The following is a 72,089-nucleotide window of genomic DNA, read 5'->3' as shown; positions in this document are numbered from 1 at the left end:
CTACAAGACTTGGCACTGTGGAATCGACCCGAAGACGCAAAATAGACCTAGTTTTGTTTATAGTAATATGCATTTTACTCTGTATACCCGCTCATGTAGAAAAGTGTCTAATGATGAGAAAATACATGTATGGATGAAAGGGCTTGGTTTACTTGCTGAGAATGTAACTGTAACTGGTGATATTACTTTGTATTATTATTATTAATAAAGTGTTTTCCTTGACTCCTATAACCGGGGGCGTCAGCCGAAAACCGCTAGATGTACATCTGGTAATCGGGGGCTCAAGGATACAAGAATTTGAAAAAAATTAACAAAGCATATGGATGAAGGGCGACAGGCAGATTATATATTTCTAGATTTCCAGAAAGCATTTGACACGATGCCCCATTGCAAGCTGTTAACGAAGGTACGAGCTATGGAATATGTTCACAGATATGTGAGTGCCTCGAAGACTTCTTAAATAATAGAACCCAGTATGATTGTTCTTGAAGGTGATTGTTCTTCAGAGACAAGGATAACGTCAAGAGCGGCCCAGGGAGGTGTGATAGGACCGCTCTTGTTCTCTATATACTTAAATGATTTGGTGGATGAGCTGGGCAGCAATCTGCAGTTGTTTGCTGATGATGCGGTGGTGTACAGTAAGGTGTCGAAGTTGAGTGACTGTAAGAAGATACAAGATGACGCAGACAGTTTTTCTAATTGGTATGATAAATGGCAGCTAGCTCTAGTTATGAGAAAATGTAAGTTAATGCGGATGAGTAGGAAAACAAATCTGTAATTTTAGGATGCAGCATTAGTAGTGTACTGCTTGAGACAGTCAGGTTGTTTATATCTGGGTGTAACGTCGCAAAGCGATACTGAATGGAAAGAGCATGTGAAGACTATGGTAGGGAAGGTGAGTGGTCGACTTCGGTTTATTGGGAGAATTTTGGGAAAATGTTGTTCATCTGTAAAGCAGACCGCATATAGGATGCTGGTACGACCTATTCTTGAATACTGCTCGAGTGTTTCGAATCCACGCCCTTGTGACGTCGTGAGTTAATGCGCGATAACAATTATTGCAGTAAGCTACATTTCAGTACAACCCGCAGTATTGGAGCCGGAGGCTGTGAAGGAGACAGCAATTTGTGTCCTAGCATGAGTCATGCGCACCTGTTGCTATTGCAGCGTGTGAACGTGCCAGGATGTCGCTTAACAGGAGCTTATATCATGCCACCTATGAATCTAAATAAACTATATTAAATATTATTCAATCATTTTCAAAATCGGTACACTAGTTTTTGTTATTCAGGAGAAGATTGTATAAAAATTTCAACGTCGAAACTATATAGTTTCGGAGACAGAGAAAATTACTTAAAAAGTCAAAAACCGACACTTAGAGAATTAAATTCAGTTAGGAACTATAACAGTTTACCTTTTGTTATCATTTGAAAACATAACCAGAACTTTCAATGAGCAGAATTATTTAATTAAGATTTAAAAAAACTTAAATTACTTTACATTTTCGTAATATAAAAATCAGACAAAATTATTATTTGTGTCTAATGTTGTTGTGGGAGTAAATGAGAGTGACTGAGAGTGTGTATGTGGGACATACGTTAAATTTCAATATTAAATTAATGTAATACATTACGTAATCATAGTGTGGGAAAGATGTTTGAGCCCACTTTGCTGATGCCGTATGTCTAAGTGTACTTGCTTTTGTAAGGAGGCAGCCAGAATAACAGTTGAAAGTAAAATCATATTCTAAATTTATTCCAAGATTAATTTTCTTTTCGTTTGGTTTTATTAAATCTTATATTATTATTATTTGCATGTTGGAATGACGTAAATGCGTCTGTGAATAACGATTGGCGCAGGCCGGTTTTGGGGCGAGAATGATGTCGAACAATTCTTCTGATTGGCCAGCCAAAATGATTGGCCAATTAGAGTTAAGGAGTTCCCGCACACTGCTAGATAGATATGCTGTGGTAAAAGTAGCATCCAAGGCAGTCGCTAGTCAGCTATTGTACGTGCAGGTCATGTTGAACGTATCAGTCTTCATTATGTGTAAAATGAAGAAATAATTGGTTTCTCGAGTCCAGATTGTGCTGCTGTGAAAGCAGTTCCATTCACGGACAGTTTTGTGAAAGTTGGAAGATTTGCAATTGTTTTGTTGGAAAGATAACCGCGTGTGAACTTTCGGTCTGTGTGTAAATTCCGCGTGGCATGTTTTGTTTTCGTATGTGGAATAATTGGCGAGCAGTTTCTTTTAAAGAAATCCACTGACAAGGACTGAATGTGAAACTCACTATTAGTAGCGGAACTTTGACTGTAAGATCGTGTAATCATTCTGGGACGGACTTAGGTAAAATTTTGGCTGCTTTGCGTGTGATCTGGATTGCATGAACTGTGAACTGAGAAAAGTAGTTTTGTTAGTTAAGCACGTGCGGGCTTGATGACAAGTTTTTTATTCATTTGAGCTAGAGGAAATAAAAAGACTTGTATTAGAGTTTCGACATTTTACTGAAGGAATGAAGCAACCATCTTCCACCCGAAGATTATTATAACATATTTACAGGATAGCTGGTTACTAGAGTTACGCGGACTTGGCGTCGTTTTATTAACGCTGCTTTTTCGACGTACTAATAGTAACTACACTTGCAGAGAAACTGCTTGGTGAACTGACGCCGTACTGAGGTAGGTGGAACTTTTGCACTGAACCGTACGACGAACGAATAAAACTTTTTAATAACCCCGCCCCGGCGCATCGTGTCGGAGTGAAGGAGGACATCGAAGGAATTCAGAGGCGGTCTGCTAGATTTGTTACCGGTAGGTACGAACAACTAGTACGTGTTACGTAGGTGCGAGGTATCGATGTAGATGTAGATGCAGATGCAGAATATACACTACTGGCCATTAAAATTGCTACACCAAGAAGAAATGCGGATGATAAACGGATATTAATTGGACAAATATATTATACTAGAACTGACATGTGAGTACATTTTCACGCAATTTGGGTGCATAGATCCTGAGAATTCAGTACCCAGAACAACCATCTCTGGCCGTAATAACGGCCTTGATACGCCTGGGCATTGAGTCAAACAGAGCTTGGATGGCGTGTACAGGTACAGATTCCCATGCAGCTTCAACACGATACCACAGTTCATCAAGAGTAGTGACTGGCGTATTGTAACAAGCCAGTTGCTCGGCCACCATGACCAGACGTTTTCAGTTGGTGAGAGATCTGGAGAATGTGCTGGCCAGGGCAGCAGTCGAACATTTTCTGTATTCAGAAAGGCCCGTACAGTACCTGCAACATGCGGTCGTGCATTATCCTGCTGAAATGTAGGGTTTCGCAGGGATCGAATGAAGGGTAGAGCCACGGGTCGTAACACATCTGGTATGTAACGTCCACTGTTCAAAGTACCGTCAATGCGAACAAGAGGTGACCGAGACGTGTAACCAATGGCACCCCATACCATCACGCTGGGCGATACGCCAGTATGGCGATGACGAATACACGCTTCCAATGTGCGATCACCGTGATGTCGCCAAACACGGATGCGACCATCATGATGCTGTAAACAGAACCAGGGTTCATCCGAAAAACGTCTTGCAAACGTCCCCATCTGTTGACTCAGGGATCGAGACGTGGCTGCACGATCCGTTACAGCCATGCAGAATATATGCCCTTCATCGTAGGCGCTCCTGTCTGTGATGCAGCGTCAAGTGTAACCGCAGCCACGGTCTCCGAGCTGATAGTCCATGCTGCTGCAAACGTCGTCGAACTGTTTGTACGCATGGTTGTTGTCTTGCAAACGTCCCCATGTGTTGACTCAGGGATCGAGACGTGCTGCACGATCCGTTACAGCCATGCGCAAAAGATGACTTTCATTTCGACTGCTAGTGATACGAGGCCGTTAGGATACAGCACGGCGTTCCGTATTACCCTTCTGAAACCACCGATTCCATATTCTGCTAACAGTCATTGGATCTCGACCAACGCGAGCAGCAATGTCGCGATACGATAAACCGCAATCGCAGTAGGCTACAATCCGAACTTTATCATAGTCAGAAACGTGATGGAACGCATTTCTGCTCCTTACACGAGGCATCACAACAACGTTTCACCAGGCAACGCCGGTCAACTGCTGTTTGTGTATGAGAAATCGGTTGGAAACTTTCCTCATGTCAGCACGTTGTAGGTGTCGCCACCGGCGCCAACGTTGTGTGAATGGCACCCCATACCATCACGCCGGGTGATACACCAGTATGGCGATGACGAATACACGCTTCCAATGGGCGTTCACCGCGATGTCGCCAAACACGGATGCCACCATCATGATGGTGTAAACAGAACCTGGATTCATCCGAAAAAATGACGTTTTGCCATTGGTGCACCCAGGTTCGTCGTTGAGTACACCACCGCAGGCGCTCCTGTCTGTGATGCAGCGTCAAGGGTAACCGCAGCCACGGTCTCCGAGCTGATAGTCCATGCTGCTGCAAACGTCGTCGAACTCTTCGTACACATGGTTGTTGTCTTGCAAACGTCCCCATGTGTTGACTCAGGGATCGAGACGGGCTGCACGATCCGTTACAGCCATACGGATAAGATGTCTGTCATCTCGACTGCTAGTGATACGAGGCCGTTGGGATGCAGCACGGCGTTCCGTATTACCCTCCTGAACCAACCGATTCCATGTTCTGCTAACAAATGGTTCAAATGGCTCTGAGCACTGTGCGACTTAACTTCTGAGGTCATCAGTCGCCTAGAACTTAGAACTAATTAAACCTAACTAACCTAAGGGCATCACACACATCCATGCCCGAGGCAGGATTCGAACCTGCGACCGTAGCGGTCGCTCGGCTCCAGACTGTAGCGCCCAGAACCGCACGGCCACTCCGGCCGGCTTTCTGCTAACAGTCATTGGATCTCGACCAACGCGAGCAGCAATGTTGCGATACGATAAACCGCAATCGCGATAGGCTACAATCCGACCTTTATCAAAGTCGGAAACGTGATGGTACGCATTTCTCCTCCTTACACGAGGCATCATAACAACGTTTCATCAGGCAACGCCGGTCAACTGCTGTTTGTGTATGAGAAATCGGTTGGAAACTTTCCTCATGTCAGCACGTTGTAGGTGTCGCCACCGGTGCCAACCTTGTGTGAATGCTCTGAAAAGCTAATCATTTGCACATCGCATCTTCTTCCTGTTGGTTAAATTTCGCGTCTGTAGCACGTCATCTTCGTGGTGTAGCGATTTTAATGGCCAGTACTGTAGTTCTGTGCGTCTGTTCGACGAACCCTCCTTGACAAGAATGTCCTGTGCTTTTGTGAAATTCTTTGAACACTGGGGACCTACGGTATACTGATGTTAGAAGAGGGGCTTCATTTTTCGCATCCTCTTTGTAGAATCGAACTGGTATACCGTCAAGTCCCGTGGCTTTCCTCTGTTAAGCGATCAGTTGCATTTCTATTCCTTGCTCACTTATTTCGATGTCTGCCGTTTGTCTTTCTTGCGACTATTTGAAGTAGAAACTACGATCCGATCTTCTTCTGTGAAACAGTTTTGGAAAAAGACGTTTTGTATCTCGGCGTTTTCTGTATCATCCTCTGTTTCAGTGCCATTATGATCACAGAGTGTCTGGACAGGTGGCTTCGATCTGGTATAAGGTAAGACCAAGAATTTTTAGTGACAAAAAATAAAAACACCAAGAGCCATCCTTATGATTTTATTTTATTTTCCCGCTTCCAAGTTTCTACGCTTCATTGCGTCACCTTCAGGCTGTTTTGATGCGGTACAGGTTGATACGATCCCCATTCATAACCAATCAGTTGCCACCATTACTGGATTCTCAGATATTCTCAAACTTACATGTCAGCCCTCCAACCATCAACTGTCAACTGTCAAATAAAAGGACGGCTTTAGGTGTTTTTATTTTTTGTCACGATAGTAAACGGCCGTCGTCCCAGAGACGTCCTGCTAAAAGGATGGACATAAAAAGAATTTTTAGGGTTATCTGTCAAGCCGATGGAGAGATTAGGCTTTCGAATCCGTTGAACGTTTCATGCGCTCCTTGCGCTAATTTTGGCTTCGTTGTAACCTGCCCTTTTTCTTTTCTATTTTTACTCATCACTATCAGTGCTGGAGACTACATGTTCGTGCTGACTTGTCAGGTGATCTAAATTTTGTCACTTGTCGCTCACCCTAAACAGAAAGATCTTTCTGTCTTTCTTTACATCCATATTTACAGCCGTATTCCCAATGGTGAAGTATCGACATTATGATCAGGGATTCCCTGTTCTACGCTGTGTCGAAAATTTCGGGTCTATTAGTGACCAGCAGGTCTTTACGAGTCGGTTCTCTGGTTAACTGCTCAAGGTTATTTTCAGATAAGGCACTTAGAACAATTTCGCACGATTCCATGTCCCTACTGCCTGTTCAAATCATTTGAGTCTCCCAGTCTATAACTGGTAAGTTACAGTCTGCACCTAAAACTATAACATGATAAGGAAATTTACACGAATTACTCTTCAAGTTTCCCCTGAAATATTCCGATACTACTGCTGCCGAGGCGTGGTGTATAAAAGCATCTTATAACCAAAATACACGTCTCGGGTCTGCAGTCGGATCAAGTAAGCGTACATCTGTGTCCATATCAAGACTTCCACATTTCCCCAAATTAGAGATGTTGATCTCCCGCCAAACACTCACCTTGTGCCCATACTCCACATCCGACATGGCACTGACTGAAAGTTTGCTGAGAATGCGGTTATGTTGGGTAATAGGGTTTTACAATTCCAGTTCTTCGCATAACTCTAATTTCTGTCCTTTAACCTCCCTCCACAGAATTACTGTTTCATTCAGATTTTTAGCGAAATGGTCAGTAATGAGTGAATGTTCAGCAAATGTGGAATGGTGCACGTTACCACCTGTCTTTTCCAAAAAATATTCTTTACATCTTCCTCTGGTCGCCCTACCAGTTTGACCCATATAGCAACATAGACAATTATTACAGATCATTTCATAAACATCTGAATTAGAAAAGGGATTTCTGAAGTTGTTAATTGTACGTACAGGAGTTTTTTAAGTTGTTATCATTGGGAAAGGTTGCATTATATTTGTATTTATTGGCTAATAAGCGTTTTATCCTATAGGATACACTTCCTAGGAAAGGAATAGGAATTCGATTACTATTTGCCGCTTTGTTGGCTCTGGGTGTATTTCCCTGTGACTTGGAGCATTTTTAGAGGTTTTCTTGTTGGTGATGCGATCAACTAAGTTTTGGACATATCCGCTGTTAATGGCAATAGGTTTTATTATACCAATCTCATTCTGTAAATCAATCGGAGAAAGAGGCATTCACAAGGCATGGTCAACAGCGGAATGAAAGAACAGAATCAGCAGAAACAATATTATCCGAATAGATAGCCTTGCGGAAAATATTGAAGTTGTTATCCATACTGAAATTGTGAGATCAAGAAAATTAAACTCGTCATTTTCGTTTTGTACTTCTTTTGTAAAGGAAATTTTTAACATGAAATGTGTTGAAAGTGCTAAACAGCAAATTTAGTCCATGGTCATTACCATTGAACATTCGGCGGGAGGGGCTGCGCAATCCATGACACGGCGCCTCAAACCGCTCGGCCACTCCACGCAGCTTTGTTTAAGATGAGACCATCGTTATTGGCCATATGTCTAAAATTGTCAAGTTCTTCCAAAACATCAAGTTGCCAGCCTTTCTTTTATCTATGTAGAATCGTCATTTTGTCTTCTCCTTTTGGATTGTGTCTTGATACTAACAAACGCCCCGTGAAAGTAGAATGATGAACATTGGTACCTTTCTTCTCTAATACATATTCCTTATTCTTATGTTAAAAAACCTACTGGTTTATCCGATATAAAATCCTGGGCACATACTGCAAGTAATTTTGTAAAATTCTGAGCTATGTAAAGCTTCATTTGATTCTGGGGTTTGTAGGCCTCTATTCAAAAACATATGTCTTCCTTACAGGCACATGATAAGGGTGTCTGGCGTGTGGCCTCAATAGCTCTCACTGTTGAAGACTATTTGAAGTGCCTGTGCTGCTATGTAGGCAGTCCTGCACTTCCCTTTCTGCATATGGTGCACTAAGTCAGCATTCAATTCTAAAGATGTGAGGTACATACTGTGTTGTAACTGAGAATGGATCTGTCATGACATGATGATAAGTGGGGTATTTATGCTGATGGGATAGAAACCCTACAACATACTCACTATTTACTTTACTGATCGAGCGTATGTATGTGTGTATGTGTTCTACATATGATGAAAAGGCGCATGTGTATGTGAAACCGTATGACCCATTTATCATTGTGCATGTAGAGATGTATCTATGTCTGTGAGTGTATGTGGGACTGCATATGTGTGTGATTGCATACTGGGTGTTCGAGTTAGTTTGATTTGTACACTACATATGTTAGTTATATTGCTTCTGTACACCATGTGTGCTGGGTAGTGTGCACACTATGTGTACTGTATGTGCTGCCTCCACACTAGGTTATGTTTCACTGCTGTTGGACACACACAAAAAAAGAGATCGTATTTAGTTCATTGTCATGCCTCACAGAACTGTAGACATTCCATGTCAACTGTGCTTAAAGTTCATCTACCATAAACTGTATTTCAAAGAAACATATATGTCTGTGCTGTGATTATTATATGCTTTTAGAAGAAAATGTATAAGTGCTTCAACGGTATATATACATTGTTGAAGCACTTTATATAAATAAACCTGTGAGACATATAATATATATATATCAGAGTAACTTGTTTTTGTAAATATAATATATACAGTTTTTGTATCTTGTTTTATATTATGTATCAACTGGTCCATTTTGCGCTGAAACACGTATTACCTCAAATATGGAGTAGTCCAACACGCAGGACACAAAGTGTACTATCTGAAATGTTAAATTTATTTTGAAGAAAAGAAAAAACAACAATGTTAAACTCTAGTAAGTTGTTACCTTCCACTCTGCCCTTTCTTCTATATATCAAAAAAGTTTTGCATCATCTCGGTTCCGGGACTCTCGGAACCAGTACAGAAAATTGGAATAGAGATCAACACAAACATCATTTCCGCCCTTTTTATTGCTCATGAAAACCACACATTGCTTGTTGTACAACCATACAGCGAGACCTTCAAAGGTAGTAGTCAGACTGCTGTATACACTGGTACCTCTAATATCCAGTAGCAAGTCCTCTTGCGTCGATATATGCCTGTGTTCATCGTGGCATACTATCCACAAGTTCATCAAGCCACTGTTGGTCCAGATTGTCCCACTCCTCAACGGCGATTCGGCGTAGATCCCTCAGGGTCATTGGTGGGTCATGTCGTCCATAAACAGCCCTTTTCAATGTATACCAGGTATGTTTGGTAGGTTTCATGTCTGGAGAACATGCTGGCCACTCTAGTCGAGCGGTGTCTTAGTCCTGAAGGAAGTGATTTACAAGATGCGGACGATGAGGGGCGAACTGTCGTCTATGAAGACGAATGCCCCGCCAATATGTTGCCGATATGGGTGCACTATCGGTCAGAGGATGGCATTCACGTATCGTACAGCCGTCATGGCGCCTTCCATGATCACCAGCGGCGTACGTCGGCCCCACATAATGCCACCCGAAAACAGCAGGGAACCTACCCCTAGCTGCACTCACTGGACAGTGTGCCTAAGGCGTTCAGCCCGACCGGGTTGCCACCAAACACGTCTCCCACGATTGTCTGGTTGAAGGCATATGCGACACTGCTTGGTGAAGAGAACGTAATGCCAGTCCTCAGCGGTCCATTTGGCATGTTGTTGGGCCCAACTGTACCACGCTACATGGTGTCATGGTTGCAAAGATGGACCTCGCCATGGATGTTGGGAGTGTAGTTGCGCCTCAAGCAGCCTATTGTGCACAGTTTGAGTCGTAACACGACGCCCTGTGGCTGCACGAAAAGCATTATTCAACGTGGTGGCGTTGCTGCTAGGGTTCCTCAGAGCCATAATCCGTAGGCAGCGGTCATCCACTGCAGTAGCAGCCTTTGGGCGGCCTGAGTGACAGTTCCTGTCTCTCTGTATCTCCTCCATGTCCGAACAACATCGCTTTGGTTCACTCTGAGACGCCTGGACACTTCCCTTGTTGAGAGCCCTTCCTGGCACAAAGTAACAATGCGGACACGATCGAATCGCGGTATTGACCATTTAGGCATGGTGGAATAACAAACAACACGAGCCGTGTACCTCCTTCCTCGTGGAATGACTGGAACTCATCGGCTGTCGGACTCCCTCAGGTATGGCTGTTTACATCTTTGGGCAGGTTTAATGACATCTCTGATCAGTCAAAGGGACTGTGTCTGTGATACAATATCCACAGTCAACGTCTATCTTCAGGAGTTCTGGGAACCGGGTTGATGTAAAACTTTTTTGATATATATTCTGATAGAAAAATATCACAATAGTAAGGTGTTGTGCGACATAAACGAAAGTTGGTAGGCGTGTTTCTACATCTGAAAGATAATGCTTTCCAAATTTCACACCAATCGCATAAGAGTGACGCAAGCAGCGCCACTATGAAGATGCTAATCAGATTTACCTAAAATACACGCTGTAACGGTCGAGAGTGTTAGCTACCTTTTAGATTGAACGTGGTGAGTTGATGGTGGTCAAGAACGCCTTGAAGGGGACAAAGAGGCCATTGTCACAATACAACTGAGTTTCAACGAGATTGTATAATGGGGCTACAAAAGCCGGATGTTCCTTCTGCGATATTTCAGAAAGACTTGTCAGGAAAGTAGTCACTGTACATGGTTGATGGCAGCGGTGATCATGGGAATGTACATTCGCATGAAGACCTTCAGACGACCACATGTCATTACCGAGATGGAAGATCATTGTGTTTGGCGTATGGCTCTGGCACATCGTACTGCATCTGCACCAGCATTCTGAGCAGCAGTTGGCACCAAAGTGACACAACGAGCTGTTACAAATTGGCTACTTCAATGACAGCTCTGAGGAAAATGCTCTGAAGCGTGCATTCCACTGACCCCAAGCCATAGTCATTTTCGACTTCAATGGTGTCAAGCGAGAGCTCATGGGAGGGCGGAGCGGAGGTCTTTTGTGTTTCCTGTTGAAAGCTGGCTCTGCCTGAGTGACTGTAATGGCTATGCGTTGGCTAGAAGAAGGCCAGTTGAGGGCGTGCAGCCAACCTGTCTGCATGCTAGACACACTGGACCTACCTTTAGTTAAGGTCTGGGGTGCGATTTGGTATGACAGCAGGAGCACTGTAGTGGCTATTCCACGGATGATGATTCGACCTATTGTGCTGCCATTCATGTACAGCGTTCCAGGTGGTGTTTTCCAGCTGGATAACGTTCGCCCACCTACCACTGTTGTAACCCAACATGCTGACAGAGTGTCGACATGTTGCCTTGACCTGCTCAATCACCAGATGAGTCTCCAATCGAGTTGGTTGGTTGGTTGTTTGGGGGAAGGAGACCAGACAGCGAGGTCATCGGTCTCATCGGATTAGGGAAGGACGGGGAAGGAAGTCGGCCGTGCCCTTTGAAAGGAACCATCCCGGCATTCGCCTGGAGCGATTTAGGGAAATCACGGAAAACCTAAATCAGGATGGCCGGACGCGGGATTGAACCTTCGTCCTCCCGAATGCGAGTCCAGTGTCTAACCACTGCGCCACCTCGCTCGGTCCTCCAATCGAGTACATATGGGACATCATCGGATGACAACTCTAGATGATTCATCATCCACAAACAGCGTATCGATTGACCAAATGCCACAGGCATGAAACTTCATCCCACAAACAGACATTTGGCACTTGTACAACCCAGTGCATGCATGTTCGCAGATTTGTATTCAACATTATGGAGGGTACACCAGTTATTAATATAGCAGCGTTTAATGTTTGCAGTGACGTATCTGACAATTACATTAACTGGTGCTCTTGCATTGTTAATCGCTTAAATGGGTTACCTAAGACAAATGTAGTCCCAAAATATTATTACTCTACATTAATTATTTTTTGGAGGTGCGTTTTTTCCTTGCAGTTGATTTTTTCCTCTGTGTACAAACTCTAGGGACTGGTCGATGAGAGGATATGGAACAATGAACCTATGTCCGGAAATGCATCGTTTCCATGCTAGAGAAAATTTATTCAGTCATACTTTATTTCAGTGATTGCAGTTCAATGCCCGCTGTACCACGCAGCCACAGTTACAGTTGTAAGTAGGCTGTTTAGGTTTTTATATTGGTAACGCCAGGTAGCGCTCTATATAAAATCACTGACTGTGCTGTGTGCAGCCTGTGGCTGGTTTGCATTGTTTTAATTCGCTATTGTAGTGGGCAGTTGGCTGTTAACAGCGCGTAGCGTTGCGCAGTTGGAGGTGAGCCGCCAGCAGTGGTGGAAGTGGGGAGAGAGATGGCGGAATTTTGAGAGCGGACGATCTGGACGTGTCTCATTAAGAAAGAGTAAATTTGTAAGACCGGATGTCATGAACTGATATATATAATATGACTTTTGAACAATATTAAGGTAAATACATTGTTTGTTCTCTATCAAAATCTTTCATTTACTAACTGTGCCTATCAGTAGTTAGTGCCCTCAGTAGTTTGAATCTTTTATTTAGCTGGCAGTAGTGGCGCTCGCTGTATTGCAGTAGTTCAAGTAACGAAGATTTTTGTGAGGTAAGTGATTTGTGAAACATAGAGGTTAATGTTAGTCAGAGTGATTCTTTTGTAGGGATTTTAGAAAGTCAGACTGCGTTGCGCTAAAAATATTGTGTGTCAGTTTAAGCACAGTCATGTATAATTGTTCAAAGGGGACGTTTCATATGGTGACCCTGCCAGGATACCTCCCTGGAATCTTCTGATTTTTTCTTGTAGTCTGTGTAATTAGTGTAGCTTTTGTTTATTGCTAACGCTTAATTGTAGAGAGAATCTCCTTTGTAGTTGCAGTCTTTCATTGTTGTACAGTAAAACAGTTGTGGCATGCATGTAAATTTGCACCAAGTATTTCACAGCTGCGCTTGCGATTAACTAGATATTATTTTCAGTGCTATGTTAATGTGTTCTCTTATTTTTGCTCTTCAAATTGTGCTTTTCTGTGTTATCATGTGAAATATTGTGACCATAATGGCGTGCGAAAAACGTAACACTAGGCTCCAAAGTAAACTGAGAAATAATAGTGACGACGAGAGTAGCTTATCAGCACCACTGTGTAATGAGTTAACAGACATTGGAAGTAGTAATTTCGTAACTGTGATTAGGGAAATGGAGCAGGCGGCAAGTAATGGTGTAGACAATGAAACAAGTAGTGAACAGGGAAGCATTATCGATCGATCGGTCGGCAATAGCTCGCCTCAGGAATCCGAAATGACAGAACACAATATTGTAAATACTGTAGACTCAGGTTTTGGGTCCTCACCGTTTTCTCAAATGAGTCAAGACACATTTTCTGCTTGTCAAAAGGTGAATGTCGCCAGTGAAAATGCACTGCCAAAAAGCATAGAGAAACAGTTTCCAGACACTAATACATTATTATTGCAATTAATGCAACAAATGGAACAAAATCAGAGACAAACACAGCAAAAGCTTCAAAACTTAGACATAATGGAACAAAATCTTCAAAAGTTGGACACCACACTTGAACAAACACGTGAAGATTTAACTACTGAGTTACATAACATTGAATCGAAATGTCAAAGAGTCTGTAATGACGTAAAAACACAAATTTGTGAGCATTTTCAACCTATTACAGAATCACGAAGCAGCCATAAAAGAACTGCAAACTATTGTTCATGAAAATCATGAGACCTTGCAAGCTAAAATTGACTCAGTTGCATCTACCGATTCGGTTACGCAACCTGCAAAAACTCAGGAAAACTTAAAGGACACAGTAGATACGATTTCAACACAAACGGACACTCTGAAACTTGGTTCAGAAAAACACACTGAGGAAATAAGTACACTATCGGAGAAAGTAGCCGAACTTTCGGATCAGTTACTAACTTATCTGCAAAGGTAGATGATGATCTGAATGACACAAGACATGTAGCCATCACTGACACAGAAGAGTATGAACAAATTAAGATATTCAAACAAAATCAGAATCAAATTAATACGCAACACAAAAGAGAAATCCGGGAAGTACAAGATCAGTTGGCACAAGTAATACAAAAATTACATATTTCAGAGGACACTCGCGCTGTAACACGGGAAGAGGGACTTAGACATACGGAAAAGCCACAAAATAATAACACAGGGCATTTCGGAAATTATGAAAGAAATTAGCAAGGTACACCGAATTTTGAGATGGAACCGCCGACACGACGTAACAACGACCGATATGCTACTCGCCGACACAATGATTTTGACTATAAGCTGTTCATTACTACATGTAAATTCAAAACATTTAAGAATTCTGGCAACGACATTCATCCACAAGCGTGGCTCCATCAATTCTCTCGTTGTTTTCCTCTCAACTGGTCATTAGAGCACAGATTAGAATTTATGTGTGGCTACTTAGAGAATGAACCAGCTGAAAGAATGCGATCGGTCATTCACAATTGTCACAGTGAAGGAGAATTTTATCATGCCTTCCTCTCAGCATATGGGTCTCAAGCTACACAAGACCGAGTAAAACATTGCATCATAATGATGAAACATTTCGAACAATCTGAATTTTCCAGTCTTGTGAAATATTTTGAAGACATGTTGCACAAGAATCAGTACCTGTCAAACCCATACAGCCCCTCAGAATTCATCCGCATTTGCTTAATCAAATTACCTGAACATTTACGACATATTATTTTGGCAGGACGTTGCAAAGACGACATTGAAGCTTTTCACGGACTCTTACAAGAATCGGAAATCGACACTGACAATCGCGGGACGCGAAAACAGCAACACAACAATTACAGATCACATGCGTCACAATTCCGCGATGAAAGAAATAATAACTGGACACGACAAGGCTATTCTCACAACACAAATCGTGACCAAAACAGACACCACCCATATGACAACCATTGGCAGAGTAATAGTTACAGAGAAAGATCGCATTTCCGTAGTAATGAATATGACAGAGACAATCAGAGAAACAGAAAATATGGAAAACAACATAATTATTATCAAGTGAGACAGAACAATTTCAGACGCAATGGTCCACCGCGCAGTTACGATTCTGGGAGAGATTCTACACCACATGACCGACTTGAAAGAAACTATGGAATCTACCGACACGACGACAGACGATATAATCGTAACGATGGACCTGAATTTCATCAGAACTGGCGGGATTCAAACAGAGCAGGGCACTCTCGACAAGGTGAGTTTGTAGAAGTTAGATCTCCAAATCACAATAACGACACGCGCCAACAAAGAGACAGACAATGACTCGCACCGCAGGCAGCCACGTGCGCCGGCGGGCTCAGAGAAAAATAACATAGACGTTAACCTTGAGAAAAATTTTAGCATTCCTTACCGAAGTATACAACATGATAACTGCTTTGAAGTTGTAACTCTGCGCACTAGGAAGAGTGAAGGATTGCACCACATTTCACATGTAAAACCGTTTATTGAGAGATAATCTGTTTTTTTAACTTAGTCTTTGCTATAAAATTTTCCACTTTACATTACTAGTATGCTTTGTCAGACTTAGAATCTGTTCACATGCAACAATTTTTGAAGTTAAATATCTAGTCTAGAACCTAGGGAACATTTTTAAACAGAAATTACGAAAGCATTGTTATAGTGAACAGACAACACAGTGTTGTTATTTGTACATTCTTGCTTATTAGTTGCACGATTACGTAACGACTATCAGGATTACGTACTTAGAACATATACTGGTACCGCTAATGAGATTTTAATGCAACATTTTGGCTTACTTGAAAATACATTCTGGATTTAAAGTACTTTCTGCGAGATACCAGATGACACAGTGGTTAGTTTATGTGACAGCTACACGATTTTATCACGATGCTATTAATGAGTGACAATTTACAATGTTGCTTTTGTGGTGTTTCTGTTTTATACCTGCACAGTTTTTCTGAATTCTTCTGTAAAGGAAAACATGTTTTAGTAGTAACTTTTGTGGTATAGCTACAATGAGACAGCCTTTTCTGTAGCACAACAATACGTTACAGTGTAGTTCTTTCTTGATCACGGTACTGTACGTAATAACTACGATATCTATACGCATAGCATTTCGCTTTTGTTTATTACGAGGTAAGTACATTGACTTCCACAGAACTTTGCTTACGGACGACGATAATTACGACACTTGGCACATTTTTTACCCTCATGTAATGACAGAGATTATGTTACAACAAGACGCACAATTTAGCGCCGCAGTACACGTATTTGAGTGATTTATTTTTAAAGATTTTTGAATTACAATGATACAAAGGTTTTCCGTGATACATTTCATTCCATTGCTGTAATCTGTAACACCTGAGGGTATAATTACATTAATCCTCAGGGGGTACACGCTTACTTTGTGTGCCATGTGTTTGGCAAGCACAAGGAGCCCTAGCTAATATGGCATTTGCTTATACAACTTTACACATCGGTACCATATTTCTCTAACACATAAATTACACAGCTATCTGATCATTTAACAGAGAAACAAACATTTATTTTACTATGTCAGTGACAGATGTTTAAGCAATTACACAGTTGGATAACTTCACTCTTATGAAATTGTATTTTGTCTGCACTTAGTGAACTGTTCATATTTTTTCGGAACCATTGTGATACTATGAGAGCTTTGAATGATGTATTTGGTAAGGGATCATGAATTTTTAAGTACGTTTGAGGTAGATGACTTCATTGAAGGTCTTGAAATTATTGAAAGAAGCTACGACGATTCTGAGATGTGATTGATCTGTTATGATGTTATTATTACGATGGCGATGTGTATTATGCTGTTGAGGTATGTTTATGATCAATAAGCTGAGAATCGTACTTCAAGAGTTATGAAATGTGTGTAAATGCGTGAATGTATCACAATGCAAGCGAAAATTTTTTGCACACTGTTATATTCATAGGATTTTGTTTCTACACATTTGCAACGCAAATTCTCGACCTGTGAAATTTTTTATATGAGACTGTCACTGTAGTGCAAACTGGTGTCGTAAATATTTCGGTAGGAAAGTTAAGTACCCTTCACGTAATGCGTCGTGAGCACCCATCTGCACGACAATCGCCTGGAAAAAAGTCATTAGTGTGTGCCTTTCAGAGGCACAGGTGGAGAAAAAAGGAGGCCATTATCCTCGCTATTGACATTTCTTTGTAGAAAGCATCGCAAATACGACACGCTCAAACTTGAAAACGTATGATTACACAGTGGAGCTCTTAATTTATGATATTTACTACAATGCCTAATGAAATGATGAGAAACATTTTACATCTATTGTCTTTGTAGTTGAGAGTTTGCTCATTTTGTTTAATATCTAGTTTCTAGCTGCACTGCAGCATTGGTTAAAACAAAATTTTATAGATGTACTAATATAGATATTTTATGCCTACAGATCCAGTAAATAATAACTTTATGATCTACTTAAAAAAAAAACGAAGGAGCACAAAAAGACATTTATTTCCCTTCACAGGACTTGCATACATAATTTTCTTTTCAACTACTTGGTAATATTTCTCGTAGAATAAGTTGTGGTGCACCACTTTAATAACATAGATATTAAGATGTGAATAGACATTTCCCTTATCTGCATTGTTGTCTTTAGTGTACTATTTTTCTGATTGAGCTTTGACATGTTTAGATATTAGTTATTGCATTTGATGCTGCTGTTTGCCATGCATAGTGCTACTGAATGTCACTTTGTATTACTCTGTTAAGCCAGTTTTACTACTGATTTATTTTTCTTGTTGCTGCACATTGGCTCAAATTAGTTGTAATGTTGCATTTGCTCTGTTAATTTAGATTTACTGCTGCTTGCTTTGCCAATTTCCATTTTTTTGTTATTGCTGTTTGTGTTAATTTGTTATGTGCTGCTGCATTGCCTCATCCCTTGGTATATATATCTGAGCTCAGTAGATTTAAGTTAGCTTAGGAGAGGGTAGACTACATAAGAAACTAACTATGATGAATTGGAAGAAATGCATTGAGAAGCTATAAGAAAATGGTTTGGCCAAAAAAGTAGTGTACAGTGGAGAAAAACTATTTTTGAAAGAGGATGTGAACAGAATACAGAAAGCATGCTTGGATAGGATTTTTTTTGGTGGAAACAAATGTTGAAATAAGAGGAAAGCTCTATGTAATGAAGTTTTGGGTTGGACTGCAGTACGAAATGTTACACTGAAAACGAACCCTATCTGTCTTTTTGTATTATTCCGCTATGTGTTTATGTACCCTTGTGTATTTGTCTTTTTCCTGTCTTTATGTGTTTAGCTAATAAGATTTATGTTGCAGAATTTTTCTAATACACAGCTACATTCACTATGATGAGGAATACTGTTATCCTCAAATATAATTTGCATTAATAATATGTTATTTACTTTGTAAAGATGTTTAGACATTATTTATGCTGTTTTGTTTTAATGCTCATGTGTGAAGTTGATGTTTCAAAAGTTATTCTGATCTTTTATGTATTTACTTATGTCATAATCCTTGTAACACTGATGTACATGTTTATTTCAATTCTTTTGTAAAGCCCGTATTACTACAAATGTTATCTGTATTGTTATGTCTTTAATGATTTATTTTGTACCTTTGTTATTGTATTCTCATGTTATGAAATTGTAATTGACACCAGTTCATTAAATTAAGTAACTTGTAAGCATTTCATTTCACTGCACATATTTCTGTTGGTCATAGTATATGCACAAAATGTGAAAAAATAAGAGGACTGTTAGTGTTTGGACATGTGTTAACAATTCAGCAAGGGACTGATTAACAGCATTGCTGGTTCTAAGGACAATTCCAAAAACTTTGTGAGTGCACAAGTGGTGGTTTATGGACTTGCTATATTCTCCGCAAGACTCTTCGATGGTGATTGTACACCTGCACAGTCGCAACGGATGGCTGCTAGCAATCTCTACAAGGACTACAGTGGGTCTGCATCTTGGATGGCCCACCAATACCATTATTTCTACAAGGACTGCACTGAGTCTGCACCTCTGGTGGCCCACCAATACCATAATATCTACCAGGACTACAGTGGGTCTGCTCTGTGATGACCTACTTACCAATATTCTTCAAAACTTCGACTGACTCTGCTGTGGGTTTGCTCTGTTGTGGCCCATTACCTGTCTGCATGTCAAGAGTCAGCACTGTCTTTCCGCTGGAAGGACAACACTGCTTCTTCAAGACTGCATGTAAATGCACGACTTCCGTGTGCATTTTCTTTTACTGCTCAGACTTTGAGAAAAAAAACTGCAATTTTACTGTGATGAACGATCAGGACTGTCTTTATGGACTGTCAGAAAATTTTAGCTTTTCACCAACATTGTATCAATAAGTGTGTTCATTTGATTTCTTTGTTATTGTAATTATGATTATGAAAAATTTTTTCAAATCTGTAATGGCCACTGCCCAAAAAAATTTGTAAAATTTTTTGTGGGGAGCATGGGGGCTATGTAAGTAGGCTGTTTAGGTTTTTATATTGGTAACGCCACGAAGCGCTCCGCTCTATATAAAATCACTGACTGTGCTGTGTGCAGCCTGTGGCTGGTTTGCATTGTCTTAATTCGCTATTGTAGTGGGCAGTTGGCTGTTAACAGCACGTAGCGTTGCGCAGTTGGAGGTGAGCCGCCAGCAGTGGTGGATGTGGGGAGAGAGATGGCGGAATTTGGAGAGCGGACGATCTGGACGTGTCTCATTAAGAAAGAGTAAATTTGTAAGACTGGATGTCATGAACTGATATATATATATAATATGACTTTTGAACAATATTAAGGTAAATACATTGTTTGTTCTTATCAAAATCTTTCCTTTGCTATCTGTGCCTATCAGTAGTTAGTGCCTTCAGTAGTTTGAATCTTTTATTTAGCTGGCAGTAGTGGCGCTCGCTGTATTGCAGTAGTTCGAGTAACGAAGATTTTTGTGAGGTAAGTGATTTGCGAAACGTAGAGGTTAATGTTATTCAGGGCCATTCTTTTGTAGGGATTTTAGAAAGTCAGACTGCTTTGCGCTAAAAATATTGTGTGTCAGTTTAAGCACAGTCATGTATAATTGTTCAAAGGGGACGTTTCACAGTATGTGTTGAAAATGGTTTCCATATGCCTCAGTGCATGTGTGTACGTGCAGTAGCATGTTCTGCCTTACACAATCACATGTGCCAGACTGCATCCACACAGTGTCAAAGTCAGCATCAGTACGGTGCTCCAGAGTCCCCACATCTGGAATGGGCCCTACATACACTATAGTTTTGAGATGGCCCCGTAACCAGGAATTGCACGGGTTGAGATCCAGTGAACGAGCAGGCCAAGCAACTGGACCCCTTCGTCTGATCCGTCGACCAGGGTAGACACGATTTTGATGTGACAGGGCGTTAACAGTGAAGTGGGCTGGAGCACCATCAAGTAGCAGCCACATAACCCTTCGAATCATAAATAGCGCTTCTTTCAGCAGAGGAGGCAAAGTCACCTGCAACAAGCCCCAATAGTTCCGGCCTGTTAAGCAACGTGGAAGAAAGTCTGGTCCCAAAATACAGTCACCAATTAATTATACCCGCCCACACATTGCGGCTGCACCAATGTTGATGATTTGCTGTCACCATACCTTGTAGGTTCTGCATACTACCCCACAGATAACTGTTATGAAAGCTGAAGATATCATTCCACGGAAAGAGGCCTCATCTGTGAATAGGATGAATGACATGAATCCCTGAATCGTGGTTGCCTGTTGAAGAGACCAGTGACAAAACTGCTCCTGATGTGGAAAGTCTGTCGCTAGTAAGCCCTGCACACATGTAAGTGATATGGGTAGTGAGAATTGTTATGGAGAATATTCCACAAGCTCATCTGGCTGACCCTGTAGTGGCGGGCCAACTACCTGGTACTGACACATCGGGCGCCTTCCACAGTGTTAATCACATTTTCCTCCAAGTTTGTTGTCTGAATATTTTGGGTAGGTCCTTCATCATTTCCTGCTTCCTGAAACTACCGTGCCTCAGACAAATGGCGAAACACTGTTGCAAACATTGAATGCTGTGGTTGTTGTTGGCAGGGTTAGGTTTCCTGGTACAACCTTGCTGTCTGCCGTTGTTGGCATTTGCCTTCCCGTAAGTAAACACCATGTCAGCATGCTCTTGATTCGAATACGGAACCCTTGTGTATATAACACTGTATCACATCCACTTTTAGGTGAGTCAACAAGAGTAATGAATTGGACACAACATTAACAACGACTATGGTAGGAGAGGGCACTAGGGCATGACATATGAGGAACGGTACCATCCTCTAAGAGGGAACCATGCATACTGAAACTGTGGCTGTATGGTACAACATATTAGCTTGCAGCCTCTGTAACAAAGTTTGACAGAATAAATGGTCTCTAGCACGGCAACCATGCATTTCTGGAGAAAGTAGTAATGTTCCCTATGCCAATGTACTACTTTTTAACATCCCCTCTGCGGAATGACAAACCCTAACTTATAACGTACTGGACCCCTTGGATTGTCTGGTATGGTAAGCGGTAGATTTACGGGGGTGGGTGGCAGGTGCTCTTTGTGACTTACCTGCGCAGAGGCAGCGTAGTCAGCCTCCGCACTACCTCGAGCTGTATTCTAACCTGCCCTTACCTGCAGTTGAGCTGCTAGTTCGTTATTGGGCACCCTGTGGATTCTGCACTAAGTAAATACGTAATACTAAGGGCTTGGAGAGGAATTCCGGTGCTACTAAATAATGCAACACACATCTGATAAAAGCAATTATATTAGCCTCAAAATCCTCTGACACAATTTATTACAAACAAGTTGCAAAATCGTAGTTTGTACGCCAGAATCCAGCCAGATAGCGGTCACACGGATATGCCCCTCTGAGTGGGTTTAAGACCATTGTCGGATACCGATTGCATTTTGTCTCAATCAGACTAATCCCAATTGTGATAATATTAATATAAATCACTCAGCTGCCACGACAGTCTTTTAGTGCACAAGGCCAGGATCTTGTATTACCGGATGCCACAGAGCTCAGTCTTTACTTACACTTGATACCCCCATAAAAACAAGCATGATCATAACCAATTGGTCATAACGGTCATTATCAGAAAACGAAAACAGAATTTACAACAGCAGGAACGAGCACAGCAGCTGACTTACCGTGTTCAACGACTGTCGTGTTGTTGCATGCACCAAACTTTGCTTAGTTAACTATTGGTGTCTGTACCTCAATAATTGTCGCATAGTAAGATAAACGTTCTTTCACAATCAACATAACTTCACCACCTACGCGACTGTTACTTTATCATGGTCTTAAGCAGATTAAGCCACAAAGCAAAGCCTAGTTGGTAATCTTGTGGGAGCGCAACCGCCGGTTATTCGTACTGCTCCCCGGTCTAACCGCTAAGCCTGAACAATGGCGAGCTGTGCGCTGCTTCTCCCCCCCTAAACCGCTTGTGACGTCAGCCACTATCTCTACCCTTAAAACAGACACATTTTACTTTATACTTCCCCTGTTGCTTTCTACGCAAATATACTTTTAATTTTCACTCTTCTGCAAATTTTACTCTGACCCTCTGCTCTAATTTAAAGTTTTACCAACGAACTTTGGAGAAACGAGAAGCACTTGTACGAATATCAAGAGCTCAGATGGAAACCCAGCTCTAAGCAAAGAAGGGAAAGCACAAAGGTGGAAGGAGTATATAGAGGGTCTATACAAGGGCGATTTACTTGAGGACAATATTATGGAAATGGAAGAGGATGTAGATGAAGATGAAATGGGAGATATGATACTGCGTGAAGAGTTTGACAGAGCACTGAAAGAACTAAGTCGAAACAAAGCCCCGGGAGTAGACAACATTCCATTAGAACTACTGACAGCCTTGGGAGAGCCAGTCCTGACAAAACTCTACCATCTGGTGAGCAAGATGTATGAGACAGGCGAAATACCCTCAGACTTCAAGAAGAATATAATAACTCCAATCCCAAAGACAGCAGGTGTTGACAGATGTGAAAATTACCGAACTATCAGTTTAATAAGTCGTGGCTGCAAAATACTAACGCGGAACATGTGAGGCAATACTGACCCTACGACTTATCTTAGAACCTAGATTAAGGAAAGGCAAACCTACGTTTCTAGCATTTGTAGACTTAGAGAAAGCTTTTGACAATGTTGACTGGAATACTCTCTTTCAAATTCTGAAGGTGGCAGGGGTGAAATACAGGGAGGCTATTTGCAATTTGTACAGAGACCAGATGGCAGTTATGAGAGTCGAGGGACATGAAAGGGAAACAGTGGTTGGGAAGGGAGTGAGACAGGGTTGCCTCTCCCCGATGTTATTCGATCTGTATATTGAGCAAGCAGTGAAGGAAACAAAAGAAAAATTCGGAGTAGGTATTAAAATCCATGGAGAAGAAATAAAAACTTTGAGGTTTGCCGATGACATTGTAATTCTGTCAGAAACAACAAAGGACTTGGAAGAGCAGTTGAACGGAATGGACGGTGTCGTGAAAGGAGGATATAAGATGAACATCAACAAAAGCAAAACGAGGATAATGGAATGTAGTCGAATTAAGTCGGGTGATGCTGAGGGAATTAGATTAGGAAATGAGACACTTAAAATAGTAAAGGAGTTTTGCTATTTTGGGAGCAAATTAACTGATGATGGTCGAAGTAGAGAGGATATAAAATGTAGACTGGCAATGGCAAGGAAAGCGTTTCTGAAGAAGAGAAATTTGTTAACATCGAGTATAGATTTAAGTGTCAGGAAGTCGTTTCTGAAAGTATTTGTATGGAGTGTAGCCATGTATGGAAGTGAAACATGGACGATAAATAGTTTGGACAAGAAGAGTATAGAAGCTTTCGAAATGTGGTACTACAGAAGAATGCTCAAGATTAGATGGGTGGATCACATAACTAATGATGAGGTATTGAATAGGATTGGGGAGAAGAGGAGTTTGTGGCACAACTTGACTAGAAGAAGGGATCGGTTGGTAGGACATGTTCTGAGGCATCAAGGGATCACCAATTTAGTATTGGAGGGCAGCGTGGCGGGTAAAAACCGTAGAGGGAGACCAAGAGATGAATACACTAAGCAGATTCAGAAGGATGTAGGTTGCAGTAAGTACTGGGAGATGAAGAAGCTTGCACAGGATAGAGTAGCATGGAGAGCTGCATCAAACCAGTCTCAGGACTGAAGATCACAACAACAACAACAACAACAACAACAACAACAACCAACAAACTATTTGTTTACCCTTCAGCAGCCTCTGGTGGGATCAGTCCACCTTCTCCATCCCCAAGGGGTGCTCGCTTGTGGATGCTGCGCCGTATTTCTAAGCTACCCCTGGCTTTTCTGTGTTCTTCCGCCTTCACGTTCTTGCAAGGCACCGCGCTGGCCTGCCTCGCCCAACTCGGCTCTTATCGGTAACCCCCCGGCACGCTACCTCCGTTCTGGCCGTCCGTCTGTCTGCCATCCCGCTGCATTCTAATCGGCGCTCGTTTAATTAAAAAGACTTAAAACTATTGCTTATCTGAAGCGTGGTCATTCGTGCACAGCGCACTGCCACGTTTCGAAGTTCATTAGATCAGTCCCTAGAGTATGTACGTGGTGGAAAAAAATCACCCTATATAAATACAGGGTGTTAAAAAAAAGTCGAATACTTTGAGAGGCGGTAGTACTCATCGAAACAAGAAAAATAAGCCCCGTATACATGGGTCCGAAAATGCATACTTTCTGAGATAAATCCGTGTTTACAGGAGGTGTTCATTCATGACAATTGACCCCTCTGCTCGTCCGCCCGCGGTAGCTGAGTGGTCAGCGCGACAGACTGTCAATCCTATGGGCCCGGGTTCGATTCCCGGCTGGGTCCGAGATTTTCTCCGCTCAGGGACTGGGTGTTGTGTTGTCCTAATCGACATCATTTCATCCCGATCGGCGCACAAGTCGCCGAGGTGGTGTCAAATCAAAAGACTTGCACCCGGCAAACGGTCTACCCGACGGGAAGGCCCTAGTCACACGAGATTTACATTTAGCCCTCTGCCCTACAGCATAAGGAATGACACTGCCTTTGAAGTAAATACGGTTGTTGTTGTGCCTCATGACACACACTGAAGATGCGACCTGTAGTGTCCACATACTGTTCATTGGTGTGGCGTAAACTAATTCGTTCAAGTGTGCCCATGACCAAAAGTCTGTGGGACTGAGGTCTGGGGAACGAACAGGCCAAGGTGTGGGGCTCCCCCAACCAATCAAGCGGAACTGATATGTCGTTCGCACACATGCTGACGAAAGTGTGCTGGTGTGCCATCATGTATGAACTATGTTGCTGCAATGGCACAACCTCCAGCAAGGTAGGCAATACGTTAATGAGGAAGTTCAGGTAAAGTGCCTCGGTTAACCTTTGTGGTAACATGTAAGACCCTGTTAATCTACCAACTTTGCCTGCCCATACGTTGATTGAGAATCTGTGTTGACAACCTCTTTCCTGAATTGCTTGGGGATTTATATTTGTCCGTACATGTTGGTTATGGAAATTCAGAACACCATCTCTTGTGAACCTTGCCTCATCGGCAAATAAAATCTTGGATTTGAACAGTGGATCCGAGGCACGCTTCTGCATTGACAGGATCCCCATCTGGTATGATGATCTACATCTACATCTGCATGGTTACTCTGCAATTCACACTTCAGTGCCTGGCAGAGGGGGTTATCGAACCATTTTCATACTACTTCTCTACCATTCCACTCTCGAATGGCGCATGGGAAAAAAGAACACCTCAATCTTTCCATTCGAGCTCTGATTTCTATTATTTTATTACGATGATCATTTCTCCCTACGTAGGTGGGTGTCAACAAAATATTTTCGCATTCGGAAGAGAAAGATGGTGACCGAAATTTCGTAAATAGATCTCGCCGCAAAGAAAACCGCCTTTGTTTCAGTGACTGCCGCCCCAACTCGCGTATCATTTCAGTGACACTCTCACCCCTATTGCGCGATAACACGAAACGAGCTGCCCTTCTTTGCACCTTTTCGATGTCCTCCGTTAATCCTACCTGTGGTGTCACCTCCAGACACCACACTTGCTAGGTGGTAGCCTTTAAATCGGCCGCGGTCCGTTAGTATACGTCGGACCCGCGTGTCGCTACTATCAGTGATTGCAGACCGAGCGCCGCCACACGGCAGGTCTAGAGAGCCTACCTAGCACTCGCCCAGTTGTACAGCCCACTTTGCTAGCGATGGTTCACTGACAAAATACGTTCTCATTTGCCGAGACGATAGTTAGCATAGCCTTCAGCTACGTCATTTGCCACGACCTAGCAAGGCGCCATTATCAGTTGCTATTGATATTGTGAAGAATGTACAGACAAGAGCTACGTTCAACATTAATGGATTAAAGTTAAGTATTCCACCAAGTACCACCTTTTTTCTGAAGTCTAAATTCCTTGTCCTGTTCCAGACCTCACGCCAGCCTGCGTGAGCTTAAACGTGTGCCTTTCGGCTTCCTCCAAACTCCGTGGGTTGGCCAATCCACAACACTACCTGGTAAGGGTCCCACACCGCGCAGCAATATTCCAGCAGAGGACGGACAAGTGTAATGTAGACTGTCTCCTTAGTGGGTTTGTCGCATCTTGTAAATGTTCTGCCAACAAAGCGCAGTCCTTGTTTCGCCTTCACCACAATACTATCTATGTGGTCTTTCCAATTTAAGTTGTTCGTAATTGTAATTCCTAGGTATTTAGTCGAATTGACAGTCCTTAGATTTGTGCGATTTATAGTATACCAAAAATTTACCGGATTTCTTTTAGTGCCCATGTGGATGACATCGTACTTTTCTTTGTTTAGTGCCAATTGCCACTTTCCGCACCATGTAATTGGAATTGATCGTCTGATGATTTTACTAAACGGTAAATTACTGCGTCATCTCCAAACAATCTAAGGAGGCTGCTCAGATTATCACCTAGATCATTTATGTAAATCAGGAACAGCAGAGGGCCTATGACACTACCTTGCGGAACGCCAGATATCACTTTTGTTCTACTCGATGATTTACCGTCTATCACTACGAACTGTGACCTCTCTGAGAGGAAATCACGAATCCAGTCACACAACTGAGACGATACTCCATATGTACTTAATTTGATTAATATTCGCTTGTGAGGAACGGTATCAAGAGCCTTCTGGAAATCTAGGAATATGGAAACGATCTGAGATCCCTTGTCGACACCACTCATTACTTCATGGGAATAAAGAGCACTGCGTTGCACAAGAACGATATTTTCTGAATTCGTGTTGGTTATGTATCAGTAAGTCATTTTCTTCAAGGTGATTCATAATGTTCGAGTACAGTATATGCTCCAAAATCCTACTGCAAATTGAGGCCAGTGATATGGGTCTGTAATTCAATGGGTTACTCCTATTTCCTTTCTTGAATATTGGTATGACCTGTGCTACTTTCCAGTCTTTAGGAACAGACCTTCCGTCAAGTGAGCGGTTGTATGTGAATGCTAAGAAAGGCGCTATTGTGTCTGCATACTCTGAAAGAAACCTGATTGGTATACCATCTGGACAGGAAGACTTGTCTTTATTAAGTGATTTGAGTTGTTTCGCAACACCTAAGCTATCTACTTTTCTGTCACTCATGCTAACGGCTGTTCTGGTTTCGAATTCTGGAATATTTACTTCGTCTTCCTTCGTGAAGGGATTACGGAAAACTGTATTTAGTAACCCCGCTTTAGTGGCACCATCATCGATTTCCATCGGTATCGCACAGTGACGGCATTGACTGTTTTTTTTTTTGCCACTAGTGTACTTTACATACAACTAGAATCTCTTTGGGTTTTCTACCATATTTTGAGACAATGTTTCATTGTGGAAACTATTAAAAGCATCTCTCATTGACATCCGCACTAAATTTCAAGCTTCCATGGAACTTGGGAATTTTGCGTTCTTCTGAATTTGGCATGCTTTTTTCGTTGCTTCTGCAAAAGTGTTCTGACGTGTTTTGTGTACCATGGTGGATCAGTCCCGTCTCTTATTAACTTATGTGGTATGAATCTATCTATTGCTGTCAATACTGTATCTTTGAATTTGAGCCATATCTGTTCTACACTTACCTAATTAGCTTGAAAGGAATGGAGAATCTCTCTTAGGAAGGCATCTAGCGAATTTTTATCTGCTGTTTTAAATAGATATATTTTGCGTTTATTTTTAGTGGTTTTGGTTGATATGGTTTTGTGCTTGTGCTCACTGATCCCTATATTCGTCATGATGCTCTCTATTAGATCTACATCTACATCTACATCTATACTCCGCGAGCCACCTTACGGTGTGTGGCGGAGGGTACTTATTGTACCACTATCTGATCCCCCCTTCCCTGTTCCATTCACGAATTGTGCGTGGGAAGAACGACTGCTTGTAAGTCTCCGTATTTGCTCTAATTTCTCGGATCTTTTCGTTGTGATCATTACGCGAGATGTATGTGGGCGGTAGTAATATGTTGCCCATCTCTTCCCGGAATGTGCTCTCTCGTAATTTCGATAATAAACCTCTCCGTATTGCGTAACGCCTTTCTTGAAGTGTCCGCCACTGGAGCTTGTTCAGCATCTCCGTACCGCTCTCGCGCTGACTAAATGTCCCCATGACGAATCGCGCTGCTTTTCGCTGGATCATGTCTATCTCTTCTATTAATCCAACCTGGTAAGGGTCCCATACTGATGAGCAATACTCAAGAATCGGACGAACAAGCGTTTTGTAAGCTACTTCTTTCGTCGATGAGTCACATTTTCTTAGAATTCTTCCTATGAATCTCAACCTGGCGCCTGCTTTTCCCACTATTTGTTTTATGTGATCATTCCACTTCAGATCAGGATTATTTGTGGCTAAGAGGTCAAGTGTGTTTTCGCAACCATTTACAATTCGTGTGGGCTCATGAACTAATTGTTCAAAGTAACTTTCAGAGAAAGAATTTGGAACTATTTCGGAAAATGTTTTCTGTCTACCACCGGCTTTGAACATGTATTTTCGCCAACAAATCAAGGGTAGATTGAAGTCTCCACCAATTATAATTGTATGAGTGGGGTACTTACTTGTAATGAGATTCAAGTTTTCTTTGAACCGTTCAGCTATTATATCATGTGAGTTCGGGGGATCGGTAGAAGGAGCCAATTATTATTTTGGTACGGCTGTTGAGTATAACCTCTACCCATAGTAATTCGCAATATGATTATCATGTGGCCCTATGGCTTGAACGTGCGTGCTGTAGACGACACGGGTACAGCAATTGTTTATGATGTACCCCCCCCCAGATAAGAGAGTGAGACACATCTGAGGCGGTCTGATGTGTATGATCCTTTTGTGTGCGTCTCCTAAATATCTGTGTCTTTTGGAGATTATTTATTGTAACAGAAGATGTCTTTTTTACGTACATCGAAGTTGTTCACTTCAAATGTTATAGTGACGAGCTGGTTACGCATTGTTTCGGGTTGATAATGACCTACTGATAGAAACCGGCAGCACTGAGCATAAAAATGAAACATCTGATTGTAATTTACAATGAAGATTCACAACATAAAAGATGTTTACGAACAATAATACTACACAATATCCTACAGAAGAAGTAAAAGAGAGAGTAATACAAAAGAAATATCAAGACGGAGTGGCGTGGAAGGCGGAAGAATTTTTTTTTTTGCTAAAGATAGGTATTGGAGTCAGGCACAGAATTACCAGAACAGTGCACTGCTTGTCTCCTGGAGCAGACACTTGTGCGATAAAATTTCGTGAAAGTGAGCTTTGTAAAATGTCAAAAACTGATAATGACGAACTTTCTTTACAAAAATATTACGAAAAATATTAATTAAATGTGTCACGACCTACAAAGAACTATTATGAAATGGGAAACTAATATCTATGATTATTGTCATTCTTAGAACAAATGCTCTGATGATTTTTTGTTCTCACTTCTTCTACTTCGATTTCTGATGTTGTATTCTAAGCGGGATGGAGGCCAGACGTGATTGTGTAATTTGGTAATTTCAAGCAACAGATGAAATTTAACCTAATTTTGTACTCTCTTATTGAAGTATTTGCTAACCCCACCACCTCACGCCTTAAGAAGTATCTATGAATATTTTAAATAACGCGCGAGAGGCGCAGATGCTATTCATATTGTTGTTGGCCATCTTAAGACCGATAACGTTATTTCACTATTTTTCCGAACTGATTAATAATATTCAAGCCAGACTTGGTTTTTTAAGAAAATAATACTGATAGTAGTCCTTCAGAATGAATAGGTATTTTGCTTAATTTCAAGGAATTTTACGTAAAAATATTGTGCTTGTGTGTGCTGATAGAACCTGATGAAGCAGAAAAATTAATAGAATCTTACCAACAAAGAGAACTACTATTATGCATGTGCATGCTCCTTCAATTTAAACCAAGTTTCAGAGGTAAGGCTAGCTACCTCAATTTTAATACAGTCATGATCTTCGCAGATTGTTTACAGTGTATATTTTGAAAGTTTCGTGTAAAATATTGCGTAAACAGTAGTAAACTATGCCCACATCCAAAGATTTACTGTACGTAAACAAGCTTTATTAGATTCGTACGATACATTTCACAGCGCGCGCATGTCGTCGCAATACATTAATACGATAACACGATTCATACAGACAGACGTTCTATACGCCACGAGGTGGTACACACCACAACAGTTTCCTAATCTGGCACGTTTGGAGCCTAGTCCCGTGTGGCACTGAAACGATAAACTGAGGTGAACTGAAAGAACAGACAGGCAACTGTCGACTTGCGTCGCGTTCGAACAGCCGCAGCGGCAGCAGCCGCTATCGCCAGCGTGATCAGCTTCAGAAGTTGCCGTTAGGATGCAAGTTTTTGTGCGTAGCACTTAACCTACTTGTGTCCTAATGAGCACCTATGGCGGATGTGAACGGTACTTCGTCTGAGCTACTTGCGTACTCTGTATTTGTTTCAAGTTCTTAAAGTGCCCAGTTTACTTTTTTCGCAAGGCTAGCTACAGATTGGTGATCCTTTACAGAAGCTCGAAACTTAGCGCGGAGTTCAATGCGAGACGCCTATAACAGTTTCCACAACGAAACTTTGTCTCGAAACCTGGTAGAAAATCCAAAGAGATTCTGGTCGTATGCGAAGTATGTTAGCGGCAAGAAACAATCAATGCCTTCTCTGCGCGATAACAATGGAGATACTATCGAAGACAGTGCTGCCAAAGCAGATTTACTAAACACAGCCTTCCGAAAGGCCTTCACAAAAGAAGATGAAGTAAATATTCCAGAATTCGAATCGAGAACAGCTGCCAACATGAGTAACGTTCAAATGGTTCAAATGGCTCTGAGCACTATGGGACTTAACATCTGTGGTCATCAGTCCCCTAGAACTTAGAACTACTTAAACCTAACTAACCTAAGGACATCACACACATCCATGCCCGAGGCAGGATTCGAACCTGCGACCGTAGCAGTCGCGCAGTTCCGGACTGAGCGCCTAGAACCGCTAGACCACCTAGGCCGGCATGAGTAACGTAGAAGTAAATATCCTCGGAGTAGTGAAGCAACTCAAATCACTTAATAAAAGCAAGCCTTCTGGTCCAGACTGTATACCAATTAGATTCCTTTCGGAGTATGCTGATGCATTAGCTCCATACTTAATCATATACAACCGTTCGCTCGACGAAAGATCCGTACCCAAAGACTGGAAAGTTGCACAGGACACACCAATATTCAAGAAGGGTAGTAGGAGTAATCCACTAAATATACAGGCCCATATTGTTAACGTCGATTTGCAGCAGGATTTTAGAACATATATTGTGTTCGAACATTATGAATTACCTCGAAGGAAACGGTCTATTGACACACAGGCAACATAGGTTTAGAAAACATCGTTCCTGTGAAACACAACTAGCTCTTTATTCACATGAGTGCTATTGACAAGGGATTTCAGATCGATTCCGTATTTCTGGATTTCCGGATGGCTTTTGACACGGTACCACACAAGTGGCTCGTAGTAAAATTGCGTGCTTATGGAATATCGTCTCAGTTATGTGACTGGATTTGTGATTTCCTGTCAGAGAGGTCACAGTTCGTAGTAATTGACGGAAAGCCATCGAGTAAAACAGAAGTGATTTCAGGCGTTCCCCGAGGTAGTGTTATAGGCCCTTTTCTGTTCCTTATCTATATAAACGATTTAGGAGACAATCTGAGTAGCCGTCTTCGGTTGTTTGCAGATGGCGCTGTCGTTTATCGACTAATAAAGTCATCAGAAGATCAAAACAAACTGCAAAACGATTTAGAAAAAATATCTGAATGGTACGAAAAGTAGCAGTTGACCCTAAATAACGAAAAATGAGGTCATCCACATGAGTACTAAAAGGAACTCGTTAAACTTCGGTTACACGATAAATCAGTCTAATCTAAAAGCCATAAATTCAACTAAATACCTAGGAATTACAATTACGAACAACTTAAATTGGGAAGAAATCATAGAAAATGTTGTGGGGAAGCCTAACCAAAGGCTGCGTTTTATTGGTAGGACACTTAAAAAATGTAACAGAACTAAGGAGACTGCCTACACTACGCTTGTACGTCCTCTTTTAGAATACTGCTGCGCGGTGTGGGATCCTTACGAGGTAGGACTAAGTGAGTACACCGAAAAAGTTCAAAGAAAGGAAGCACGTTTTGTATTATCGCGAAATATGGGAGAGTGTCACAGAAATGATACGGGATTTGGGCTGGAAATCATTAAAAGAAAGGCGTTTTTCGTTGCGACGGAATCTTCTCACGAAATTCCAATCACCAACATTCTCCCCCGAATGCGAAAATATTTTGTTGACACCGACCTACATAGGGCGGAACGATCACCACGATAAAATAAGGGAAATCTGAGCTCGTACGGAAAGATGTAGGTGTTCATTCTTTGCGCGCGCTATGTGAGATTGGAATAATAGAGAATTGTGAAGGTGGTCCGATGAACCCTCTGCCAGGCACTTAAATGTGATTTTCAGTGTATCCATGTAGATGTAGATGTAGAAAGCTTCTTTTACACTGCCCCTTGTAGCGTCTGCCTATTAAAGTTAAAAGAAAGGATACACAAGGTCTTACTCGTAATAAATGATAATTTTCAGTGATACTAATAGTCGTGTTTCTATGATAATTAGTCTCTAATAACTGAAATACGTAGATAATGTTAATTTGATTTAAACTGCTCAGATTTTATGACTAAATGATTGAAGACTAGATGTCATGGTTCTTGTGCTGTTGTTCTGAACAGCCATGAGAACTGCAAACCAACAGCTCAATGTGAACTTCTGTCAACAGAGGATGAGACGCAATTTGCAGCTTAAATACGTTGGTGTCACACTGGTTCGTTCATTAACATGTAGAAGAGACTTGAAAACACTAGTCAAAAGCTAAAGACCAGAAATAACATCATAAAGAAACTGGCTGGATCAACCTGGGGTACTGAAGCTCTGGCGCTAGTACATCCAGTAGCTGATATTGTGCCCCAGTATGGCTACACAGTGCTCATACAAGGGAAGTAGACATCATTCTGGATGAATCAATGAAAATTACAACGGATACACTAAAATACACAACGATCCTCTGGCTGCACATTTCAGTAACATTCCACCACGTGAACTGCGACGCTGAGAAGCAACAAATCGAGAATGAAGAAAGTTGCATCACCCCGACTACCCCCAAGTCCTTCCAGTTCATACAGTCTTAAATGACCCTCCTCCAGACCACCTGACATCACGAACTTCACTGTGGCGTAATGAAAGAAACAAGAAGTAGTTTGACATTAAAGAAGAGTGGTGCAAGAGATGGAATGCTGCAACAATGAAACATCAAGGTGCTGAAGAGACGTCTGCCAATCTATCAGGATTTGATCTGAAGAGAAGTGAGTGGACAAGACTGAACAGGATAAGAATTAGTCACGCCCTTGGTGCAATCTTATAATGCACAAATGGAACAACAACAAGAGACTGCTCCTTGAAAAAGTACCCGGACCGTTCTGTGACTTTATTGACGCTGCTCCCTCTGCTACTAAATAGATTTATTCTCTAGATCTTGTACTCTGATTAAATGTTTCTATTTTAATTAACAGTCATAATTTTATTGTTTAAAAGGTCTCCTTTTGGTGTTGTTGAATTACTGATTTTCGGAATTTAAACATATTAGCTTTTTGCCTAAGCTGTAGAATGTATGGTTTTTAAATTAGTGCCTATGCTCCTGGCCTTGTAGTATAACAATTGATACGATCGAATAATAACTGTAGAGCGATGATGGATTCCGTGCTGTTCGCTCGGATGCCGGTCCGAGAAAGACCATAGATAATATGGAGAGAAAATGAACGTTGAACTAAAAATAAATGAATGAAATTTTTGGCGTGATTATACGACGGCTGTCTGGAAGTAAGGTCGGATCGATCGCGAAGTGGAAACCACAGTGCGTATATGTATTGGACATCGTCTATAGTGTGCCTGTGGATCATGCCACGTCGCTATTTTCAATTCTGACCACACAGAGAGTGCGTAAAGATGCCTGTAGGGAAGTAGCTTGAATGTGTAGCTAAGTGCTGCAAATAAAACATTCTTTTATTTTCACAGTCGTCTTCATTTCGCGACCTATCGAACCTTACTTTCCGAATAGCCCTCGTATATACGAGCGCTTACTGAGCCCCTATCTTCCAAAGTAGTCTCTATACTTAGGAGAAGATTAATTAATTATTGTTTGGCTGTCGTACTTTTCGTCTTGCGCCATTATGTCGGATTTTCTTTCTTTTTTTGTCTTCGAAACTTTGTACTGTAGTTAGACTCCGCCAGTGATATTTACTGCCACTTTGGTATACAAAAACACACTTAGGATCGTTAGTTACAGTTACCCTAGGTTAATTTAGTACTCATTGACAGAAAAAAGACAAAGAAGGCTTTAAAACTACATGTATTTGGTGTTTCAGCACACCTCATAGATTTTCCAATAGGAAGTGTTACATCGTGAAACAGTAGTCCGATATTTGTGAAACTCTGTGGAAATTTAAACCACAAACGGATATGAGTAAACTTCCATTACATTCGGAGCTGATGCTCGTTAGTATGAGGTACCAACACTCTGTTTTATTAGTTGTGGAACGGCAGCAAACAGTTTCCGAATGTCATCTTCAGGAACTTCATGCCATGTCTTGAACACATGCTGTGTTAGTTCACGAAAATAAATGGCTGGAGGGTGGTACGAAAGCATACGCCTTTCCATCGCATTCCAGATCTGTGGGTGATGAATCAGTGGATCGAGTAGGCCAGCCAAGGATCCGTACATTTCTCAAGGCATCTGTTGTGTGAATTGCAGCATTGGGTCTCGCATTATCCTGCTGGACTACGCCACTTTTTATCATGGTTACAAAGACTGTGACAATGGGTTTCATCGTTCTTGCTATCTCCTGGTGAATATTCAGCCTCCCTACAAATTATCGAATCAGTTCTCTCACCCTATTCAGTAACAGGACTTCATGATTACAGCAGTTAGAGACGGCTGGGTCTCGATAATAACAGCATCCAAAGACCATTTACCAAGTCATCAATGGACACGTTGCTGTCAGTCTAACCGCCAAAAACAATAGCATCGATGAACCTCACAGAAAGCGCGACGAGACGTTCTGACATATTTTGTGTAACTTCTGCAGGATTTTCAGCTGTTGGCCTGAGTCTATTTGTTAGAGTCAGTCGAAAAGTTCTACGACCTTCTCATGGTCTGTCTTTCTGGAAGCACCCGTGCCCGCTGTTCACACTACACTATTGTCCTGAGTCCACCTCGTCACTACTTGTTCTGGACCCTATGCACTACTGCCAACTAAGCATGCGATCTGTCGAAATGATGCTCTCATATCCCTCGTGCCAGTGATTTGGCCTATCTCAAAATCCGAACTATAAGGATCGCTCAAACGAAACATACTCTGCTGTTTGGGACGCTGCAAATATTTGTGTTGGCAGTTGTAGATGGCAGCGGATACGATATACACTGATGGATAAAAATCTCTACACCAATAAGGAGTTGTGCGACAGAAACGAAAGTTGGTAGGCGTGTTCCTACACTACTGGTCATTAAAATTGCTACCCCACGAAGATGACGTGCTACAGACGCGAAATTTAACCGACAGGAAGAAGATGCTGTGATATGCAAATGATTAGCTTTTCAGAGCATTCACACAAGGTTGGCGCCGGTGGCGACACCTACACCGTGCTGACATGGGGAAAGTTTCCAACCGATTTCTCATACACAAACAGCAGTTGACCGGCGTTGCCTGGTGAAACGTTGTTGTGATGCCTCGTGTAAGGAGGAGAAATGCGTACCATCACGTTTCCGACTTTGATAAAGGTCGGGTTGCAGCCTATCGCGATTGCGGTATTTCGTATCGCGACATTGCTGCTCGCGTTGGTCGAGATCCAATGACTGTTAGCAGAATATGGAATCGGTTGGTTCAGGAGGGTAATACGGAACGCCGTGCTGCATTCCAACGGCCTCGTATTACTAGCAGTCGAGATGACAGGCATCTTATCCGCATGACTGTAACGGATCGTGCAGCCACGTCTCGATCCCTGAGTCAACAGATGGGGACGTTTGCAGGACAACAACCATCCGCACGAACAATTCGACGACGTTTGCAGCAGCATGGAATATCAGATCGGAGACCATGGCTACGGTTACCCTTGACGCTGCATCAGAGACAGGAGCGCCTGGGATGGTGTAATCAACGACGAACCTGGGTGCACGAATGGCAGAACGTCATTTTTCTGTTGAATCCAGGTTCTGTTTACAGCATCATGATGGTGGCATCCGTGTTTGGCGACATCGCGGTGAACGCACATTGGAAACGTGTATTCGTCATCGCCATAGTGGCGTATACCCGGCGTGATGGTATGGGGTACCATTGGTTACACGTCTCGGTCACCTCTTGTTCGCCGCGCGGGATTAGCCGAGCGGTCTGGACTGTGCGCTTGGTCCCGGCGGAGGGTCGAGTCCTCCCTCGGGCAAGGGTGTGTGTGATTGTCCTTAGGATAATTTAGGTTAAGTAGTGTGTAAGCTTAGGGACTGATGAACTTAGCAGTTAAGTCCCATAAGATTTCACACACATTTGAACATTTTGAACCTCTTTTTCGCATTGACGGCTCTTTGAACAGTGGACGTTACATTTAAGATGTGTTACGACTCGTGGCTCTACCATTCATTCGATCCCTGCCAAACCCTACATTTCAGCAGGATAATGCACGACCGCATGTTGCAGGTCCTGTACGAGCCTTTCTGTATACAGAAAATGTTCGACTGCTGCCCTGGGCAGCACATTCTCCAGATGTCTCACCAATTGAAAACGTCTGGTCAATGGTGGCCGCGCAACTGGCTCGCCTCAACACGCCAGTCACTACTCTTGATGAACTGTGGTATCGTGTTGAAGCTGCATGGGCAGCTGTACCTGTACACGCCATCCAAGCTCTGTTTGACTCAATGCCCAGGCGCATCAAGGCCGCTATTACGGCCAGAGGTGGTTGATCTGGGCACTGATTTCTCAGGATCAGCGTATGGCTCTGGCGCATTGTGTTGCATCTGCAGCAACAATCTGAGCAGCGGTTGGCACCACAGTGACACAACGAACTGTTACAAATCGGTTACTTCAAGGACAGCTCCGAGCCAGACGCCCTGCAGCGTGCGTTCCACTGACGCCAAACCAGCACCATTTGCTACTTCAGTGGAGTCAAGCGAGAGCTCATTGGAGGGCAGAGTGGAAGCCTGTTGTGTTTTCTGAGGAAAGCTGGTTCTGCCTCGGTGTCAGCGATGGCCGTGTGTTGGATATCAGGAGGCCAGTTGAAGATGTGCAACCAATCTGTCTGTATACTAGACACACTGGACCTACACCTGGAGTTATGTTCTGGGATGATTTCGTATGACAGCAGGAGCACTCTCGTGATCATCACACGCGTCCTGACTGCACATTTGTACGTCAGTCTGGTGATTTGACCTATTGTGCTACCCTTCACGAACAGTAATCCAGGAGGTGGTTTCCAACAGGATAAATCTCACCCATATATCGCTGTTTTAACCGAACATACTCTACAGAGTGTCGACATGTTGCCTCGGCTTGCTGGATCACCAGATAGGTCTCCAATGGAGCACATATGGGACATCATTGGACGTCAACTCCAGCGCCATCCACGACGAGCATTAACCGTCGCTGTACTGATCGGCCAAGTGCAACAGACGTAGAGCTCAATCCCATAAAGTGATATGCGGCACTTGTACAACACAATGTATGCACGTTTGCATTCTTGCATTCAACATTCTGGTGGTTGCACCGGCTATTAATGTACCAGCATTTGACATCTGCTATAGCTTATCTCGCGCTTACATTAACCTGTGGTTTTCCAATGTTCATCAGTTAAATATGTTACTTTGAGTAATGTTTTCCCACAAAAATTATTACTCTACATTAATTATTCTTTGGTTCTGTTAGTTTTTCCGTCGGTGTATTTATACAATACTGGCCATTAAAATTGGTACACCAAGAAAAAATGCAGATGATAAACTGGTATTCATTGGACATATATATTATACTAGAACTGACATGTCATTACATTTTCACGCAGTTGGGGTGCATAGATCCTGAGAAATCAGTACCCAGAACAACGACCTCTGGCCGTAATAACGGCCTTGATACGCCTTGGCATTGAGTCAAACAGAGCTTGGATGGCGTGTACAGGAACAGCTACCCATGCAACTTCAACACGATACCACAGTTCATCAAGAGTAGTGACTAGCGTATTGTGACGACCCAGTTGCTCGGCCACCATTGACCAGACGTTTTCAGTTGGTGAGAGATCTGGAGAATGTGCTGGCCGGGGCAGCAGTCGAACATTTTCTGTATCCAGAAAGGCCCGCACAGGACCTGCAACATGCGGTCGTGGATTATCCTGCTGACATGTAGGGTTTCGAAGGGATCGAATGAAGGGTAGAGCCACGGGTCGTAACATATATGAAATGTAATGTCCACTGTTCATAGTGCCGTCAATGAGAATAAAAGGTGACCGATATGTGTAACCGGTGGCACCCCATACCATCACGCCGGGTGATACGCCAGTATGGAAATGACGAATACACGCTTCCGATGTGCGTTCACCGCGATGTCGCCAAACACGGATGCCACCATCATAATGCTGTAAACAGAACCTGGATTCATCCGAAAAAATGACGTTTTGCCATTCGTTCACCCAGGTTCGTCGTTGAGTACACCATCGCCGGCGCTCCTGCCTGTGATGCAGCGTCAAGGGTAACCGCAGCCATGGTCTCAGAGTTGATACAGTAGTTATGACGTCGGTGTGGGATTCGTTACGTCATATATATATATATATATATATATATATATATATATATATATATATATATAATTTATCAGCATGCTTCTTTCTCTCAGGGATATTGTCTTTTCTTATCACTTTTACTTACGTGCATAAGTAAATATGAGACGGGTTCTTGAAGGGGCTCAGTTATTCATGTACCAACTTTAGATTTTGAACGAGATGACTAAAATATAGTTGCCGTTAACTGAATTGAATGTAATTTTGTTAATTTCTATTTACTGATTGCAAAGCAAGGCTTGAGAGAATTTCGATTGTTGCCGTGGAGCGGCCAAGATTAAACTTACTGAACTCATGTAATCTGTATAATTTAAAAATATGAACTTTAACGTAAATTAATTATCTGTTGCATTTTGAAAAGGTTCTTATAACGAAATTTCTCGCATTTACAGTTACTCTTAACACTGAAAAATAAATTAATACTTCAGCGCGTAATGGCCGACCAGAGGCTGCATCGGAACATGAGCTTCTCGCAGCGCAAATTATTGAAAAAATGCTTATTAAAAATAATTAGCCACTGCGAGCATTTGAGGTGACAACTATTACAAAGAAATTCATTTTGTAATAATAATAACAAGTTTATTTTAGCAATAAACACGAATAACTTACATAAAATATGTGTAGCCGCTCAATGGCTGCCTTCCGTATAGCGAAACAAAACAGTGTGTGCACCACAAAATACGTCCTTCCTCCTCGGCCATACAATCGCGTCTCTCTCGATCCTTTTTTATTTTCATAGACATTAAATAAAGATGCTATCGCTGCATATCAGTTGTTTCAAGAACATTAACTACATATTTTACCCTAATTACACTCCTGGAAATGGAAAAAAAGAACACATTGACACCGGTGTGTCAGACCCACCATACTTGCTCCGGACACTGCGAGAGGGCTGTACAAGCAATGATCACACGCACGACACAGCGGACACACCAGGAACCGCGGTGTTGGTCGTCGAGTGGCGCTAGCTGCGCAGCATTTGTGCACCGCCGCCGTCAGTGTCAGCCAGTTTGCCGTGGCATACGGAGCTCCATCGCAGTCTTTAACACTGGTAGCATGCCGCGACAGCGTGGACGTGAACCGTATGTGCAGTTGACGGACTTTGAGCGAGGGCGTATAGTGGGCATGCGGGAGGGCGGGTGGACGTACCGCCGAATTGCTCAACACGTGGGGCGTGAGGTCTCCACAGTACATCGATGTTGTCGCCAGTGGTCGGCGGAAGGTGCACGTGCCCGTCGACCTGGGACCGGACCGCAGCGACGCACGGATGCACGCCAAGACCGTAGGATCCTACGCAGTGCCGTAGGGGACCGCACCGCCCCTTCCCAGCAAATTAGGGACACTGTTGCTCCTGGGGTATCGGCGAGGACCATTCGCAACCGTCTCCATGAAGCTGGGCTACGGTCCCGCACACCGTTAGGCCGTCTTCCGCTCACGCCCCAACATCGTGCAGCCCGCCTCCAGTGGCGTCGCGACAGGCGTGAATGGAGGGACGAATGGAGACGTGTCGTCTTCAGCGATGAGAGTCGCTTCTGCCTTGGTGCCAATGATGGTCGTATGCGTGTTTGACGCCGTGCAGGTGAGCGCCACAATCAGGACTGCATACGACCGAGGCACACAGGGCCAACACCCGGCATCATGGTGTGGGGAGCGATCTCCTACACTGGCCGTACACCACTGGTGATCGTCGAGGGGACACTGAATAGTGCACGGTACATCCAAACCGTCATCGAACCCATCGTTCTACCATTCCTAGACCGGCAAGGGAACTTGCTGTTCCAACAGGACAATGCACGTCCGCATGTATCCCGTGCCACCTAACGTGCTCTAGAAGGTGTAAGTCAACTACCCTGGCCAGCAAGATCTCCGGATCTGTCCCCCATTGAGCATGTTTGGGACTGGATGAAGCGTCGTCTCACGCGGTCTGCACGTCCAGCACGAACGCTGGTCCAACTGAGGCGCCAGGTGGAAATGGCATGGCAAGCCGTTCCACAGGACTACATCCAGCATCTCTACGATCGTCTCCATGGGAGAATAGCAGCCTGCATTGCTGCGAAAGGTGGATATACACTGTACTAGTGCCGACATTGTGCATGCTGTGTTGCCTGTGTCTATGTGCCTGTGGTTCTGTCAGTGTGATCATGTGATGTATCTGACCCCAGGAATGTGTCAATAAAGTTTCCCCTTCCTGGGACAATGAATTCACGGTGTTCTTATTTCAATTTCCAGGAGTGTATATTCATAAAATACGTAATTACGGTTTACAACCGATAAAAATGTCAATATTTATGTGACGTACTGTCACATAGTCCATGCTGCTGCAAACGTCGTCGAACTGCTCGTGCAGATGGTTGTCTTGCGAACGTCCCCATCTGTTGACTCAGGGATCGAGACGTGACTGCACGATCCGTTACAGCCATTCGGATAAGATGCCTGTCATCTGGACTGCTACTGATACGAGGTCGTTGGGATCCAGCACGGCGTTCCGTATTACCCTCCTGAACCCACCGATTCCATATTTTGCTAACAATCGCGATAGGCTACAATCCGATCTTTATGAAAGTCGGAAACGTGATGGTACGCTTTTTCCCTCCTTACACAAGGCATCACAACAACGTTTCACCAGGCAACGCCGGTTAACTGCTGTTTGTGTATGAGAAATCGTTTGGAAACGTTCCTCATGTCAGCACGTTGTAGGTGTCGCGACCGGCGCCAACCTTGTGTGAATGCTCTGAAAAGCTAATCATTTGCATATGAGAACATCTTCTTCTTGTCGGTTAAATTTCGCGTCTGTAGCACGTCATCTTCGTGGTGTAGTAATTTTAATGGACAGTAGTGAACCAAAAACACAAAGCCATGCAGCTGCGATGGCGAGATTCACATTGTGTTATTTGCAATATTTACATATAGCCAAGGTGACGATTACAGAAAACAGATACTGAATTTACTTCTTGGTGTTTATAATGATTCGTCTAACAAATTACTGCCTTGGCTCCGAGAAGTTGTTTCTAATAACATGATTGCGAATGAGGCGTCAATGGCAAGGTTAGAAGATTCGGTGTGTCTTCTTTGTATCTTCTGCGGGTTCTCTGTGTGCGTCGGCTTATAAGGAGGCGGGGAAGTGTAAAATTTGCTCCGTCACGGTCGTGGCCTTTAGCAGCGACCTCTATTTTCATGTGTTGCACCACCCGTCGGTCTTGTCGTTAGGTGACCTGCCTGGAGTTACACTGTGTATTGACGTGAGCACCTGTCAGAAGGCTGAGTAACAACTTTTTGCAGCGCGGATCGCTGCGAGAGGAACAGTAAGAGAGTCAGTGAGGTTCTGGAAGACATCGACAGGGATGTGGAACCGCTTCGACTACACTGCTGTGACCAGCTGCATCATGTATCTCGGCTGAGGATCCGGCCCGATCGAGATTCTCGACTGGGTTTAAATCCGGGGAGTTTGGTGGCTAGGAGAGTACCGTAAACTCATCCAGGTGGTCTATGAACCACGCATGTACGCTGCGAGCTGTGTGACACTTTGCATTGTACTGCTGGTAGATATTGTCGTGCGAGGAAAAACAAACTGCATGTAGGGGTAGACATGGTTCCCAAGGCTATATGCATACTTGTGTTGATCCATTGTGCATTCTAGAATGGTGAGATCATATACAGTCAGTCCAAAAAGTATTCGTCCAGTTGTAATTTTTTTAAAAAAAACAGTATACGTCACGTGAAAGGAAGGGAACATAAAATGTGAATAACCAGTCATATGCAACGAACCTTGGAAAGGCGTTTTTATTGATGATCAAGGAAATAAATAGATCTATAGCGATAACAAATTTCACAAAATGGAGAAGTTAATCAAGGGCTACTTCAAAAAGTATTGGTGCGCAAATTTTTTTTTAAAATTTAGACTCTGAAAATATGATTTCAGTTACAAAAATTAATAATGGGGTTTCCCTTTGCAGCTTGCAGTCGTCTGGGCATTGACTTGACCAAGTTTGCCGTCAGAGAGGCTGGAATTTTGTCCCATTCGTCTTGCAGTGCTTCTTTTAGGTCTCTCTTGTTAGAAATGTGTCTTCTCCTGATGCTATCTTCCAGTACTTCTCAGAGGTGTTCAATAGGATTAATGTTTGGGGTCTGAGGAGGGGTGTTAAGTTGTTTTGGGGGATGAGTCACAGCCTTGTATTTAGAGCCATATGCTTCGGGTCGTTATCTTGTTGAAAAATGTAATTTCCTTGCAGACCTAATTTTTCGGCGCTAGGACTCAGATTGTCCTTTAAAATGTTGATATACATATGGTGAACCATTGTACCTTCTATGAATTGTAATTTTCCAACATCTGCAGCATTCATACAGCCCCAACCGTTGGCATAAGATTGCATGGCAACATTTCCGCATTCTTCTCACGCCACACCATTCACCTGCCATCCGACCCGAATACTTTATATTTACTCTCATCAGAAAACATTACTCTATTCCAGAAGTCTTTATTTTTGAATCTATGTTCCATCGCAAAATGAAGACGTTTCTTTCGATTCTGTTCACTGACCCAAAATGTCATGCGCGCTTTCCGGCCGGGATACCCATACGTTTTGAAGGTATTTCTGATTGTGTTGGCACATACCTTCTTTCCCCTAGACTCTAACTCCCCAGCCCACTTAGGAACGCTGCGCTGATTTTAAGTTTCTTCTTCATTTCCCTCATGGTAAATCTCACTTCTGTATCAGTCAAAGTGTGAGGGTGTCCGGTACGTGGTTGGTTTCTTAATGATTTTATTGCGCAAAATCGATCTATTACCGACTGAAACGTCGATCTAGGTCTACCGACTACTTTAGTAATCTCGTAAGAAGATTCGCACTCATTATGTAAGCGCAAAATAAGCTTCCATCCGGTCGGCGTCGTCTCACTACCCTTACGGCCCATGGCGCTAATTGCAGAACCACGACAGACCGCGCATGGTTGACTCTAGTGTGTACCGTGGGTCAGCGTTATAGTTTAATCACTGCGCGTAGAATTTCGGCATGTTCATATGGTGGACCAATACTTTATGAGCTCTTGTATAACTTTTGCTATTTTATTAACCTTGATGTCGATTTGGATGTATTTCTTTTCTTGCTTTTCAACAAAAATGACTTACCAAGGTTCTTTTTACATGACTGGCTCTTTAGAATTTGTATACATTTCTTTTCATGTTACACAGAATTAGTTTTCTAAAAGACATGCAGCTAGACGAATAGTTTTTGGATTCACTGTAGGAAATACCATGAAAACATTCCCCAGTCCATAACGCTACCTTCTCCGGCCTGGACCCTATCGACGCTGTTGCAGGATGTTTGTTTTCAGATATTTCACACTGGACACGCCAACGGCTATTTTTCCGATGGGCGTAAAACGTCATTCACCTGCAAAAGCCACATGTCGCCACTCAGTGCACGCCCTGTTGCAAAGAATGGCTCTGAGCACTGTGGGACTTAACATCTATGGTCATCAGTCCCCTAGAACTTAGAACTACTTAAACCTAACTAACCTAAGGACATCACACAACACCCAGCCATCACGAGGCAGAGAAAATCCCTGACCCCGCCGGGAATCGAACCCGGGAACCCGGGCGTGGGAAGCGAGAACGCTACCGCACGACCACGAGATGCGGGCCGCCCTGTTACGTTCGTGGCCAATGAACTGTAGTCAACATGGGTGATGAGCCAGCCGTTGTGGAGGCCCTTACGCAAAAACGTTTGCTGAATGGTCGTGGAGGAGAACAGCGTCGGTCGCCTCTTCGTTCTTCTGGCCGTTTAGCTGCTCAACAGTTGCATGTCTATTCCCTCGTACACATCTCCACAACTGTCATTCATCCCCATCATCTATGGCCCATGGTGCACCACAAGCACCTCGGCTCCAGTTTTGGACAGAGCCATTTTGCTATGCTCGTTATACTTTAACCATGGCGGCACGCGAACTCTTTACAAAATTAACCGTTTCGGGAATACTTCCACCGTTTGCGCGAAAGCGACTGATCTTACCTCTTTGGACGTCAGATGAATCTCTCCGTTTCCTCGTTACGACAACGACTGGACTGTTTCTCGTGTACACAAGACACGCTTTGTTATACCCTCCACTGCTAGTGCTGCCAACTGCCGTCTGTAAGCGGTTACTGCACACTGACGTCGAACATTGTCGGTGGCCACATCAATGTGACTGGACTGACTAGAATCAACTGGCATTGGAGCGCCTCTCTGGTAGCGCCATGTGCAGTCGGCGTGGACATTGCCGATCCTGCACAGATAGGGTGCTGAGAAACGAATAGTGCAACAAAATAGTTGTGATTTTCTTAGAGATTACAATGAATAGCCGTCACTGTGTGAATGCATGGTTTCGCGGCGATATGAATTAATAAAATTTTCTCGGGCTTCCAGCCGCGTCAGGTGGTTAAAATCCCACGTGCTTTCGACCGAGCTCTCCCCGGTCATTGTCAAGTGGTAAGAATGACTGCTGTGTCGCCGTGGCCGCGTCGTTATAGAGCCGCACTGCTGGCTGTGACGTCACTGGTGCTCTCTTCCTCGCCATATACGGTAATGTTTTCACCCCGCGTCCGTCGCGCCCGTTTTAACATCGCGATGGCCGTGTCCCAGGCTGTGCTGAGCTGCAAAACGCCGTCCTTGTTGATGGTGTTTTCAGAGGTTTTTCTTTCAATAGCTTCTTTTATGACGCTATCCCAAAATCCCTTCGTCGTCATAACAACAGATGTATCTTCGAATAGAATTGAGTGTCTATTTTCTAAGGCGTGTTCTGCCACGGCTGATTTTTCTGGATAGCGTAGGTGTAAGCACCTCTCGTGTTCCGTCCGGCGTTGCTCCGCAGTGCCAGATATAGCCTGTGACACTTGTCCGTGGTCCGTGGCTGTACCCGTTTTCCCGGAAGACTCTTTGGAGGTGGCTCAGTTCTAGTGGCAGACTTTAAACCTCTGAGACGACTTTAGCACGATGGACGAGGGTACTCAGAATTCCATGTTTTTGTGCCGGATGGTGGTGGCTGAGAGCGTGCGCATACCGATCTGTGTGTGTCGGTTTCCTGTAGACACTGCGGCTGAGGTGCCCATTCGTTTTCCTTCGAACGAGGACAACAAGGAACAGCAATGCGCCATCTGTCTCGACTTCCATCGTAAACTTGATGTGGCCGTATTTCCTACATGGCGGCCAGTATTTCGACCAGTTGGACGGCGTGGCTATGGGAAGCCCGTTAGCTCCATCCATAGCTAACCTTTTTATGGAAAAATTTGAAGACATTGCCCTGGACATGGCTCCAGCAAAGCCAAGTTGCTTTTATAGTTACATCGATGACATTTTTATCATCTGACCTCACGGTCGTGAAAAACTGGGAGAATTCTTAGAACACCTGAACAGCATTCACGGCCACATCAAGTTTACGATGGAAGTCGAGACAGATGGCGCATTGCCATTCCTTGACATCCTCGTTCGAAGGAAAACCAATGGGCACCTCAGCCACAGTGTCTACAGGAAACCGACACACACATATCGGTATCTGCACGCTTTCAGCCACCACCATCCGGCAGAAAAACGAGGCGTTCTGAATACCCTGGTCCATCGTGCTAAAGTCGTCTCAGACGCTGCAAGTCTGCCACTAGAACTGAGCCACCGCCGAAAAGGCTTCCGGGGAAACGGGTACACCCACGGACTGGTGTCATAGGCTATATCTGATGTGACACACAAGAAGCACACCAACAGAGAAGACAACACCGGGAACGATTAGCCAGCTCCTGAAGAGATATAACATTTCATCGGTGTTCAGGCCCCCAGCAAAAATTCCACAGCTCATGAGACCTGTGAGCGACGATTTAGGACTTAGAACGCCTGGAGTGTACAAGATACCATGTCAGTGTGGCTCTTACTACGTCGGCCAAACAATACGCACTGTGGAGCAACATCGGACGGAACACGAGAGGTGCTTACGCCTACGCTATCCAGAAAAATCAGCCGTATAGAACACGCCTTAGAAAATGGACACCCAATTCTATTCGAAGATACATCTGTCGTTATGACGACGAAGGGATTTTGGGATAGCGTCATAAAAGAAGCTATTGAAATGAAAACCTCTGAAAACACTATCAACAAGGACGGCGTTTTGCAGCTCAGCACAGCCTGGGACACGGCCATCGCGATGTTAAAACGGGCGCGGTGGACGCGGGATGAAAACATTACCGTATATGGCGAGGAAGAGAGCACCAGTGACGTCACAGCCAGCAGTGCGACTATATAACGACGCCGCCACGGCGACACAGCAGTCAGTCTTACCACTTGACAATGACTGAGGAGAGCTCGGTCGAAAGCTCGTCGGATTTTAACCACCTGACGCGGCTGGAAGACCGAGAAAATTTTATTAATAGCCGTCACTGTTCACATGACTCTTCTAATGCGGTACAAGTTTTTCTATCCCTTCCGTGAAGCGGAACAGGGTTTGTGGTTGGGAATACTGTCCTACACATCCACAGAGCCACGCACTGCTCGATCACAGGTGTAGCGCTGGCTTCTCAGGACCTTCGTTTACGGAACAAATGCATCCCTGCTAACCGCAGGGCCGTGAATCTGGACTGTAAGGCATGTGCACCAATACCTGACAAGTAATCCTGTGTTGCTTTGGCGGTGTGCGGCGTTGTTTTTTCGGGAAGCAAACTCACATTATGCAATAATTCGCCTAGCTGTTTGCGCTTAAAGGGTCTTCAAATATTCTTTAAAGTATCGCAATAGCGCTGAGTGTTGATTGTGGTGCCGATGAGTATCTACTCCAACATCAGTAACCTCTGGATATCGACGAACGTTATCTCGTCAGTCACAGGAAAAGTGTCCCTTCCCGACATGCTTTTTATTGCTGGCAGGAAATGGTAACACCGTGTTTCATACATAACCACAGCGTGCTTTAAGAATCCTTTCCCGTCCTTCTGGTATCTGATTAGATACTGCAAGCGTTTTCCCATGCACAAGTCCTTTATTGCGATGTGTCAGCATACCCATGCAACAAAGACTTGAATAGCTAATTGCTTTGAGCAGAACAACGCGCCAACGTGTGTGGTTCCCATGAAACTGATGAAGCAGGAATAGTGATGCCGCGATTATCCTCCACCAGCATGTCTACACGAGAAATAGTTTCAGCATCTTCTATAAAATTATTTGTTGAATATACACAAATCTCTATCCCCCACCCTACAGTTTTTATCCTCTACAGCTCTCTCTGGTACCACGGAGATTATTCCCTGATGCATAAACACATGTCCTATTATCCTATCGCTCCCTCTTGTCAATGTTTTCGATATTTTCCTTCCTTATCCGATTCTGCGGAGAACCTGCTCACTTCTTATCTTTCCAACCCACCGAAAACATCCTTCTGTACCACATCTCACACACTTTGACTGTTATTTTCCGGTTTCAAATGGTTCACATGGCTCTGACCACTATGGGACTTAACATCTGAGGTCATCAGTCCCCTAGAACTTACAACTAATTAAACCTAACTAACCTAAGGACAACACACACATCCATTCCCGAGGCAGGATTCGAACCTGCGACCGTCACTGTCGCGCGGCTCCAGACTGAAGCGCCTAGAACCGCTCGGCCACTCCGGCCGGCTATTTTCTGGTTTCCTCACAGTCCATGATTCAATACCATACAATGCTGTGTTCCAAAGGTACATTCTCAGAAATTTATTTTCCAAATTAAGACCAATGTTTAATACCAGCAGATTTCTTTGCCTATGCTAGACTGCTTTTTGTATCCTCCTTGCTTGCATTACCCTTTATCTTACTTCCAAGGTAATAGAATTCCTTCATTACCGCCGGCCGCGGTGGCCATGCGGTTGTAGGCGCTTCAGTCCGGAACCGCGCGACTGCTACGGTCGCAGTTTCGAATCCTGCCTCGGGCATGGACGTGTGTGATGTCCTTAGGTTAGTTAGGTTTAATTAGTTCTAAGTTCTAGGGGACTGATGACCTCCCATAGTGCTGAGAGCCATTTGAACCATTTGAACCTTCATTACCCCTACTTCGTGGTAAAATTTATTTCTAATCTCATTTCTGCTACTCCTTATCACTTTCGTCTTTCTTTCATTTACTCTCAATCACTGCTATGTACTCATCCGACTACTAATTCCATTGAGCCGACCGCGGTGGTCTAGCGCTTCTAGGCGCTCAGTCCGGAACCATGCGGCTGCTACGGTCGCAGGTTCGAATGGTTCAAATGGCTCTGAGCACTATGGGACTCAACTGCTGAGGTCATAAGTCCCCTAGAACTTAGAACTACTTAAACCTAACTAACCTAAGGACGTCACGCACACCCATGCCCGAGGCAGGATTCGAACCTGGGACCGTAGCGGTCGCGCGGTTCCAGACTGTAGCGCCAGAACCGCTCGGCCACCAGCGGCCGGCCGCAGGTTCGAATCCTGCCTCGGGCATGGATGTGTGTGATGTCCTTAGGTTAGTTAGGTTTAAGTAGTTCTAAGTTCTAGGGGACTGATGACCACAGATGTTAAGTCCCATAGTGCTCAGAGCCATTTTTTAAATGCCATTGAACACGTCCATAATTCTTCCTCATTATGGGAGATCTTCCCCTTTTATTGTGCTTCTACTATCTGGTCTGGTCGATCTAATTCCAGTAGGAAATCTGTCCTGAGACTGCACTGCTAATTAGTAAAGTAAGGTAACGGACACTGGATAAGGCGATGTGGTGTAAGGGGCCCACTTACACTAGCTCTAGTGAGGTCTTTTGGAATCTTCTGTAACTCTTTACTGCGACAGGGGATTTACGAAGTATGAAAGCAAAGTAATAGAATACAATATGCAGAATTTATTTCATAACAATAGATCGGCAATGAGTCCTAACAATAGGTACAAATGGACATACCCTCTGCCATACACTTCACAGTGTTTTGCAGAGTATAGATGTAGATGTAAACGTAACTACGTGCCACGTGGCTACATGGATCAAGGATGCCAGCCATTCGAGGCGTGTAGAGCACGAGTGGGCAACCGGCGACCCGCGGGCTGAATCCGGCTCGCGATTCGTTTCAATCCGGCCCGCGAAAGAAATTCATCGGAGAGAGAACGAGGTGCTGCGAAACTATACAACCGAAGTTTTTAAGGCAGCTATTCTTAAACATCGCAAGTAAAGAAACATCTGAAGAGAGGGTGAACATAAAACGAACGTACTCTCAAAACCGTGTGTTTTGAGGCATAATTTAGTGGCGTGGCGTGCCGCGAACGGGATACCTTTCATATCGGGGCGTTACTGTATAAGTATTAACGTCACGGGCGCTATATTTTTAACTTCATGCGCAATGACCACTGCTGTCGCGTCATGTAACGAGATGGGTCAGAACCTTTCATATGTATGAGGCCCGCAGGTCACGAAACGTTGCCCATGGCTGATGTAGAGTACCTTGATTTCTTTTGCATACTTTCCTTTTCCAATTACCTCACTAAGAGAACTGGCCGTAGCTACCTAAGTACTTCAGACAACCGGCCCGGGGACTGAGTGTTTGTGTTGTCCTCTTCATTTCATCATCATCGTACTCATTCATGACAGTAGCTAGATGGGACTGCGTAAAAAAAAATTGGGTTGTATAAAAATTGAGACTTTGTGCGGGCGCTGATGGCCGCGCTGTCGAGCGCCCCACAAACCAATCATCATCATCGGACAACTGGATTTGCTACGGCTCTTTCTTAGTCGGTTCCTCCGGTCCCATACACTGGTGATTTGCTTGATCTTTTGTGAAAGTATTAGTCCTTGTGCTCAGTGAGTAGAGTGCTTGTGTACTATGTTTCAGCGAATAAAAAAAAAGGGTTCAAATGGCTCTAAGCACTATGGGACTTAACATCTGAAGTCATCAGTCCCCTAGACTTAGAACTAGTTCAACCTTACTAACCTAAGGACATCACACACATCTATGCCCGAGGCAGGATTCGATCCTGCGACCGTAGCAGCAGCGCGGTTCCGGACTGAAGTGCCTAGAACAGCTCGGCCACAGCGGCTGGCTCGAATAAGAAAAATGTGGACGTTGTCAATAAGAATAAATATTAACATGATTTCGCCTCCACTCTTTTTCTAAAGTTCAATGATAACATTCCCCTTTCTTAGGTGAACCTCATTAAAACATTGAATATACGTAGTGGCAGACCCGCTATTCTTGTACGTCAGGATCTATAATACAAATAAATATTTCCTTGTGGATTATTTGCATAAATGCTCACCTTTTTCTGTGAGGTTTCTGTTTGCGCGTGTTACGTACACGAATAATGGCCGAACGGACATATTTCTCTGGTCCTTATTTAAATATGGAGTTTTGGTTCACACGATGCACGCGACCACAGGCAACTGGTGCAAAATATCAGTTTTACTGCACGCGTCAGAAACTCACGTTAGCATCGTTGTGTGTTACTAAGAAAAAATGAAGATCCCACCGTCGATGTTTGGGTGCTGAAAAAGAAGAATATGCGTTTCATCAAGACAGTACCGTATTTCAGTAATTTTATATATATGAAAACACAGACAAGAAAGTGAACCTCAACGAGAAGCGTTTGAAGCTAGTTGACTCATAGGCATCGAGCCTGGGTCGGTGCGGCGGTGGAGTGTCAGGAACGACGGGTGAAGTATCTCTGGAGACTTTCATGACACGTGGGAGCTCTTATACTGTAGCGTCATCATACACCCGACACGGCCGCTTCAGTCGTATCCTAGGGTGAAAAGTGGAACGTGCCCAGAAATCACGTTTCTGAGCAGAAGTGTGCTCCTCTAGGTACAAGGCTCTGGCTGCTAGACATAAACTGAGGTACGCTGTGTTTTCTGTTATCCATTGGGAATGAAGCCAAGCGTTGTGCAAAGTCGCAGCCTGAGAAGGAGCAGTTGGTAGTCGTTGGTAGTTGGAACACGAGACAGGTAATGGAGGCCACGAGGCAAATAACAGCCAGGTCAGGCAGAAATCATCAGCGCAGTCTGAGCGTGTTTGCTGAAGCTTTCGTCTGTTAGATTAGATGTTTGTGGCTGTTGCAACAGCTGGTACAAGTAGCTGTACGTTGTGAAACAGATTGCTTTTTACAAACAAGTTGCAAATGAAGAGGTAGATTCAGTCTTTCTAGGTATGCGAACGGCGAACGACCTTGTACCATATCTTCAGCCACCAAACAAGATACAACATTACGGAAAGTCTTCGGAGATAAGTGCCCGGCTCGCGAATGTTTGACTAACAGCACTTTGTAATGGACGACGAATGTCCCACAGGAACGAAAGTAACATCGAACGTGCGGCTAACGTTCTCAGTATACATCATTTAGGGTAGGCAGCACTATAAGATTGTTTCCTGCCGATGCTGCTTTGTACAAGAAGGTATGGTAAATAATTCAAGGCATTCGTGCAACAACCAGATATGTAAACTATTGGCCGAAAATAGTTTGAAACTTGCTCGAGCATATGGTACAAGAATGAGACCTGTCCATAGGACCAATTTAGAATGACATAGGGAATAGCCTTTTCGACATCGGGTGTTCGGGGCAAGAACCAGACATTTGGAGGGCTTGCCTTGTCATTGCACCAAACAGTGGTCAGATTCTGGTACCTGAAACACACCCGGGCAGTAAAACTGTGGCTGATGTTACACCTGAAAACGCTGTTTATGTCTAATAGTAAGAGTACGAAAAATGAGAAGTCTATTATTTCAAAGTGCGGGTTCTTTGACTGCTCCACTGAGCAGTTTGTAGTTCGCTGTGGTGCATCATTATCACAACTTGTCTATCATGATTCGTCATTCAGGAAACCTCAACTTCATTGACTTTTCCTGAGGGAACGTAAAGACGTCATGAAGCTTGCCAAGAAATATCTGTCAACATCAGCCACAGAACTTTATTGTCCGTTGGTCTATGAGAGAACTATGAAACAGACTTAAAAATGCTGTAAGGTTGCTCAAAAATATTCACGTTTTTTGTGAATATCTTTATTGTTTCTTGTCCTCGCGTTTCGGGAGTATTCCATCATCTGATGACCACAGAGTACGAATGTACGACACGACTTGGACATACCAGTCGCGTATCGTCAACTGAAGCTTAAACTTCACCAATTAAAAACTTAATGGCAATAAGAAACCTAACAGCCATAAGGATACAGTTCTAGCCTTACACATATGTTTCTTGTTGACATTAGATTTTTTTTGTTGATGAAGCTTAAACTTCAATTGACGATACACGACTGGTATGTCCAAGTCGTGTTGTACACGAAACGCGTCATTACAAGAAACAATAAAGAATCTCCCAAAGAAACAGTGAATAATTTTGGACCACCTTACAGCATTTATAAAGTCTGTTTCGTAAATAATTGTTGCATTCCTCTTTAACGACTTGCAGTCCAATTTACATGTGACAGAACTGTTACAGATGCTGTATCCAGTTCATCAGAAACAGAAGGACATTGAATTACTTATTAACCCCTCACAGTTATAAATTTTATTAAAGTATCCATTTGTAAAAGTTTTCGTACTCCTTATAACATTCGGTAACCTTGAATGGCTAACAATTGTAGTGTCTTTAGTTACTTGTATTTTTATTTAATATCATACCACATCAAAAAAAGTTGTTCTAAGAGCGAGACAAGTCCTATTTTTTAAAATTCAATAAACTTCCCAATAAATCTGTGTTTGGTTATGTAATAACCTATTAGGGCATGTTGGTGGCCTAAATAAAGGTTGAGAAAAGACGAGACTTATTCGTAAAGTTTTACGATACCTGGCAGTTTTTTCGTATTTTACTCAAAAGTATGTAAATGTGACCTATTTGATTATTGCACCAATGCCTTCAACTGCAGATAGACTTGGAAAAATCTGCACTAGGTGTTATGAATAACAGGTCTCATTAAATTCGGCAAATGTAAGATAATGTCCGTAACAAAGAAAAGGAACTGTGTAGTATCTCATTTCAAGATTAGTGGTGAACATCCTTAGAAAGTCACATCGTACATTTATTTGGAGGTAATGCTAAGAAGCGCTATAAAATGATACTGTAGCGTTAAATCAGTATCAGAGAAAGCGAAGATCTGTTGGAAATGTTCTGCAAAATTGCTAATAATTCATCTGTAAAGGAAACCGGATACAGGAGGTCAGTGAGACCAATTTTGGAGCATTTTTACAGTAAACAGGGTCCTTATCAAGTAGGTATGAAAACAGACATTGGACGAAATCAGTGGTCGTGCGATACCGTTCTCGCTTCCCGCGCCCGGGTTCCCGGATTCGATTCCCGGCGGGGTCAGGGATTTTCTCTGCCTCGTGATGACTGGGTGTTGTGTGATGTCCTTAGGTTAGTTAGGTTTAAGTAGTTCTAAGTTCTAGGGGACTGATGACCATAGATGTTAAGTCCCATAGTGCTCAGAGCCATTATTGACGAAATCATAGACATACGCCTAGGATCTCAGGAAATAAGCGTTAAACGAAAAAACTACAAAGAACGAAACTTGTCTAGCTTGAAGGGGGAAGCCAGATGGCGCTATGGTTGGCCTGCTAGATGGCGCTGCCATAGGGCAAACGGTTATCAACTGCGTTTTTTTAAATAGGAAATTTTTATTACCTATTCGTGTAGTACGTAAATAAATAAGAATGTTTTAGTAGGACCACTTTTTTCGCTTTTGATAGATGGCGCTGTAATAGTCACGAACAGTTGGTAACAGGTAGGTTTTTTAAATTAAAATACAGAACGTAGATACGTTTGAACATTTTGTTTCGGTTGTTTCAATGTGATACATGTACCTTTGTGAACTTATCATTTCGGAGAACGCATGCTGTTACAGCGTGATTACCTGTAAATACCACATTAATGCAATAAATGCTCAAAATCTTGTCCGTCAACCTCAATACATTTGGCAATACGTGTAACGACATTCCTCTCAACAGCGAGTAGTTCGCCTTCCGTAATGTTCGCACATGCATTGACAATGCGCTGACGCATGTTGTCAGGCGTTGTCGATAGATCACGATAGCAAATATCCTTTAACTTTCTCCACAGAAAGAAATCGGGGGACGTCAGATCCGGTGAACGTGCTTCGACGACCAATCCACCTGTCATGAAATATGCTATTCAGTACCGCTTCAACCGCACGCGAGCTATGTGTCGGACATCCATCAGGTTGGAAGTACATGGCCATTCTGTCATGCAGTGAAACATCTTGTAGTAGCATCGATAGAACATTACGTAGGAAATCAGCATACATTGCACCATTTAAACTGCCATCGATAAAATGGGGGCCAATTATCCTTCACCCCATAATGCCGCACCATACATTAAACCGCCAAGGTCGCTGATGTTCCACTTGTCACAGCCATCATGGATTTCCCGTTGCCCAATAGTTCATATTATGCCAGTTTACGTTACCGCTGTTGGTGAATGACGCTTCGTCGCTAAATAGAACGCGTGCAAAAAAATCTGTCAATATCCCGTAATTTCTCCTGTGCCCAGTGGCAGAACTGTATACACGACGTTCAAAGTCGTCGCCATGCAATTTCTGGTGCATAGAAATATGGTACGGGCGCAATCGATGTTGATGTAGCATTCTCAACACCGACGTTATTGAGATCCCCGATTCTCGCGCAATTTGTCTACTACTGATGTGCGGATTAGCCGCAACAGCAGCTAAAACACCTACTTGGGCATCATCATTTGTTGTAGGCCGTGGTTGACGTTTCACATGTGGCTGAACACTTCCTCTTTCCTTAAATAACGTAACTATGCGGCGAACGGTCCGGACACTTGGATGATGTCGTCCAGGATACCGAGCAGCATACATAGCACACGCCCGTTGGGCATTTTGATCACAATAACCATACATCAACAAGATATCGACCTTTTACGCAATTGGTTAACGGTCCATTTTAACACGGGTAATGTATCACGAAGCAAATACCGTCCGCACTGGCGGAATGTTACGTGATACCACGCACTTACACGTTTGTGACTATTACAGCGCCATCTACCACAAAGCGAGAAAAGTGCTCCAACTAAGACATTCATATTTCTTCACGTACTACACGAATATGTAATAAAAATAGGGGTTCCTATTTAAAAAATGGCAGTTGATATCCGTTTGACCTATGGCAGCGCCATCTAGCGGGACAACCATGGCGCCATCTGGTTTCCCCCTTCAAGCTAGACGAGTTTCGTTCTTTGTAGTTTTTTCGTTTGATGCTTATTTCGTGAGATATTTGGCCAGGCCACTAAAAATGGACCACCCTGTAGATGTAGCAGTTGTCAGCATAAGTGATGCCTGACTCTGTAGCTGATGGCTGAAATGGCCAAGCGGGCTGACACAGGGCGGCAACGATGGGAAGATCGCGTCACACATGTTACAAAATAAATAAGTAGATAAATAATGAAAGTCGTTAAAGGTATTAACAGATAAGTTAGATGACTACGTAATAAAAGTATACTATATAAGGAAACTGCAAGTTACCCGGAACGTGGCCTGGCCCCTTTTGTTATGAACCAGCAGGTTGCTAAGTTGCCTCGACCCCAGGCAGATTTGCATGTGGCCTCCGCTACAGCCGCAGATGAACGGATTGCGTCAAGAAGCGGACATAGTTTCAAATGTCGCTACGTTTGCTGGTTTTTCTTCTGAGAAGATACGTCTTTGAGCCACAGTGTGTTCCATAACTTAGCCGCGAGTTTCAGCAAAGCTTCTTTGCCAAGAACTGAGTACTTCCGTCACATCCATTGCTATGTCGCATTAAAGACAGATGCTAAACTTGGCTCTGCTACATTCACTTACACAATTATTCTTGATGATGGCAGGTCGTCCTCAAACTTGCAGTGTGAGTACCTGCAATTCTCGCTGTTCTCATACCGTCGTTTATTGTGGTTGGATAGCTACAATATCCGCTCTACAGTTTCAGTGATGGCGCCATGTTTTATATGTTTGAGCATCGATTTTTAAACGTAAATCAATCCACGTTGTTTGGAATTTATTGAGGTAGTGACTGTATGACAAAATACAAGAAATAATTATTCTGTTTCAGTCGCTTTTATTTACAGACATTTATGGGTGCGACTCTTGCTTTGCAAATACGTGTACAGTGTGTAAACTTTTAGATGGCAGACCTCTCCCTAGTCCTGAATCGGCAGAACTCGGTAAACGTCGGGAGGCTTCGGTAGGCACGCAGTTTCGACTGCTGCCAACATTACGTAGCTGACTGTGTTGTACAAGGTAGCCTTTGTCGTCTGCTTCGTTATTGTTTTGCGCTGTACTGTTCTGCGTGTTTTTATTGTGCAGTTGTGCTAAAGATTATCAAAATGAGTGAAGAGGCAGTTGCTGGCCCATCTCGGGAGTCACCAACAACCCCTACCGGTAGGCCTACGGTTAGAATGAAACCAGTATTATGTAGCAATGCTCGCAAAATTATATTGCGTGTGATTGAATGCTGCGAAAGGGAAAGGGAGTAGAAAAAATTGCTTCACCCCATTTACAAATCTTCAGTGAGAGCTGCTACATGCACAGGACAAAGCATGCGTAGCATTGGAAGATTCAAACAGTTTTCCAAGAATCATCCTGGCGTATCACCACAAACGCCTGGCAAGAAAAGCTGAGTTTCCATTTCAGATATTTTGTTCGCGATCACTTTGAAGGAATCACCAAAATTTCATTGCAATCGGATGAATGGTTTTGGAACGCACAGAGGGCAGACATACATACATTCATTTTTATATATAGAGATTGAGAGTTACGTTATACTTATGACCTGTTTAAGTATATTTAAATTTTATAATTACTAGTTTAACATTGCGGGGAGTGAAATAAAATGAAAAAAAAAAAAAATTGCGAGGTGTGGGAATCGAACGCGGAGCCGCTGCGTGACAGGCCCTTACCTATTTTCTTTTTTTTTCTTTTTAAATCTCATTTTGTTCGCTTCATCTGCTCGGGGCGGACGTCATAAAACGTCCATTGAGGTTCGTAGTTGATCGATTAACTCAGTTTTTTTTATTACAGAGGGCACCTAACCCTCTGACCGAACACGCTGAGCTACCGTACCGGCTCCTAATCAATTGCGCTACGCATATAACGGTGAGCTAACTGTTGAAACATTGTTGATTACTGTTTTCGGGCGTTTGGAGAACAACTCTCCAAAGTTTCATTGCAATCGGATGAATGGTTTGTGAGCGCATAGTAGACAAACATACATACATTCATTTATATATATATATATATATATATATATATATATATATATATATATATATATATATTATGAATTTGGCCAGCTATGGACCGCATACAACTTAACACTTATGGTGTTTCTTTTTCTTCCGTTCTTCCCAGTACTTCTTCATTTTCTCGCCAACTGCTCGTCTCTGCTCATCTGTACACCCTCTCTTGGGTCGAGGTTTTGGCGCATCTTCTTCATAGTTTGCGTTTTCTATAATTAGCCTAAAGTTATTCCTGTCACGTATTATTTCTTCTGTAACACCTATTTTGTTGGCGTCTTTCTTTACTGCTTCTATCCATCCTACAGTGTTTTTCAGCTTACTAACGTAATTAAAAATTTTCTTTGTAATACGTGTTTCTTCCATTCTTTTTAAATGCCCATAAAATTTTAGCCGTCTCTTCCTCATTGTATCTGTGATCTTTTCTGTATTTTTGTATAGGTCTTCATTTCTCCTTTTAATCCACCTATTTTCCTTGTTTTTGTCAGGACCTAGAATTTTTCTTAATATTTTTCTCTCTCTTTTTTCTAGTTCTCTTAATTCGCCTTTCTTATTCAATGTTAGGCACTCTGATCCATATGTTGCTTATGTCCTAATAACTGAATTATAATGTTTAATCTTTGCTTGTATGGATATTGATTTCTTATTGTAGTAGTTTTGTGTTAATTTATATGCAAATTCCAACTTTTTTATTCTTTCTTTATTTGTTGTGTTATCCAGTCCATTGGCTTGGATCCACTCCCCCAGGTATTTGAATCTATCAACTCTTTTAATTTTTCCATACTTTGTTTTCATATATATATATATATATATATATATATATATATATATATATATATATATGACGATTTGAGTTTCGTTTACGAACATCATTTAAAGCGAGTTTTACTTCCAAGCCTTTCGTCTGCTTTCGTGTAAGCATGACGCGCAATTTGTAGTGCCAGCACTGCAACTGGTACGTGTGCCTTGTCCCCCCCAACGGCTCCTCTCCCCTCGCCAGCCAATGCTTGCTTCCTCCTCTCCCCGCACTCCCCTTACAACTCTGCCGTCTTACAGTTAACAAACTGTACATTAATTTTTGATTATAGCTTCCTTTGGAGTGTGAAGAGATCTATTTGCGTGGTTGAGATTGGAGTTTTATACTAAAATTTATCCCTGTCCAGGGAGATTTGTTTGTTTTAGTGTGCACCTTAAACGAGTTGTATGTTTATATCATCTCAGTTATATTTTTACTTACACTTTTGCTGAATGTGAACGTGTCTAACACACAAACAGTTGCGCTAAATCAGAAACAGCCATCCACATTAAGGAAAGAGGTCACCTGTTCAAGGATATAGCGAATGGTCACCAAGTATTACGTAAATGGACAATCGACATTAATTGGACTTATATGGAGAACCAGAACTTTCCTTTCACCGCACGGTACATGACTACTAGCTAGACGGTAAGCTTGAAAGTAACAATGTAAATTTCTTCAAACATTTAATCACTGTAGAAAGTCTGTTTTATTAATTTAAAGAGATTTAGTTAGTTGAAATAATGTGTGAACAGTCCATACTAATATTATAAATGCGAAAGTAACTCTGTCTGTTATGCTTTTACGACTAAACCACTGAACTGGTTTTGATAAAACTCTGGGGAAGACGTAGACGGCTTTAGGAAGTGTACTGTACAATACATTTGTTGATTTGTATAACATAATGACATAAATCAAAATGTGGAGAAAGCTACTTACTCTTTGATTTTTCAGCCTTACCATATTTGCAAAATGCATTTTTTTGTTTGATATGTTCTAAATAATACGATTCAACATAATGAATACAATGCTCTACATCCATACTTGCATACTGCTAACAATCATAAACCCGTCACATTTTAGTCGCTGAGCGTTATGCGTTTCTTGCAATGGAAACTCCCCATCGGACCCCCTCAGAATAGTCATTGTTGGGTCTGTTCTCTGTATTCAAATTTATGTCTGTGTCGTGGTGTAACGTCTGTTTGCAGCAGCGTGGTGTAAGGAAGGGACCTCCAAACGTACGTACCTCCTATTTGTTCTATGTAAGGACCACATGTTATGACTCTTTCGTTCCGCTTTGGCTCTTGAATTCCTTTGTTTTAACACAATTCACACAAGTTTATTTGTTGTTTTCATTTCTGTGACAGGTCTATGCGGCAGCTCGCCTGTGTTACTGCACATCACATTTACTTGCGACGGTAATACACTCCTGGAAATTGAAATAAGAACACCGTGAATTCATTGTCCCAGGAAGGGGAAACTTTATTGACACATTCCTGGGGTCAGATACATCACATGATCACACTGACAGAACCACAGGCACATAGACACAGGCAACAGAGCATGCACAGTGTCGGCACTAGTACAGTGTATATCCACCTTTCGCAGCAATGCAGGCTGCTATTCTCCCATGGAGACGATCGTAGAGATGCTGGATGTAGTCCTGTGGAACGGCTTGCCATGCCATTTCCACCTGGCGCCTCAGTTGGACCAGCGTTCGTGCTGGACGTGCAGACCGCGTGAGACGACGCTTCATCCAGTCCCAAACATGCTCAATGGGGGACAGATCCGGAGATCTTGCTGGCCAGGGTAGTTGACTTACACCTTCTAGAGCACGTTGGGTGGCACGGGATACATGCGGACGTGCATTGTCCTGTTGGAACAGCACGTTCCCTTGCCGGTCTAGGAATGGTAGAACGATGGGTTCTATGACGGTTTGGATGTACCGTGCACTATTCAGTGTCCCCTCGACGATCACCAGTGGTGTACGGCCAGTGTAGGAGATCGCTCCCCACACCATGATGCCGGGTGTTGGCCCTGTGTGCCTCGGTCGTATGCAGTTCTGATTGTGGCGCTCACCTGCACGGCGCCAAACACGCATACGACCATCATTGGCACCAAGGCAGAAGCGACTCTCATCGCTGAAGACGACACGTCTCCATTCGTCCCTCCATTCACGCCTGTCGCGACACCACTGGAGGCGGGCTGCACGATGTTGGGGCGTGAGCGGAAGACGGCCTAACGGTGTGCGGGACCGTAGCCCAGCTTCATGGAGACGGTTGCGAATGGTCCTCGCCGATACCCCAGGAGCAACAGTGTCCCTAATTTGCTGGGAAGTGGCGGTGCGGTCCCCTACGGCACTGCGTAGGATCCTACGGTCTTGGCGTGCATCCGTGCGTCGCTGCGGTCCGGTCCCAGGTCAACGGGCACGTGCACCTTCCGCCGACCACTGGCGACAACATCGATGTACTGTGGAGACCTCACGCCCCACGTGTTGAGCAATTCGGCGGTACGTCCACCCGGCCTCCCGCATGCCCACTATACGCCCTCGCTCAAAGTCCGTCAACTGCACATACGGTTCACGTCCACGCTGTCGCGGCATGCTACCAGTGTTAAAGACTGCGATGGAGCTCCGTATGCCACGGCAAACTGGCTGACACTGACGGCGGCGGTGCACAAATGCTGCGCAGCTAGCGCCATTCGACGGCCAACACCGCGGTTCCTGGTGTGTCCGCTGTGCCGTGCGTGTGATCATTGCTTGTACAGCCCTCTCGCAGTGTCCGGAGCAAGTATGGTGGGTCTGACACACCGGTGTCAATGTGTTTTTTTTCCATTTCCAGGAGTGTATATTCTTACCACATGACTCATATTCTGTAATGAATGTATGGTATGAAAATTGCCGAGATTACAGAAGGAAAACAGGCACGTCAGTGACCGGATGGAATGTTCATAATTTTGTGGAAAAAAAAAGAAAATTGGGGCCCAAGGGAGGTTTCAATACGGATCGGCTGCTTGGGAGTCCAACACCGTGACCCCATAACCACGAGTGCGCCGTTCTTGCAACTTGCTCAATGTTGCATATTTAGAGCTTGGACCGTTCACTGTTTCTTTCTTTTTTTTCTTCTTTTTCAGTTCAATTCAGTTCACCTTCTTCCTGATTTCGTGATTGATCTGTGTTCAGTTTTTGACGAGTTATCCTCTGGGCCACTTTACCGTTAAATCGGAAGGGCGTTCCGATGGGGAGTTGCCCTTCTTAGAACTTAATTTGGCTGAACAGCTAGTGGCCATCTGGTTAGTGTTGCTGTTTCATGGTTCTGGGCTCCTGGGTTCAGTTCGCGCCCGCGTCGGTTTTTTGTTCCTGCTTGCATTTGGATGTGTGCGTTGTCCTCATCATCATTTTATCATCAACGACGTGATAGCCACCGAAGTGGTGTCAAATAAAAACACTTGGACCAAGCTCGCGAACATTCCAACCGGGGTCTCCCGGCCAATAAAACCGTACGCAAATTTCATTTCGTTTTACTAATACACGAGCACAGCCGTGGGTAACAACTAGGGTAAAATGCCTATACAATGCTCAATGTGCTTAAATCAAGCCAGTCCGTACTTCCGCACTAATATTATAAATGCGAAAGGAACTCTGTCTGTTTTGTTTTCACGACTAAACACCTGAACAGATATCCATGAAATTCGGCGTGAGATTGCTTGAAACTTGAAGAAAAAGGTAGGCTTCTTTACAAAGTGTCTAGTATAAGATATTTATTGATTTTAAGAATGTTACGGAAATTAAAGAAAAATATTTACGCTTTGAAAAAGCTATTCACTCTTTCGCTTATGAACTTTATCATATTTGTGAAAATGCTTTCATTGGTTTATATGTTATTCATAACATGATTCAAAGTAGTCAATACAACGCTTATTCAATTGTCAACGTATTTAAACCATATTTCCATACTAATACCACTATTATTAATTGCGAAAGGAACTCACTCTGCTACGTTTTCACGATTCTACTGCTGAACCGATTCCGATGGTAGCTGGTATAGAGATAGCTTGAACCCTGAAAAAGACCATAGGCTACTTACAAAGATGTATCTTTTTGAGTGTTATTAACATTTTTAAATGTGGTATATATGAGGGGCATATAGACGACACTGGCGCTATGGTCGGCGTCTCTTCGTGTCTATAAATTATTCCGTGACTGTGGAAATCCAATGCTGTTGTGCGCTTGGTCTGTGATGTTGAGTTCCTACATAACCTAGCATAACAGGAGAGCTTTGGTAAGTCTGATATTTAAAACTGTTACTAAAAGCCTCGCAAACGTAAGTGTGATTTAGCACGTAGTTCTAAGAGTGGTCAAGTAGCGAAAGTTACTCGAATCCATCAAACCGAAGAGCAATCTCATGTCCACCGGAACATCGATGCAGAACGTCAGACGGTCTTAAGAGCTACAGAGACATTAGAACAGTCACAAGCCCGTCACATTTTAGGCGCTGAGCGTCGCGCTTCTTTTACAGCTTCGAAGATATGGTCAATAATGTTCATTTCTGGGGAGTCTGGTAGCCAGCGGAAGTGTTCAAACTCAGAAGAGTGTCCCTGGAGACACTCTGTATCAATTCTGGACGTGTGGGGTGTCGCATTCTCCTGTCGGAATTGCCCAAGTCCGTCGGAGTGCACAATGGACATGAATGGATGCAGGTGACCCGACAGGATGCTTACGTACGTGTCACCTGTCAGAGTCGTATCTAGACGTATCACTGGTCCCCTATCACTGCAGCTGCATACGTCCCACGTATTTACAGAGCCTCCACCAGCTTGAGCAGTCCCCTGCTGGCATGTAGGGTCTATTGATTCGTGAGGTTGTCCATCCGTTCGATAAAATTTGAAACGAGACTCGTCCGGCCAGGCAACATGTTTCTAAACATCAACAGTCCAATGTCGGTGTTTACGAGCCCCGGCGAAGCGTAAAGGTTTGTGTCGTGCAGTCATCAAGGATACACGAGTGGGCCTTCGACTCCGAAAGTCCATATCGATCATGTTCGTTGAATGGTACACATGCTGACACTGTTCATGGCCTAGCATTGAAATCTGTAGCAATTTGCCGAAGGGTTGCATCTCTGTCACATTGAATGATTCTCTTCAGTCGTAGTTGGTCCCGTTCTTGCAGGATCTTTTTCCAGCCGCAGCGATGTCGGAGACTTGATGTTTTACCAGATCCCTGATATTCACGGGACACTCTTGAAATGGCGTACGGGAAAATCCCCACTTCATCGCTACCTCAGAGATGCTGTGTCCCATTGCTCGTGCGCCGATTATGATACCATGTTCGAACTCACTTAAATCTTGATAACTTGCCATTGTAGCAGCAGTAACCGATCTAACAACTGAAACAGACACTTGTTGATTTATAGAGGCTTTGCCGACCGCAGTGCCGTATTCTGCCTGTTTACATATCTTTGGATTTGAATACGCATGCCTATAACAGTTTCTTTGGCTCTTCAGTGTAGTCACTGTGCTAGTCTTTTACAGAGACACACACGCACACGCACTCACACACACACACACACACACACATACACACACACACACACACACAATCCAGAGACTTAAGTCTTGTGTCTCTTTCTGAAATGAGACCGATGTTGTTATCACCAAATCTCAAGTCAGAGGAAGTTCGATTACTGACGCTAATGTCTGCCACACTCGATCTAATGGTAAATATCTTCAACCATACTGATAAACAGATCTCGGCAAACAGTGTTATTCTCAATGGTTCCTATTCAGATCCTAAATCTGAGGCGCCTTGTCACGGTGCGTACGGCTCCCACCTTCGGGAGTGGGTGTGTGTGATGTCCAAAGCGTAGTTTAAGTTAGGTTAATTAGTGAGTAGGCTTAGGGACCGATGACCTGAGCAGTTTGGTCCCTTAAGACCTTACCACAAATTTCCAAATTTCAAATCCTAAAGCATCTGCCACGTAACTGAAGTGTGATAATATGTCACATTTTTTTGTGAAACTCGATTGGTGATTTCCTTCCAGAAAGGTCACAGTTCGTAGTAACTGACGGGAAACCATCTATGAACCAGAAGAGATATCTGGGTTTTCCCAAGGAAGTGTTATAGGCCCTCTGGTGTTCTTAATCTACGTAAACGACTAGCGACCAAGGTTAGCACTAAGAATCTACCGCTGGACGACTAGAAAATTATATGCACAAACCTTCCTCGTCAGTCAATATATCTATTAGTGAAAATCGTATCAAAATTCGTAGAGCAGTTCCTCAGACGAACCTTCACATACAAAGAGAAAAACGTCGTGGGGGGATATTAATTCATTATACGCGTAGTTCAGTCAGCTTGCAAGAATTATTTATAGATTATGTACACTAACTTCCCTCGCGAATCAGTCTGTCTAGTAGCGAAAAGCACGTAAAATTCTGTAGACTAGTTCCTGGTTTTAGCCTTTACACGCCCGGTCTTGTACGTAGTGATGTAGGAGACAATATGAGTAGCCCCCTTAGACTGCACTTGTTTAATGTGTGGTAAAGTCGTCAGAATATCAAAAGCAACTGCAGAATGATTTATACACGATATCTGTATGGTGCGAAAAGTGGGAATTGACCCTAAATAATAAAAAGTGTGATGTCCTCCACATGGGCACTAAAAGAAGTCCAGTAGATTTCGGTTACACGAAAAATTATAGAAATTTCAAGGTTGTCGGTTCAACTAAATACTCAAGGATTTCGAAGACAGGCAACTTAGATTCGATCCACAGAAAACGTTTTGGGCAAGGCTAACCAAAGGTTGTTTTATTGGTGGAACACTCAGAGGATGCAACAAATTTTGTAAAGATAATACCTTCACTAGGTTTGTCCGTTCTCTTCTGGAGTACTGCTTCTCCTTATGGGATTCTTACTAGATAAAGTTCAAATGTGTGTGAAATCTTATGGGACTTAACTTCTAAGGTCATCAGTCCCTAAGCTTACACACTACTTAACCTAAATTATCCTAAGGACAAACACACACACACCCACGCCCGAGGGAGGACTCGAACCTCCGCCGGGATCAGCCGCACAGTCCATGACTGCAGCGCCTAAGACCGCTCGGCTAATCCCGCGCGGCGTTACTAGATAAGAAAGTCGGACGTTATCGAAAAATTTCAGAGAAGAGCAGTTCGTTTTATATTGTCGCCAAGTAGAGGAGAGAATGTCACGGATATGATACGCGAGTTTGGATAGCAGCATTAAAACAAATTCGTTTTTAATTGCGTGGAGGCCTTTTTACGAAATTTTAATCACGAACTTCATGCTCAGGATGCGAAAATATTTTGTTCACTCTCACTTACATAGGAAACATGACCATCATAATAAGGTAAGAGATATTATATACCGCACGGAAAAGTTTAGATGACCGTTTTTCCCACATGCTTTTCGAGAGCGGAAAGTTACAAAAAGGGTCTGAAAGTGATTCTGTGAACCTTCTGCCAGATACGTAAGTGTGAATTGCAGAGTGGTCATGCAGATGTATATGTAGAGGGAAACACGTCGAGAGCAACAAGCAGAATGTACTAAATAGACAGCCTTCATGGTAGAGGCACGGGTGTGGTTGAGTGCCCTGTGACATGCTGCGAGCTTTGAAGATTAGCGACATCGGATTTTGTGTCGGATGGAGTCTCTGTAGCTTGTAATGGTCGCCTAGTCGTAGATATCGCTATTTGACTCCAATTTACGGAGCTTGTTAGCACTTGATGTTAGGTTGGCGCCATTAAAATGCACTGTAGTAATCGCTGCTGCTTGCTGGATCGCTGCTGTGTCTCGATGCTGATGCTGGCTCCAAATCTGGTTGTATCGGGTAAAAACATGAGGTCCCGTGTTTTTTATGTGCTGTTGATGATAAAGAACGAGCGAAACCAACAAATATGTAAACATCAAATATTTATTACTCTGGTTGCCATCTTAATTCCACTGTCCACCAAAGACCATGACAACACAAAGTAGTACTTCCTTTATATGTTCTTTGCATTGTTTATCCACCTCAAACAATAACACACAAACACACTTTACCAAAGTGACGTTCCGACTGTCTCTCGACCCTTCTTGCTGCTTGTATTTATAACATTGTCAAAGAACTACTAAAAAGAGATATAGTTTATAAGTCACATGTACATCTGTTATCATAATTTGTGCAGATAAGTTATTAATTTGCATCGAGTGACATAATTTAACATGTTATTAAAATGACAGACAGATTTGTTGACTTGACAGAATAATTCTTTGTTACAAAAAGGCCGTTTTTAGAAGTTTGTCAATTGACTTCCCTAATTTGGATAAATAAGTAAGTAACATGAATTATTAAGAATTACATTGGTTTTCGTCTAAAATAGGATTGATTACGTGAATACTGAGTGAAAACGCTCCTAGTGAACAAATAGGTTTCACTAGGTGATTTTTATTTAAGGAGATCCAAAATACCTAAGTTGGCCGTTATTTTTCGTACTTCATATTAATTATTTAAGATGAACTTAGCGTTTTTACATGATAACATTTGCTGTATCAGTGATCAAGTGATATTAACTTTTGTGTGGGTCAGTTATTCAGTATAATTTAATGGGTTGACTGTTTATGGAGACATGTTGTGCAATCATTGTTTCCATACACAATAACTTTTCTATAATCATAAATACTCGTTAAACTGATTGAATTTGGAGGGTATCGCATACTTCGTTAAAGTAAAGCCTTTAATATGTTCCGTTACAAGCTGTACTGTTCCTTTATCTTCGACGTCTTTTCGAGATTGATATCATGCAGGTATTTCAGTTTAGATGTATCCTTGACACGTCATTTCGAACTTTCACTGTGCGCGCAACCTTAAAAAGGGGTTGTCACCGTGAGAGGTTGCTCACCGAGTGGCGTCAGAGTTTCTTTACCCATTACTGCAGGTGTTGCTTGGCGCATGATGATGATCGAAGAAGAGTACGGAGCTGGCTAGGTGCTAATGCAACGTTCAGGTATCCAGTCTTAGTAGTGAGATGGGTGAGTCTGAATGTGGACATACAGGGTGTAGCAGGCGTAAGTGCTTATATTTCTGCTGGTGACGGAGGACAGTATGCTGAACAGCATTATACCAGTATTTACGCCATTTGAAGACTAGCAATTACAGCTATTACAAACCGTATGTTTTTAGCTTGGGTAGTGTATTTTGCAAGAGCAGGCCATTAATGCTCATTTCCTTCTGGGAAGCAAGTCAGGTGTTGAAGTGTGAACGCGTGGACGCAAAACGCTTGGTGTATACTGATAGACGTAGTCCATTTAGTCGTGCAGCTACGACCATGCAGAAAAAATCAGGTACTAAAGTTTCTGACGTTTTTGTGGGAAGACTGTTAGACACAGAGAAAAACAACCAACACTTTGATGTGTACACGTATTAAGAGTCCACATATAAAAGAATCTGTTCTTATACCCGTTACACCATGTACGGATGCTGTGGACCTCTTAGCTACCATGGGTACTTTGAGGGCTCTCAAATATAGGGGCAGGATCTTCCAACCTACTGTCTTTCCCTATAGCTCACATTTCGGAGATGGAGTCATTCAAGCCAATAATACGAGGGCTATTCCGAAAGTAAGGTCCGATCGGTCACGAAATGGAAACGACTATGAAAATCCGATAAAGCTTTGCACAGATGTGTTGGGTAGTGTCTCTAGTATAACCCCAGTTAGCATCACGTCGCTCTTCTCATTTCTGAGCTCGCAGTGAGTGCGTAAAGATGTCTAGAAAATAGTGTCTGCCGCCAAGTACGGGGGCCTGGTGAGAAATTTCCCCTGAAGCTATGCAGCTAACATTACATAACTGTCGTGCTGTTTCGTCTTCAAGACAATTCTCAGCCGCATTCTGCAGGGGCAATGAAGATGCTCCTGCATCGTTTTCAAATGGAAATGTGAGATTACCCACAATACAGCCCGTAATTGTCCCCCTCTGAGTTTCAGCTCAGGTCACATGAACCGCTGGTTATGAAGACAACATTTCGGCACAAGACAACGAGCCGTAGGCCAGCGTAGAGAATTGGCGGAGAGCACTAGCGGCTGCCTTCTATAGCGAGGGTATGGGAAAGTTGGTACAACGCTACGATATACGTCTAAGTCGGGTCGGCGACTATGGAGATAAGTAGCTGCAAGGTGTATCTAACTGTTGCAAATAAAACATTTTTGATTTTTACCGTGGTTTCCATTTCGCGACCTATCGGACCTTACTTTCGGAATAGCCCTCGTACGTTCACATCGCACCCACCTTGTCAACACCTTTCTCCACGAATCAACCGAACGGACGGGCGTGCGGTCTCTGCTGACATAATATAGAATTGAGCGCACTCGGAATCGTTAAAAATCTGAAGTATGTCGACACAGAAAGTGTCATTACACAATGTTTGGTTCCAGAAAGACGACTGTCGAAGGGCGGACTGGCTTGAGCAACAAAGTCTCGACCACTTTCTTGATAGCATGCCAAGGAAGGTCCAAGTATGTAAAATCCACAATGTGGACCTACACATGTTAAATATTACCCAACAGCAGATTTGAATTCACAAATCCGCCTGGATAACCACATGCGTCAGCACGCCACTTCCGGGATTTGAGCAGTGTGCTGACCCCAGATCGAGTCCACCTGGCGGATTAATGACGAGGACCTGTACAGGCCAGCCTGGATGTAGGTTTTAGACGGTTACCCGCACTCGACTATATCAATACCGGGCTGGTACTAACATCCATTCTCAGTTGCATGAGTTTTTCAAACATTTAGCAAAAGTTCGTACACTTAGAGACGTTGTATCCTGGAAATGACAGTGAAAAACTGTAACAAGAGACACAGCCGTGTCCCGATGTTGCGCTAGGAGCCCAGTGGACGAGTATTATGACAGCCAGGAGACCGCTTTTTGACAGATGAGGGGGCCATTTCGAGCCGGATGAGCTTTGCGGCTTGGTCAGTAGGTGGCGTCACCTTTGGTGCGGGATGACTGGCAGACAAAGTATGAGAAATTCTGAGTGCAGGTCAGCTAGCCACAGACACAGGCCGCGTGGTGGGAAAAACTCGATCGTTTAAATTGACTGTGGAGGGTAGCTGCTATGGCCGAACTGAGTGAATGAAAAAACATGAAATGAGGAACCCTCGAAATAAAAAATAAACCAAACCAGTGACAGGTAAGTCAGTCACACGGTTTTAAAGACAAAAATTCGACGAGTGCGTAAGTAAAGAAGCACTCTCCCTGCGAAATTTAGTTTCCAAGTTATTTAATGTTCTCGATATAAAATGATCTTCATTCATTAATAACTCACTAACAGCTTAAAGGGTTCATACAAATATAGTGTCTACTATTGAAATGATGATGTATATTTTTTCTGAATATTACATATTTTATATTACAGGTCGAAATGCATATTCCACATATGAAAAAGTAAGTTCTCTCGTAAATAAAACAAGAAATAGTGGTAGTAGCGGCTGCATTAATAAACAGAGGTCAACAGAAATGAATGGCTGTAATTAATTTAATTGTTTAATATTTATTAATGATATAACGAAGAAAAACAGGGTCAATATGAACAAAAAACACTATTTGTAACAAGACCATTAAAGCTACATGCAAAGCTATGAGCAGCATGAAATATTCAAGTGTAATATGTATGTATAACATTAATTTAATTGTTTGCATATGCTTTCAGAAGTCGAAAGTACATAAACTTGATAAATGAAATGCGACGCTATAGGTAATGGACGGCCGTTTCCGTGCGGGATGACTAGGTTTTCGGCAGTCAGTCGGAGTTCACGAACAGATAGGATGTATGTGTGGTTGGAAGTCACCTCGTGTGTGTAACAGAAATATTTTGCAAATATTTGCTCATGGACTTCTAAAACTCATGTGTGACGATCAGAGAACTCTGAAATATTTTAACATGTGGACTTCGAAAAACTGAAATCGGGAGAACTATTTGGCTGGGACTTGTACTATTTTCTGTGTGAAGGTCACAAAAACATTGAAACATTGTCATCGATAAAACTCTGAATAATTTCGGGTTAGGCGACGTAGTCTTATCTTTAAAAACAGTTCTGGAGTTAAGTTTGAGAGTGATTAACACTTAGAATATTGTTAGTTCGCGTTTACAAAACTTCACCTTAGAACAATTGTGAACCAATTTTCAATGGTTTTCGTGGATTCTCCAAAGGTTAAGCGTACACATGATGCTGGTCAACTTACTTAGGTTCTCATGCTGAGAAATATTATTTTAATAATAAATTATTGTGAAAAGTTGAAAGGTTTTTTTTGCAGTAAAATCAGTTTGGGAAAAGAATAAACCACTGTGAGAAGTGAACATTATCGTACCGCAAATTCCTGCCTGGATATTTGTTAAACTTTTGACTGATTTCATTTAGGGTTAACGCGATGGATGCTTTGGTAGACCCCTGGACGGTGACATACCCAACAATCTGAAATCCAATCACGCATGAGCAGGCCCTAAGCAC

Source organism: Schistocerca nitens, chromosome 2 (genome assembly GCF_023898315.1).
Source record: "Schistocerca nitens isolate TAMUIC-IGC-003100 chromosome 2, iqSchNite1.1, whole genome shotgun sequence".
Lineage (NCBI taxonomy): Eukaryota > Metazoa > Arthropoda > Insecta > Orthoptera > Acrididae > Schistocerca > Schistocerca nitens.
The sequence above is the reverse complement of the archived record's forward strand: the minus strand, read 5'-3'. Positions refer to the sequence as shown.